The following is a 72,089-nucleotide window of genomic DNA, read 5'->3' as shown; positions in this document are numbered from 1 at the left end:
AACAGCACCACGGTAGAGAGTAAAAAGTGCAGATCAGAGCAGGGTCATATATGCAGCCCCGGCACGTGCAAGAGAGCTTCTTGCATGATCTATAAAGATGTATGCCGCGTCTTGCATCAGCACGACTTTCTACTCGTTTCTATCTCCCCTCTAGTACAGTTCTACGTTCTGCTCGTAACTTGTTACCTTCGTAATGCATTTATGCTGTCTCTGTGTGCGTATGCTACCAGCTGTCCGAAATTGTTGCTGTATACGATTTCATTACCTTGCGTAGGCGGCCTCCTTATATTGAAGAGATCCCTGTATCAGAAATAAGGGCTAATACAGAAAAACAAATTTTGAGACAGTTGGTCTGGTATTGGGACGTAATGTGACAACTGGAGACATTGTGGCACAGAATTACATCTGGAAACATCGAGTACCTCCTACAATCTCCTTCAGTACATATTCATTTTCTGTGCACATGCCCGAATACCATGTCAATACATCTGTTTTGCATTTGCCTGTCTTAGGTTTTCAGACTATCATGCTTACTGCGCAGGTAGTATCAGACATATGGTTATAGAAATGCCATAGTCACGTTCTGTTCAGATAAATTTCCCTTGATCCTCTTCGACGGCCTGAGCAAGAGTAAAAAGGTCCTGCAGAGAACGTTTTATCCTTGCACCAGAAGCCAGGATCTTCCAGCGACTATAAATTAGCCTCCCACATAGAAGCACACAAAGAAAAGAACCCTTAATTGGAACCTAAAGGCCAGTCGGGGTGTGTTCTCGTACAAAAACGTCTTCGCGATTTTGTTTCGGTTCCTATTTTTTCCTATTTTTGTCTATCCTCTCTTGTGTGGTAATACCACACTAACGAAGATCTCTAGTGCCATGTGAACCAAAATGTGACACCAATGGCAGAACCACGTAGATTCATCCTGAGGAAAGTATATTTGGCACCAAAAAAAATGTGCAATCTAAACGGGAGGATTAATTTTGCTCAGTGGCCTCGAAACGGGCGCGTGCTCACTGGAGTTCTCCAACAACGTCCACAGAGCAAAAACCACCTCGTAGAAGAAAGTCAGGCTACAGAACACCTTCGTTGAAATGCTACTACGCCCACTCTGGGGCAAAAGTGTAAAGGTCAGCTATCTCTTCAGCATAGTGTGACACGAGGCCCCCATTTCTTGTAGTGGTACTGCGGCATGCATCCGTTAGCGCTACCTTGCAACGGGAGTATATGGTGTGAAAGCAGTGGCGTAGCCAGAAATCGGGAGGGGGGGGGGGGGGGGGCTTACATTACAGCTCGGCATCCTCGTTAAGAGGAAGCTTTAGCTCGAGTGCACCAATATAAGTACCTGTAGAAGGGGAATTCGTTTTTCTCGGCAACCACTGCACCAAATTTGACGAAGTTTGTTGCATTTAACAGAAAAACTTGGGGGGGGGGGGGGGAGGTCTAGTGAGTGCTGGTTTCGAATTTTTCATTTAGGTCGTCAATTTTTTACTGAAAATTGGCCGAAATCGCAAATTTTCAGAAAACGAAACTATGAAGTTTAAAACTCTGTAACTCAACAATGATAAATCATATCACAATTCTGTGCATTTCATCTAACAGCACATCTACAGCGGACAAATTGATGTGTTATACATGAATATAAAAAATTTAGTATTATGGAAACACGGCTTTTGCAGAACCCTTGTGTACAACGAAACCAATTCACGTAAGATACAAATTGACATACCGAATTCGTCCGCTTTGACTGTTATAATAGATGCCGTTGACAGAACCGCGATATCTGTTCTTGATGCAGAGCTGTTAGTTTGTAAACGTCGTGCTCCTATTTTTTTCGAACTTTCAAATTTTTCGAAATATTTTAAACAAAATTCAGACCCTAAATCGAAATTCCGCTTCCAACAGATGCTACAATTTAACTTTCTCTCTCAAATGCAACAAATTTCATTGAAAGCGATCCAGAGAGTCTTAGAAAAGCGTTTCTGCGTTTTACATGTACTTGAATAGGCCGCGTCGGAGGGGGCCTGAGCTAAAGATTCCTCTTAAATAATTTGTCGAGGCAACAAATACATGAATAATAGTTGTATTGCCATTGCCAAAGATGCTGCAAACGAATTCTTGAACGCTACGCACCGTAAAAAAAGTAAAATATATCATTCTTCATAAAAGAAAATACTCGTATGGGCCAAAAGTTGTGTCCAAAATAACTGATATCAATGCTTCCATGTTTTTTGTCTCTTTAATAAGTAAAGAAAATATCACACGAACTTTAGAACTATATCAGTTCCAAACCAGAAAAGGAGTGCATGGCGCTGATACGAAAAATGTAAAGGCCATGAAATGAACAAGTTGAGGACAAATATGTTAATGAAACTTTGTCATTCAAGAACCATGTTTACATTCATGTACGTATGCAATGGCCAGTGCAAAATATCAGTGACGCTGGCTCCAATGTATTACGCAGGAGCAGCTGTCACCGGTCGTGTATCGTGAGTAATTGCACAGTGATTACAGTCGCAACAGAGAGCACGTATAAAAAGTAGGAGTTCTGCAAAATATACGAGGGCGAGTCAAATGAGAGTGAGCCATTGCGATTATATGACAAACGGGGTACTTTATTTAAAAGTAGTCTCCATGAGCATTTACACATTTGTCCCATTGACTAAGGAGTTGCGTGATTCCGGTCTCATAAAATTCCTTGGGTTGCTGCTTCAAAAAGTCTGCAACTGACTCACGTCATCGTCCGACACGAATGTGGTTCCCTTGAGCTGTTTTTTTTTTCGGTTTCCCCAAAATGTGGATGTCGCAAGGCGACAGGTCTGGGCTGTGTGGCGGATGTTGCAGCGTTTCCCACTTGAACGTTCCCAGTTTTGTATTAAATACATCAGCGATGTGGGGACAGACATTGTCGTGGAACAAGATGACCCCATTTGTCAATTTTTCACATCGTTTCTTCTTGATTGCAACACGCAGCCGTTCCGGCGTTTCACAGTATCGGAAACAATTGATAGTCTCTCAAGACTTAGCAAATTCTATCCGTAATGGTCCCTGACGATCGAAAAAAAAGTCAACAACACATTTCCGGCGGAAATGATGGCCTTTGCTTTCTTTGGGCGTGGTGAATTCGAATGTTTCCATTGTAAGCTTTGCCGTCGTGTTTCAGGCTCGTAGTAGTGGCACCATGGTTCGTTCCCGATCACAATTGCAGACAAGAAGTCGTCACCCTCATTGTGATACCGGATTAGATCAGTCAAGGCAGCGCCGAACATCTCCGTCTTCTGACGGTGGTTCAAAATCTTGGGCATCCATTGCGCACACAAAAGCCGATGACAGAGATGTTCATAAATTATGGCGTCAACCGAATCGTGACTGATGTTCAGATGCTGTGCCAGTTCATCGATGCTTATCCTCCGTTCTTGTCTCATCACCTCATCAACTTTTGCAATTTTGTTAAGGTTGATTTCAGGATGGCTTTAGTCCCGTCTTGGATGGTCTTTGCAACTTTCACGTCCTCCTTTGAACCGTTTGCTCCAACGCTTCACAGTGGCCAATGAAATGCGATTTTCAAATTACACGGCAGCCATACGGCGACTAATTTCTTTTTACGAAATACCTTCAGCAGTCAAAAACTTCACGGCATCACGCTGTTCAACTTTTGGAGTTTCCAGTATGTCACGCAACCATATTCAACCGAATGTATGAGAGCATTGCAGAACCTTTATCCTCACACTTGCGTGTCGCTTTTGTAGATGAGACATCCCTCTCTTCTACGCACATGACTCGTAGATAATGAACCGAACCATTATTGTACGGAGTGGGTAGATTCACTTTCATTTCACTCGCCCTCGTACATTAGAAATGCGAAGATTCAATGGGATGTACAAGTGCGAAGATAGAGCTTGATAAAGGGCAAAAAGGTGTCACTGGAAACAAAGTTCAATGCACGTATACACAAAATCTTCCAACAAGATATTTAAATATACGTATAAGTCTCCGATAAATGTGCGTATCTAAGAAAAAGTCACGGTGTATAATGCGTCAAACGAAGCAAATAAACATGTTGCGCAATCACAGATTCTCGGAATCCTAGATACCGCCCCCATTCCATCCACTCCCCCATATGTATTGCGCGCGACGGAAAATGACTAGCTTGCTCTCCGCTTTTCTCCTTTGCGCACACAAGACTAAGTCACCATCGTCTGCTCACTCACTCCAGCCCCCCCCCCCCCCTTCTCGTAGGCTTTCACTTGCACATACAGCACGCGGCGCTCGGTAACGATGTTATCGCCCTTGGAATTTATACGAAACATGAGGGCGACGGTGACGGCAGGAATGCGCGTGGAGTGTCCATATAATTGCTACCGCAATAATATAATAATATTGTTACGTAAGAAGACCCCGCACCTCCACCAGATATGTTACGTAAGAAGACGCAGATGAAAAGCTATATACAAGTATATTTACAACGTAATACGCCGCACTTGGCCAAGAGGCGACAGCCCGCGCTAGCCTCCAATCGTCGTCGTCGTCTTCTCACTGCTCGCCTCTTCGTCATCGGTAATACTATTCCGTAGCAATATAATAAGAGTATACGGCAACTGAAGCCTCCCGTGGCCCATTACTTTCCGGAAAGGAAGAAGTAACAAAATCGAACTTTCACCATGCAACAATTCGCTGCGCCGCAACAATGTAATTTTTTTTCTTTTGTGGGGCGGGGGCACAGAAATTAAAAAACCCCAAGGAAAATATGTTGGCCACGATTGAATGCCTACTTTGCGCACCTAATGTGTCTACCGAAGGAATATCGAAAAAAACGTGATATACTTGGTCCAGAGAGAACCATACGCATACTGCTCGGTATCCTACACCGGCGAGCCAAGACTTTCCGGAGAGGTTGCCCTCAAGCGAACGCGGTGCAATCCGTTGAGCCCCCACAGTGATGGCGGCGAGCGACCATTCTTTCTTTTTCTCGTCTGCTAGCCAGAAAGCGTCTAAAACTCTGCCAGGCGAAAATCCACTCGGCCAGAGCAAACCGGACACGCACCGAAGTGCGCCGTGCGTTGGTCAGGCCAACACGAGAAAAACGTATGCGCTCTGGCTGGCTCTGGCAGCCCGCGGGCAGGGTAGCAAGACCAAAAAAATTGAAAATGCTCAATGTGTCCTCGCGAATAAAAGTCAAAGTAGGAAAAATAAATAAGAACGTAGTTACCTTGGCTGGCTTTAGTGTCTTAATATGGATGCTTTGGCGTAGGTGAAAAAAAATCGATATTTTTTTATGTGACATTACGGCACAAATGAACCACCATAACGCTTCATTTCATCGGACCTCGCTACGTGTTTTGTTTGTGAACTTGTCTAATAGTGTGTTGATTTGGCTTGTCCCGTTGTATGTTCCGATGCAAGACTTTAGAAAAGTCAATGCACCTTTGGCGTCAAATGTTTATAACAGCATTCGACCCACAACGTTCCGAAATTGAAAATCTGAAGCGCTACATTGGAAATGTCAATGCACCTTTCACATCAAAAGGTTATGAGATTTATACCCATAAAGTTTCGGAATTGATATCCATGCGCTCCGTAGATTTGGCGGCCTCCGCGAGATGCCGCGGTGAGCCCGTTTGTCATCAGAACGCCATTGAAACTTTGTGCTCGGATGGGGCTGCTTGCATTATGTGACTCCCGGTGCATGGGCGTTGCCAAGAAATCCAGCCCGAGTTTGCAATTTTCGCGGTGAAATGTCCTTTCGAGCATGAAAAAGACATTCTAGACAAAATCCAGAATGATTTCCGCCACCGGGGGTTGCCTTGGTCGGCTGTGCATTGACAGCACGAAAAAAATTTCGGGGGGGGGGGGGGGGGCTGAAACCCCATAAGCCCCCCCCCCCCCCCCCCCGGCTACGCCCCTGTGTGAAAGGTATTTACGATCCGGGATGATTGACGTCTTTCGGCCACGCCCATGTCTGAAGGTCACCGCAATGCCATGTTGATGCTTCCAAGAAGTTGAGGTGATGATTTTGTTGGTCATCATCATTATCATCAACGTATTTTAAGTCCACTGCAGGATGAAGGCCTCTCCCTCCGATCTCCAATCACCCCTGTGCTGCTCCAACCGATTCCAACTTGCGCTTGCGAATTTCGTAATTTCTTCACCCCACCTAGTATTTTGCCGTCCTCAACTGCGTTTCCCTACTCTTGGCACCCATTCTGTAACCCTAATGGTCCACCGGTTATCTAACCTACACATTACATGGCCTGCCCAGCTCCATTTCTTTCTCTCAATGTCAATTAGAATATCGGCTATGCCCGTTTGCTCTCTGATCCACACCGCTCTCTTCCTGTCTCTTAACATTACGCCTATCATTCTTCGTTGCAGCGCTCTTTGAGCGGTCCTTAACTTGTTTTCGAGCTTCTTTGTCAGTCTCCTAATTTCTGTCCCATATGTCAGCACCGCTAGGTGCATTGATTGAACACCTTTCTTTGTAATCACAATGGCAAGCTTCCAGTCAAGATCTGACAATGTCTGCCGAATGCGCTACAACCCATTTTTATTCTTCCATAAATTTCCTTCTCATGATCAGGGTCCCCTGTGAGTAATTGACCTAGGTGAATGTACTCCTTCACAGACTCTAGAGGCTGACTGGCGATTCTGAACTCTTGTTGCCTTGCCCGACCATTGATCATTATCTTTGCCTTCTACATATTAATCTCAACCCCACTCTTATACTCTCTCTGGTAAGGTCCTCAACCATTTGTTGTAACTCATTTAATAGCTTGAATAGTTTAATAGCTTGAATACTTCTTCCAAGCACGCAGTGAATAGCATTGGAGAGATTGTGTCTCCTTGTCTGACCCCTTTCTTTATAGGTATCTTCCTACTTTTCTTGTGGAGAATTAAGGTAGCTGTGGAATCTCTGTAGATACTTTCCAAGATATTTACGTAGGCATCCTGTACTCCTTCATTACGTAATTCCTCTATGACTACTGGTATCTCTACTGAATCAAATGCCTTTTCGTAATATATGAAAGCCATATAGAGAGGCTGATTATATTCTGCAGATTTCTCAATTACCTGATTGATTACATGGATGGGATTCACTGTACGGTATTCCTTCCTGAAGCCAGGCTGTCCCCTTTTTTGACTGAAGTCAATTGTTGCCCTTATTCTATTGGAAATTATCTTGGTGAATATTTTATGCAATACTGGAAGTAAGCTAATGGGACTATAATTTTTCAGTTCTTTAACGTCTCATTTTTAGTTGATTAGTATAACGTTGGAATTCTTCCAGTTCTCAGGGACCATTGAAGTCGTGGGACATTTCGTATAAAAAAAATTTATTATGGGGTTTTACGTGCCAAAACGACTTTCTGATTATGAGGCACGCCGTAGTAGAGGACTTCGGAAATTTCGACCACCTGGGTTTCTTTAACGCGCACCTAAATCTAAGTACAGGGGTGTTTTCGCATTTCGCCCCCATCGAAATGCTGCCGCCGTGGCCGGGATTCAATCCCGCGACCTCGTGCTCAGTAGCCGAACACCATAGCCACTGAGCAACCACGGCGGCTGACATTTCGTATAAAGGGCCGCAAGCTTTTCAAGCATGATGTCTTCTCCATCTTTGATTAAATCGACTGTTATTCCATCTTCTCCTGCACCCTTTCCTCCTTGCATGTCTTCTAAGGCCCTTCTAACTTCATCGCAGGATATAGAAGGAGCCTCTGTAAATTTCGCCTAATGTTAATTTACGTTTAGCAGATGTTCCCGCAACAGATGTTCCAATTAGAAAACGATTAGAAAACGATCTTTCTTGTGACTCGGCGCGTACTTTTATGGCTGTCATTTGCTTCTTCATTGGCGGCGCTGTCAGGTAATGTGTCCATGACGTATTCCCCGTTGGCGTCCCCACGTGACCTGCCCTTATAATAAATGTTCGAGGCCACCTCCCCGCCCTGAAGCAGAGGCACGGCGTGGAGGTGCGGGCAGGCTTGCATACGGTGCCATGTTTTTCCTGGAAGTCGCCGCCAAGTCCTCCCTGTGGAGAGAAAAAATTGTCCTTCTCGCCAACGACTAGCATAACGTTATTTCACTGCACTTTATTTCCTTAAGGGCCCCATAGTTGGGGCATTACATAAGGGGTTGCGACTAACCCAAAATGATTATTCGTGAGGTGGACCACATCGTGCATAACATCGCGACTGTGTCAGTGAAGATTGATGTACTGATGATAGCTGCGATGCTGTGCGGAAGGCCATCCCAGTCGGTTGCATTAAGAGGGAAGAAAGATGACGAAAACGTGACACAACGGGCACGAGGGTGAACGGCCATAAGAGAATGACCTGTGCGAAGTCATATGCGTGGAGATGGCGATATCTAAGGCCCGTGGCTTGGGGAGCTGTAGAAAACCTTATAAAATAACGACAGACTTGCAATACGACGGCGACAGGATAGAGGTTGCAAGTTAGATTTTGCCTTTAAATATCCGTGGACACCTAAGCTCTTTAGGAATGCGAATGCATTGATGTCCAATTGAGCGCCGCTGAGCGGTCCCTCGAGTTTTGTGCTGCGAGTAATGTACCATAGCGTTACGTGCTGCCCGAGCCATCCAAAGCCGCATGCCACCTAGGTCCTGCGTGACGAGAGACCTGGGAAGCGGCAGGGGCCACCAAGACCGGCAGGCGCGCGCAGCAGCTAAGCCCAGTGGAGATGAGTGAGAGAGAGATTCAGACGGTGCGCCGGCTTCTGAAAGCGAGGCGGCGAAAGTGAGAGGCGCTCTTGTGAGGTGGCGTCGCGGCGATGCCCTCTACCTTCACGCAACACGTGGCCCGTTAGCGCCGAAGCAGGTGTTCGGTTTCGCCCGCTCTACTACGTCAAGGCGCGCTCGTGAGATGGCGTTGCAGCCAATGGAAATTTAGGTGCCATTTTGCTGCTACAGACGCCTGCCTTTTAGCTCAATGGGCCATTTGATGCTTTCTCATCTATGAAGTTTCACCGACTTCACAAGAATATGGCGAGCGTAAAGACCTAGTAACTTGGTTCTATATTGATTCAATGGCGTTAATGAGGTATATGTGATAAGCGTTCCAAATGGCTGCTTAGTACTCGAGCTTCGATCTGATAAAGGTGTGATAAGCTAACTTTTCTTAATAGAGGGCGTTGCGCGAACGACGCTTCAATTACCCTAAAGTACTGTTTGCGGATGAGATGATGCTAGTTACATGCGGGCACCAAACAAGATCACAAGAGATTGTTACGCCTAGGTACTTGAAAAAAATTGACCCCTTCTATGGTCATATCAATGACTATGTAGGAAAAGTTGAGTGCGTTACGACTACTGGAAATTGATATTACTTTGCATTTGTTTGGGTTCAAAATCATTAACCAACGATTACACCAGTTTGGATAGTATTTAGGTCATCCTGCAAGGACTTCTGATCATTACATTAGTAACTGATTGGAAAAGAAAACAGTAACCGGCAAACATACGAATTTGACAGGAAACGTGCAGGGGTAGGTCATTAACGCATATTAAGAAGAAGGCCAAGTACGGAACCTTGTAGTGCACCTGAAGTTAGGGGAAGTGGGTTTGACGTGGTGTTATTGACATGCACTTACTGTGAGCAATTAGTCAGGATTTTTTTTTATCCATGCTATAATGTCAGGATGCAAGTTTAAGTGAGAAAGTTATAGAAGTAAACGTTTATGGGCTACCATATTATTGGCGTTTGCAAAATCAAGAAAGATAACGTCAATGTGGATGCTAACATCAAGATTTAAATGAATGTCATGCAAGAAGATGGCTAATTGGGTTTCACAAGAAAATCCCTTTCGAAATCCGTGCTGTGATGAATGAAGTAAGTCGTTGCTATCTAAACAGTGTATAATATGCGAGACTATGACATGTTCCATGATTTTACAAGGGATACTAGTTAAGGAAATTGGGCGGTAGTTTAATGATGAGCCTTTGTTACTTGACTTGCAGAGCGGGATTATTTTCCCTACCTTCCATGGCTGTGCAGTTTGCCTGATGATAAGGACTGTGCTAGAATGACAAGGTCAAATATGCAGAAGAAATGTGCTTACTGTTTTTGGTAGCTTAGAAGCGATGTCATCAATACTGGCTGACGATGATAATTCAATGTTCTTTATGATACAATCAATTCTATTCGCTGAAAAAATTTTAGACAGTGTGGTCATGGAAGGAGCATGAAATGCAGGAACCGACCCGTTAGATCGATTCCACTCTAAATACATACGAAAAGGCAACGTTAAACAGGTTAGCGGGTTCAGTGTTTGCAGTAGTTTCACCCTGGTCATTGGTTCCGGGGTGATGGTGGGTTGGTAACCTGCGAGAATTTCTTGGCATTGTCAGTGAGCGTTCGAGGGATATCTGAGTGGAAGAAGCTGCGCTTGCGCTGGCGAATGCCTGTCAGGCGCGTTTGGCTTCGTAGTATCGTTCCCAGGAGTGGGGGCTCGGTTTGAACTTAGCAGAGCGGAAAAGGCACTTTTTTGTTTTGGGGCGTCTCTTGTACTTTTGTTAATCATGGTTTATTACGATTTGCGCGAGTGGTAACTAATCGAATGTATTTTTTTGCTAGGCAATTCATTTTATTTTCGAAATGCAACCAGGAGGAGGAAGAGGAGGAGGAGGAGGAAAAACTTTATTCTGGTCCTGTACAAGGTGTTGCCACCTGTCTGGCAACTCCCATGTTGGGACCGGAAGGTCAAGCCTCCTAGCCCTATCACGGGCGTACTGGACAACCAGGACTTGAGGGATATGATCTGAAGAACTGATCCTTCCTAAAAACCGATTCCGGGAAATGCCAGGGCCGAGCGACCCACACTCCCAGAGCAGATGGTCAAGCGTGCATATCTCCTTTTCGCATGCTTTGCATATAATATTCATGTCTGCAATGTCATACCATTCCTTTATTTGTGCAGGTGAATAATAAGACTGTGTTTGTAATTGCCTAAGTGTAACTGCTTGTGCTCTGTTTAGCCTATTGTGAGCGGGTGGAAACTCCCTCCTTTCCATGTAGTAATATTTTGTAATTTCATTGTATGTAATGAGCGTCTCTCTCTGTAGGTTCTCCAATCCAGCAGAATCAAAACCATATGTAAAAGCGGCCCGGTCTGTAAGGCCGCGGGCGACGCTGTTGGCCGATTAATTTGGATTGACAGGAATGTCATCAAGTGAACCAAGGTGTGCCGGGAACCAATAAATGTAACTTGTAACATTTGTTTGCATTTGGTTAATTATTCTCGCAGCCTGTGGAGCAATAATGTAGAGCGGATAACAAAAGCCGATTCGAATGTTTCGAATATGGGACCGGTTCGTTGTTTATAGCAGAGTAATTTCCTTTCCTTATGCTGTCTGAGGGCAGAATTTACAAAACTCATAAGGGGACACGAACGGGACAATCGCCTCTCCAGTTCGTGTCCCTTTGTGGCTTTTGTAAGTTCTGTGCCTGAACAGTATTAAGTATGGGTTACCTACTAGCCCGAACCCACGATTTGCTAATTTCTTTTGTCATAGAGCCGAGTTATCTTATAGTGAGTTTGACATAAAGGAGGCGTAAAGTTAAGTGGCGTGAATTAGTTTATGGTTACTTACTTCCGGAAGGAAGTTAATATGGGATAAACTTTCAGAATGCGCAGTATCAGATCGAAATGTTCGCCGAATAGCCCGTTGCGCGTGTTTGTTGCTCAATTATCTGAGTAAGGTTAAAATTAAGGCATAGGTTAATAAATTCGTTAGCTTCTGTATGTCTTCCGTTTCGGCCTGGTGCACTACACCAGTCGACATCGGGCTAATTGATATCCTCAAGCAGCAAGATGCACGTACTGAAGAACGTTTTTCTTAATTGATTCAGGTTGATATTTAGATTGTTGTGAGAGTCGGGTTTGTATTGGGAAGCCGATAGCATAGGTCTAAAAGGACTATTCGGGGTGCTGCGCGGCATAACAGCCATAAAATTTCAAGTTCGGGTGTGATGTTTATCTTTCACCATGACAACTCTTTGTTAATCGCAATGAGGACACCACCCCCTTTACATCCCTGCCTGTCCTTGCGGAATAAATCAAAGTTGGGCAAGTCAGCTAAACCTTCAGTATCAGAAATATCGTGCGCGAGCATTGTTTCAGTTAGTAAAAGAAGATTGCTTTGAGAAAGTAAGACGCGGTTCGAAACGTGTTCAAGTTTCGGAAAGAAGTTTCTTACGTTAGTCAAAATAACACTAGTCGAGAGGAATGGGTGAAATGCTTGTTTGCTCGAATGAGACGACTGTCTATAGTGACGTGTTTACGTGTCAGTGGTAGTTCTTGCACGCTGTGTGGAGGCTCATCGTACAAGTATCAATTCGAACCAATAAACAAAGTTTTATATCGGAGAAAAAATGAAACAGATTTGTTTTTCGAAGAGGCAACAAGGTTCTTCTGTTCATTTTGTTCTTTTCGAGTACCCTTCAATTTACGCCGTCGCAATCTCATTTGTGATCATCATCTCTCACCATCTTCGGAGTTTTCAGATGCGCGAACGGGGCATAGCGAACTAAGCCCACGGGGAAGAGTCGGGGCTCACCTCCGAAGCATCGTCCTGGCCCATAGGATATCGAGGAAGTGAAATGAAGCACCCCACTGAGACCGAGCTGTCCTCATCGACCCCACAATATCATTATTTCATCGCCCACACACAATATTCATCCGTCACATGCGCCGCTGCGTTTGGACGTAGTAAGCAGATAACATAATATACAGCATCGCTCTGTCAAGGCATTAAAAAAGCTTTACCAAGGGAGTTCCTATCTAAATGCATGAAAAAGTAAAAATTGTCTCACTCAGCACCCACTAAAGTGATTTTGGTGATGTTTGCTGCGTTTAAAAGAAACTTTATCTCTAGCGTTTGCAGTGAATTTTGTAGGCTATTCATCGTCTCCCTCTCTGTTCTGGCAAAAATTGCGACAAAAAAAAAATGAGCCATGAAGTTAACCACTCTGTAACACAGCAATAAAAACTATATCAGCAATGTGGAAAGAGTATGAGTTGTCACATCTAAAGGGGACAAACATTGGTACATTATACGCACGTCATTCTTGAATATGCCACTGATTAATGTAAGTTCAGCTAAGCTGCAAAGTAGCTCATCATATTTGTCCGCCTTAATAAGTCTAACAGTTACAACATTGTGATATGTTTCAGCGTAGAATTACCCACTGCCGAATTTCAGGGGATATGGCATTGTGCTTCTGAGCTCGAGGCGGCGGGTTCGATCCTGGCCGTGGCGGCACATTTCGATCTGGATGAAATGCAAAAACACCTTTGTGCTTAGATATCGGTGCACATTAAAGAACCACAGGGGGTTCAAATTAATCCGGAGTCCCACACTACGGCGTTCCTCAATCTGCTTGGAGTTTCGGTTCGTGAAACCTCAGGATGCTTTTATTTTAACTTTTGGTGCAGAGCTATGGGAGTTTTAAACTGAATGCTTCAGCACTTTTAAACTTTCTCGGAAATATTTTGAAGGAGTGCCTTCGTGTTGCCTGCAATGTCCTTAAGAATGTCGGGAATGGAGTTCTTCATGGAATGTTTCGTCTAGAGAAGTTCAGTGTACTGCCTGAAATATTTAGAAGTAGTTTCCTGTGAGTCATGATCTCCAATAATGTACTCTTGGGCGATACGGTGGCAGAAACGAAGGGCCTTCCTCTGTTAAAGTGTGTCCTTCTTATTTGTCTCGTATTTTGCGCTAAATGGATCACTATAGTTATCAGATTGCTAGAACTTCGATATTTTATGCAAGCGGATGTATATGACTAATCTGAGCAGCTCGTTTGTTAACGAAAACATATTCTCACTTCTCATCAGTGGTTACTTCAGCTGTGCAGAAGAAGGTGGAATGAATGTAACGAATGACGAACACATTTTCTTTGTGGATCGGCTTAGCAGCACATCTTTATAAAGCCTTTGTTCTCCAGACAACTGTCAACCCCGGCTGCACCCTAGAGCATGTTTTGAGCCAGAAACACTGGGACCGCGGCAACCCTCCCTCTTTGTCTCATGCGAGTTGTTCTTTATTTACATGTATGTAGTAAAGCCGAAGCGTTGTGCACTCTCATTACGGAGCCATACATGCATATATTTATTGCGTTACATTTTTCTAGTGCATTCTGGCAGTTTGGGAGAAGCTGCTTACCCCCGTGAACAATTGCGCTCAGTAACGCAAACAACGCTGAAGAGAAAATTAAACCGATCTGCAGCAAGCAACGACGCCGTAAGTTCATGAGCTGTGCTTGTGCTGCTGGGGTCGAAGTCATGGGTCAAAACACTCTCTTCTGCTGGACATAGGGTGCTCCTTAAAAAAACCCAAACAGTCATTATTATACGGAGCCCCTCACTTCGACGTGCCTAATAATCAGGTTGTGTTTCTGGCACATAAAACCTATCATTTAAATTTGTAGAAAGCAGCATAATACATTACTTTATCATGTGGCATGGCATTGGTCGTCGAAAGTGCGAAGTTTTTAATAAAAGAAGTCCAGCACAATGCGGTCAACGTAACCGCTAATCCCCTTGGCCTTCATTGCATGCAGAGACCTTGTCGTGCCCAGTGCATTGCTCGTCGATTCAATCGGGCTCACGCTAAGGGGTGGCCATTAAGTGTTTGTGTGTGCGTGTGTGTGTGTGTGTGTGTGCGTGTGTGTTTGTGTGCGTGCGTGCTTGCCTGTGTGTGTGTGTGCGCGCGCGCGCGCGCGTGTGTGTGGGTGTGTGTGTGTGCGTGTGTGCGTGCGTGCGTGTGTGTGTGTTTGTGTACGTGCGTGCGTGCCTGTGTGTGTGTGTGTGAGAGCGCGTGTGTGTGTGCGTGTGCGTGCGTGTGTGTGTGTTTGTGAGTGTGTGCGTGTGCGCGCGCGTGTGCGTGCGTGTGTGCGTGTGTGTGTGTGTGTGTGTGTGTGTTTGTGCACGCGCGCGTGCCTGTTCTTAAGTAGTTGATCTCTTCATCACAGTTCTGTATATTCATTAGTGAATAAATATTTTGTAGAAAAGCCCGCGTCGAAAGTTGCCAACATTTGCTATGTCGTAAGATAAATCAAATAAAGTATTTGCCGAGACTGCGAGTGCATAACCAAGCGTGCAGAAACAATCGCACTCTTCGGATTGACTAACCAGTTGACGAGCCAGACTGCAGAGAGATTCGAGATTAAAAGGTGCATAGAGTCTTGTGTCAGAATTCCGTCAACAGTACTAACTGAGAAGAAATGGCTATTCATGTAATGCTTATTCGCAAGAAGATGTCAAGGTTTCTTCTTCCTTTTTGGTGGACATTTTGATGCGAGTTTTATGCGAGTTTTATGCTTTCTTATCCAGACTTGTCCTTTTGATTCCGTTGATTCCAGACTCCGTTTGGATTTATGGAAAAAAAGGAATGTAAGTAAAGATTTTGCTAAAAAGAGTGGGCCGAGACACTTAAGGCTGCTTACGTGGGGGAATACGAAAGCATTATAGTCGTTTTGGTGAAATGTTTTATTTCTGCTCGTCCCTTGTCCGCTCAAGCTCTTGCTTGCGTTTTACAAGTAAGTGCGCCTCGGTAAGGCCAAATGAAAACGCGCCAAGCGTCTCGACGCCTCGCTTGCCCGCGAGGAGTTCGTAGCTCAAAGTACCGCTCAGCAGCCGTTAATGCGTTTTATTTTATACACATTTTATACACTCATGACGTGGTGCCACCTCCCATCCACTGGCTTCGCCGTCACGTGTCCAGCGACGCACGCACTACGCCACCCGCTTAGTCAGCGAGATGGTTACGACTTGACGTGCCCAATGACGCACCCACTAGGCACATCTTTAGTCAGCCATATCCGTGGAGCAGCCGTGGCGTCTGAGAAGCGTGCTCGTCTCGCACTTTGGAACACCGGGTTCGATTCCCACCCACGCCGAAGTTTGCCTAATATTCTTTTCAAAGGCGTTAGTTTAGTTTGTTTACAGGATCAACCCTCCCTGAGAAATTCGACGTCACAAGTTTCGTTTTTTTATGTGGTTTCAGTCTTCGCCGTCGGCCATTTTCGATAGCATCGTTCGGTCACGCCGCAAACTAAAACGCCGGATTTTCGCGTAATGGGGCAGCTGATGCTTTCGCATTAAAGACAAGCAATATAACCTGTAAATGAATGCTTGAGTGCTGGCGAACCCTAAACTCAATCGCGAGTAATAATATATTTTGTATTGGTGATAGCCACCAGTGTTTACATGACGTAGCTTGCACTATCCGCTTATGTTCATGCGAAGTCTGAATTGTAGTTTGCCGTCGGCTACGTGACGGTTGACCCCGTCGCCGCTTTGTAGTTTCACGTTTTTGACGACGTTCGTCTCCGCGGAGAGCTTACACAAATATTTGTTATGTCTTCACGAAGGCGAGGAACAACTTTCATCGCGCACTACACATCCCAACACACGAGCTGCTTTACCAGTACTTGCCTTCAGGAAATGAGCTTAGTTGTACCAGTTTGATTACAGATGGTAACTTCCTATCTGTAGTTTACACGTTACCAGCTTTTTGTGGCCCGTAATGCCGAGAAGTGAAGGTTGAGCAGACGTTCTTTTTTTCTCTTTGTCGCTCTCTCTTAAGAATGTATTCATAAAACGTTCACTGAGCTGCCTTGATCACACAAAACATCTCTTCTGTTTCTAGCCCATGTTCTAGTACTAAATCTCATGCATGGAGAGTTGTGCGACAACAAATGAGTAAGAATGAAGTTCAGTATACTTTATCGTTCATAAGAAACGCTTGTCATTGGCCGGTCTCCTTTGCTAATGTTATGACCGCGATCACGAATGGCTGGTGCCATGTTATTACAGTTCGCTCTGGCGTACGAACAGCGTTGTTATATTGGCCGTGGCATTTACTGTTCTTACCTTTTCTTTTTTCCCTGCGCATGACTCATGATAGTCGCATGTAGTTCGCTAGCGTGTTTATACATAGAGCCAGTGGTTTGAAAAGTGGCTGTAGTGGATTAAAATGAGAACGGAACATAAGCACATGACGACGTTGCTACTGGAGAATGTTCGGGCTCTGTAAAAATAGGACCATGGCGTCATCTTTATACTAGTGGTAAGTGAACATTACATCCCAGGGGAAAATGCAGTGCAAACAGACTGATGCATAAAATAAACTAAGCCTCAATGTCTAAGGGGGTCACATAGCCCAGTTGAAGTTCACGAAGTGTGCCCGCGCCTTCAACGCACGCTTTTGCAATGACGAGCGAATACGGCGTCCTAGAATCGTTTGCTTTCATAGCGGGTGGCCATCAACACGCTATTTTGATGAGCGCGCAATGCTTTATCGAGCGGTAGTACGCAGTTTCGACCGGGGTTTTCCCTCCTTCAACAGAAACTTTATAAATTTCAGGGAGTTGGTCAGTGTAAGCTATTGAAGCCCCACACAACATTTGTTCGCCAAACTACATTATAGAACAAAAACATTGCTCTGTGGCAGTAGCGCCATAAATCACCGGCCACGGTAAACGAATTTATCTGATAATGATAGCTAACCCTTAAGCCTTCGCCAAGTGAATATTGCAACACTGAGGACATAGTGCGGAGTGATTTAAGAATCATCCCAGAGATTCGCTACGCACATTCTCATCTCAGAGGCATGAGGAAGCAGTAATCTTATGGAGACACTAGACATTCTCTCCGCCGTGAAACAGGAGTTGCAATTGATGAAGGAGGAGAATAAAAAAAAACGAAAAATATGAAAGAAAGAAAGGAGCAGCATTGAACGTGGTGCCGCATGTCGTTCAAAATGACGCATAAAATAACTTTCTTCATTTGCTTTTTTTATGTTTCTACGTGGCAGACAAAAATTTATTTACACGATTCGTAAATAGGGCAGTAGAAGAAAAATTTGAACAAGTTGGTAGACTTTCATGCATAGGAAAAAATAGCGCTAAGTGAGACGTGCACCATACATACTCCGTGTCTGTTTAGTGCTGTTTTGTCTAATATTCTCTGTTCACGAGTGTTTCGCACGCCCGCTCCGCACCTCCTATGGAGCACAATGCGTGCGCATTCGGAGCCCTGATTTCACGCTCATGAACCGAAGACGACACACAATGAATTCAAACAAAGCATCCAGTGACGCTTGACGTCAAAGTTGCGCAGTGTCATGCATGATTTTTAATACCCTGTTAAGCTACTGATTCGAAAGCCAGGTAGCGAACCGGACGCACGTCTAGTTTGCTACCTTGCTTTCTTTCTGTGACACACATAACGGTGTTCATTTCTTCTCCTGGCACAGTCACTTGATTTCTACTCTAACTGCGCAAAGCTAGTCGAGCACAATTGTTTTCTGTACAGAAAAGCGGTTTCTGTGGCCCTCTATTTTGTCAACTCACAGCGAGATCTTACGAATGAGACTCTTTCTTGAGGTACAGTCGCAGACACGAGGAGCACTACGCAATGCAATGAACAACCTTCATACTGGCTCCTTAATACGTAATCGGTAATAATAATAATAATAATAATAATAATAATAATAATAATAATAATAATAATAATCCTATGTTTATGTCCACTGCAGGACGGAGGCCTCTCTCAGCAATCTCGAATTGTCCCTGTCGTGCGCTACCTTATTCGAACTTGCACCTCCAAATTTCCAGATTTCCTCACCCCACATAATTTCTGCCGTTCTCGAGTGTGGTTCCCTTCCCTTCGCAACCATTCTGTATCCCTAATGGTCCACCAGTTATGCAACCTACGCAATTAATTGCCTGCCATTTTTCTTCTAATGTTAACTAGAATATCGGTTATCTCTGTTTGCTCTTTGATGCACCCCGCTTTCTTCCTGTCTCTTAACATTACGCCTAAAATTTGTTTCGTTCAATTGCTTTTTGTGCGGTCCTTAACTTGTTTCGAGCTTCTTTGCTGACCTCCAAGTTTCTGCCCCATATGTTAGCACCAGTAGAATGCAATGATTGTACACACTTCTTTTCAATGACAGTGGCGAGCTCTCAGTCAGGATTTGGTTGTGCCGGCTGTATGCACTCCGACTCCTCTTTATTCTTCTGTAAATTTCCTTCTCATGGTCCGGGTCCCCTGTGAGTAATAAACCTAGGTAAACGCACTGCTGTACAGACTCTAGAGGCTGACTGGCGACGATGAATTCTTGTTCCCTTGCCAGGCCATTGAGCATTACCTTTGTCTTCTGCACATTAATCTTCAATCCCACTCTTGCACTTTCTCGTTTAAGGTCCGCAATATTTTGTTGCAATTGATCTCCAATGTCGCTGAACAGGACAATGACATCTGTAAACCTAAGGTTGCTGAGATCTTCTCCATTGATCCTCACTCCTAAGCCTTCCCAGTCTAATAGCTTGAATACTTCTTCTGAGTGAGAATACTTCTTCTCTCACGTAATGAGTAGATTTCCCTTAATGCCAGGCATGTTTTTAGGTGCGCAGGCGTCACTGAAAATTTACGAGTGTGTCAAACACCCTGCTTTGTATGAGTATCCGTTTGCATCTGTGTACACGTGGTATTCACGTCTTAATACTGGCGTTCCCGAGTAATTTTTATGCTCAGCGTACTGTTGATTAAACTTTACTGCCCGCTCGCAAGGTTTGGAAGGCTAATATGTCTTCCATAGCTTGAAACGGGCTGTCGTGTTCCTTTAACTAGTTTAGAGTTCCGTCGAACTGAAAGTGGGTAGGCCATCTGAAATGTGCCGTACTATCTCACAAACCGAATAGTTAGTTCATGGCTACAGCAGCCTCCCTGCTTGACGCATTTAAGGAACCAATTTACTTGGTTCGATTAATAAAATACAGAGTCTAAATGGTCTTTTTCGTTACCGATTAATGTTTTCGGCATTCCTGACACACAGGGAAAAACTCGGGGCTAAGCAATTGAATTTTTTTGTCTTTCCACACTTTTTGCTCAAGGGACTCCGAGCGAACTAATTAGGAAAGCGTTCCAAGGAACTGGCAACTCTACTAGCTCCAGGCGCGAGGGTAATTAGGCCGCCAGCAGCCGCCCAAACTGGCACGCCAAATGAATGGTCAGCAAGGAACCTAAAGCACATTGTCCCTTCATGAGGTACAGCCTTTCTAGGCAGTCTCCGGAACTATGTTTTTCTTTTCTTTTTCTGTGAGCGTTCTCGGACGGCAGACCGCGGCCGCAGTGGAAAAATGATCATAGCGATCAAGTTTGGTCTAGAATATAGGAGGCCCGAGCTTATGCTTCCGCAATTGACTTGATTAATTATCTTTCTCAGAGCACGCCTAAGAAGTTGCCCCACTCTTCGCACTTTCCAGGCGCTGGCGATGTGGAATGGGTGAAAGGAAAAGCCGCACTACGTTGCGACTGGTCATTATCTACGCGGCATGTATACCAGCGCAACGCCCGATCGATTATGTGCAGGGATCCTTCGCGCTCCTAAAATTTACTTTTCGTCAACGGTTCGCTATTTTGATGGATTATGATCACCTTTGATCACTCTCTACTCGGCCTTTAACTACTCTACCTTCATCTATATAACTTGATGGTATATCAACTTTTTCTGAAACGCGTTGACATCAGCGCTATCCACTGCACACCCACAGTTTCTTTTTTTCTGGTAGTGGTTAAGCTTCAACTATAGTGTTAATGACTACATATGCTTCACGGAGTGACTGCGAACCTAATAAATCTGCTGAAATGTAACGCTATTATGAGCACTAAACTTAAACTGAGAGCCTCAGAGTACTCGTTCCGGCAGTTACGTAAATGAAAAAGCACGCACATAATTTCGACACCTATATATATATATATATATATATATATATATATATATATATATATATATATATATATATATATATATATAGAATATTCTACCTCAGTGAAGGAAGTAATGATTACAATTGCTTCCTCAAAAAAATTTCTCAAGCCGTGATGGCGCTTGAGCATTGCGCGCAGAAGAGAAGCTGTGTCGGTGCGGAATAATTTCCACAAAATTACTGTGTTAATTCATTACTGCGAATCCTTTTTCTGTTATCTGAAGACGGCACTCTTACATGACTATTACATTTTATTACTTCTAGTTTAAATTTTGATTATTTTTAAACAAGGGAAGAAAATTGTGAGATGCAGCATTTTGAACGTCTTTTCGAAGAAAAAAAATTTTTGCAGGAGCAATGTATTCGCATATGTGCTTTATAGGTCTGTATAATATATGATAAAAATATCCTGAGACCAAATAAAAGCCGGAACGTTCTGTCAAAATTGGGACACTGCTGAGTGAAGGTAGCGTTTTGACGCATACTGACTTTATTTTCGCAATGTAGTGGTCCATGTAAATATATGGTCTATTTAGCGATGTATAGTATACTTTGTTGTTAGTTCATTTAGAAAGATTTAAAAGAGACAACGTCTTTAGGCGGGGAGAAACATTTTTTGAGCTCGAACAAGCACAAGGTGCCTGATTAATTTCCCGCCAATTACAACATATGCAGAACAGTTTTGAGCTTTCTCAAGTTAATAAATGTTTTGCAATTAAATAGCATTTTATAGGGAGTATGGTACCACTCGGACTAAAGTAGCATGCATTACTATAGTAGCATCATGAAATTGTCTATTACATCAAATTGACATTATATTATCATTCAGACTTTCTTACATTTCTTTAATTTGCATTGAGTGCTGAAGTGCGCATTGAAATTCAGCTACCCTGATAGACTCGACCAAGAGCGGCGACAGCTCCGACGATGACTACGTGACTGTCCTGAGTCAGAAAGCAAAGCGGCGGATGCTTAGGGCCTCTGTGGACACGTCTACTATGAGGACTCCGGAGAGTTCGCCGAAATGCACCATCCTTTTCTTACCTGTGCTACCCTCCGACAACATGAGGTTCCTCAACAGGCAAGTTGCATCGGTTTAACTCGAGAGACTGTTGCCAGATGGCATTGAGGACGTCCGAGTCAACCCTCGGAAGAATGTTGCCGCAGTAGACGTCGCTCAAGCGTCGGCGTTAGATTCTCTGCGAGCTGTCACTGTCCTCGGTGTCATGAACGTTCCATCATCCCGATGGGAAGAGAAACTACTACAGGCGTCATATATGACATTGATGCGGCCATCTCAGGCGAGGACTTACCACTTTTGATAAATCCTGCCAATCATGGGACCCAAATACTACAGGTGGCCCGTCTCGGAACTTCCAGATGCGTGAAAATTGTCTTTAAAGGTGACTGCCTTCCATCGCATGGGAACGTAGGTCATTTCCGACATGCTGTCCGGCCCTTTGTTCCCAAGCCGCTTCAGTGCAGAAACTGCCAGAAATTCGGTCACGTGAGCGCCGTCTGCTATATGTTCCCGCTGTGCAGCACAACACTCTGCAGGCAACTGCCAGGCAAGTGTCCGAACTGTCAAGGGCCCCACGATGCCTCATCAAAGGAATGTCCTAGACTTAAGCGAGAACTCTCCATCTTGAAGAAAATGGTGAGTGACCGGTCGACTCATCGTGAAGCACCTGCTGACGTCAGGCGACGTCGTTCTCGTCGCAGACGCTCATCAAGGAATTCTGCTCTCCGCACAAACAATACGCGTGCTGCAAAGCCTCTCACTGTTGAATCTGCTCCAACCCCAGTACAGAATGTGTCGAAACCGCGTATAGATAACGGAGCAGCTGAAAAGAATGCCGTGGATGAAGAATGGCAACCACTGCCCAGGATAAGCCCTGTGGAAAAACCCCAACAAGGAGACGCACCACAATGCCCCACCCCTCCCCCAGATGAGCTGACAGAGCATGATAGCCGAATTGTAACAATGCTCAAGTCTTTGATAAATGCGATTCGCACGCTTGTGGGCAACTCGAATACGCCAACAGCTCGAAGCGCAGTGCAAGTGTTGGATGCCCTGAGCCCAGTCCTTGCAAATCTTGCGTAAGCACAATGGCTCTTTCACTGCCTTCACTCCGTGATGAAGTGCGTAGCGCGACAATTTTCCAGTGGAATGCCAGAGGACTTAAATCTCGGATTTCATGTTTCCGCCAATACGTTTTTACGAACCGATTTCCTGTAGTGGTAAAATGTGAACCGAACGTGTCAAAAGCGCTAAGACTCTCTGGATACGAAGCCTTTATGGCGTCGACATGCGGGCAATCCAGCAAAGTAATTGTTTACACCCGTACCGAACTAACTTACATTTTCCACTCGGTGCAGCCTCATGATGGAAACCAATACGTGTGCCTCCGCATTACCAAGAAAAAGTGGCCTTCACCCTTATCGGCGCCTACATCTCCCCATATAGTCGGTTCGACGGCGACCGACTGCTAGACATCCTGACGGCGACTTCTGGACCCTGGATTATCACCGGAGACTTTATTGCTCATCACTTGGCTTGGGGAAGCTCCAGAATAGATTCCAGGGGCCGAAAACTTGTGGAATTTGCTTCCGGCCATGAACTAAGCGTTATGAACGATGGCAGTCCGACGTGCTTGCGTTGTTCGAACTATAGCAGTTGCTTAGATTTGACTTTGGTGTCACGGCAACTTAGTCAAAATTTGCTATGGTTCTCTGACATCGAGACTCATGGCAGTGACCATATTCCCACCTATTTGGGAATCACTGGATTTGGAAGCTTCTGCTTTTTTACTTCGCGAAAAGTATATAAGGTGGTCAACATACAAGACAAAGGTGGAAGAGGCACGCAAAGAAGGATTTACCGGCACCATTGAGAACCTTATAACACGTGTACTGGAATCGTCTAAGTACACATTTACATCCGCCAAAAAACGTACGGATTTTGACATGGAACTTGAGCGACTTCGAACGATTCGCAGAAGGGCCGAGAGGCGATACAGGCGCACCAAGTCAATTCATGACCTTAGAGTAGCTCGACGTATACAGAAGAAAATCCAACGTCGTATGGACAGGCTGGAGGAACAACGGTGGAAGACGTTCTGCGAATCACTTGACCCCCGCAAGCCACTGTCTATCATATGGAGGACGGTGCGCGGCCTTGGCTCGTCTCCACAGCAGCGACACCCATTCGAAGCCCTAGCCCTCCATCAAGGCTGCTCGCAGGTCGATATAGCCGAAGATTTCTGTGTGAAGATTGCGGGCAGTGTGGTCACCATCAATAGCGAAATTCTGGGTGAGGTTCCTGCGACACGCTTCCCAGAATTGAATGTGTCCTTCTCACTTGAGGAATTGGACGCTGCTCTGGCCACATGCAGGCGCTCATCGTCGCCAGGACCAGACGGCATCACCTGCTCTGATTTATGCCACCAAGGTAAAGATGGCCGAAGCAGACTTCTGGAATGTTATAACCAGCCATAGAATGATGGCGTCGTTCCTGAGCGGTGGAAGTCCAGCCGCTTGATACCACTCCTGAAGCCTGGAAAGTCACCACTTGACCTAGCGTCTTACCGACCTATTGCGCTGTCCAGCTGTGTTGGGAAGGTCATGGAAAGAATGATTCTCACCCGCCTAGAGTGGTATCTTGAGCGCCACAGCGTATACCCCGAGGCCATGGCTGGGTTTAGAAGAGGCTGTTCCTCTGTTGACAACGTCATCGACCTCGTCACGTCTGTACAACAAGAAAAACACCACAAGCGTATGTCGGTTGCTCTATTCCTCGACGTGAAAAGCGCCTATGATAATGTACCGTATCAAGCCATCCTTGATGCTCTAGAAAATAATGGAATTGTTGGACGCATGTTTCGGTGGATTCGGAACTATCTATTCAAAAGATCCTTCTTTGTGCACAGTGCAGATGGCCGAACCGCTGACCATTACACTTGCCGTGGCGTCCCTCAGGGTGGGGTTCTTTGCCCCACTTTGTTCAGCCTTGCAATCCTTGTACTTGCCGACGTTCTACTACATACACTCAACCTTTCTATATATGCTGACGGCATATGCATATGGGCCTTGGCAGTTACACGTCTCCAGGTGCGTGCACGGCTCCAAAAAGCAGTGACCCTAACATCATCGTACCTGCGTGCTCAAGGCCTCAGCATTTCGACCGATAAGTGCGCCTTAGTCGCTTTTACCCACAAGCCCATGACCTGGTACCCCATTTCTACTGACCACCAACCAATTTCCTACGCAAAAACTCACCGATTCCTAGGCGTTATTATGGACAGAGACCTTTTATGGAGCCCCCACATCTCATACTTGAAGAAGAGGCTTACTTCTATCTCCCATATACTAAGGTTTCTTGCCGGTAAAACATGGGGCACATCCGTGGCATCTATGCTTCAACTATACAGGACGCTCTTCCTAGGATACTTGCGATATAGCACACCAGTGCTGTCCAATGCTAGCAAAACTAACATCCATGTCCTACAGAGCATTCAAGGCCAAGCCCTACGAACATGTCTGGGGCTACCTCTAAATGCTTCAACCGTGGCAACAATTGCCACCGCGAGAGACCACCCAATAATGACCTATACAGCTATCGACGCACTCCGAGCGCATGTTCGCCATATATCCAGAGTCCCAGACCACCACCTCGCTCGCTTGCCTGAGAAAAGACCCAAGGCAGCGTTCTCCAGATTAATTGCGGCTAACCGGCACTCTTTGTCTTTGAGGCACTCACCTGCAACAAGAACGCCATCCCCTATGTGGTGCTTGAAAAAGCCTCCTGTGTACCTTGCTGTTCCAGGAATAGTGAAGAAAGCTAGCCTGACCACCGCGGCTCTCAAGCAGATCACATTGGAACCCTTGCATTGTTCATACGCTGACCGAATTCATGTTTACACGGATGGTTCCGTCTCGGAAAATTCTACGGGCGTTGTTGTTCTACCATCTCAATCGGTCATCATCAAGTTTAAGACTTCACACGTAACGACATCTACAGGTTCCCAACTGGCCGCTCTTCGCGCTGCTGTTGAATACATTGAAAACGAACCGCCCAACAAATGGGCAACATTTTGTGATTTGAAAGCAGCCCTTCAGAGCTTGCGAAGTTTACGACGTGGCCATTATGAACAACTGGTGTCACAAATCAACGAAACCTGCCATTGCGCTTCTGAACGAGGACATGATATCATATTTCAGTGGCTGCCGGGACATTGTGGTGTCGTTGGTGATCACCTCGCCGATGATGCTGCCCGACGCGCCCATGCTGGCTCACCGACGCTCCTTATACCTTTATCAAGAGTCGACGCTGCAAGAGGGCTTCGCAGTCTCGCTCGTACCATCACGTTAAGTTACTGGCATACACCACAGAACTCTAAATGTCGTTTATACAGCCTCGACCCACCACTGAAACTTAAATTACCAGCGAACCTTCCACGACGTGACGCAACACTGCTCTGTCGGCTGTGGGTAGGAGTAGCATTCACCAACTCCGACAGCTATCGTATTGGAATGGCGGATTCACCAATGTGCGCTAAGTGCAAGTGTGAAGAGACCATGAGTCATCTTCTGTGCCACTGTTCTCGCTTCGATAATTAACGTAAGACTCTCCAGTGTGCCTTGAATACACTGGATGACAGGCCATTTACGGAAGCGAAGATCTGGGGAACCTTGTCTCACAGTTCATTAGCCCAGAAAGCAGTTCGAGCGCTTTTTCACTACCTCAAGGCAACAGACTTGAGTGCCCGACTATAGACATCCTACACCTAAGTTCTCTCTCTCTCTTTCAATCCCCATTCCTCTCCCCACGTGTAGGGTAGCAAACTGGACTCAGTCTGGTTAACCTCCCTGCCTTTCCTTCTTTCCCTTTCTCTCTCTCTGGGCTGTATTGTTGCATGCCGAATTTGTTCTGTTTGTACACTTTTAAATTGTGCATGCCCTTATCTTTCTATGTGAAGCATTAAGACTGGTGGCTCAACGGCTATGATATGCTGCTGGGCATGAGGTCGTGCGCTCGATTCCCGGCCACGGTGTGTGCCTTTCACTAGGGGCTAAACAACAAAACGTTAGTGTAATTATATTTCGGCGCACGGCAAATGAACACATGTGGCCAAAATTAATTCCCATCTCTCCATCTACAGCGTTTCTGATAGGTCGTAACTATACTATGTGTTTTCCGAAGGTTAAATACCACAAATGGAATTAAAGGATATGTAGAGTTTACTAACACAACACGCGCTTACCATAATATAGATTCATAACACGTCCAACCCGGGCTAAAATAAAGTAGCCACAGCAGAACTTCCGAAAAAAAAAATGTGGTGTGGCTCCGCATTGTTGTGCCTGACTGTTCTTCTGGATCAGGGATGCTTAACCACCAAACCTGCATCTTTTGAACACAGTTGTGACGTCGCCCCTGCAGGCTGTCACGCTCTGACCACCGAGGCCCGTCGCCGTCCACTCCGTTCCCCCTCCCTCTCAGCGACCCAAAACGACCCGGGGGGAGAAACAATAGCACACCGCGCGCCCGATGTGTCCCCTCTTCGGCGCCAGACGCCGATCAGCTTCGGAGTAAGTGGTTTCAACGAACTGGCAAATTCCTAAAAGGGCTGCCAGAGGTGTCGTTGCTGGTTGTAAGCCCCCAACCTCGACATTCCTGAGCCGTCAGCTTAACACTGACCTATGAGAGGGAGATAGGTACCCTCTCAGTCCAAGTGCAAATGCGTGTTCGTGAATTAGGTGTGATCCAGGCCGCCGTGTGAAAAAAGGGAAAATGGGGGTAGACCTCAAGCTAGCTAGTTAATCCGGTGCACCGAGGAGCGGTGCATTTTGTTGACTGAGGTCCTTGAATATATGTATACACCTGTATAAAGTTTTTCCTTGCCTCAAGTTGTCCTGATGACTGCCCCGCCACGACACCAACTCCATATCATATCTGCCATGCAGACCCATCGCAACAGCATTCAACCACTGGGCGATCAAGAGAATACGGAAACGTCCTTCTTATCTACAGAAAGACATATACACATGCTCAAAACAATATAAATATCGGCTATCTAAGATGAAGATGGTGTGCAAGAGGCTATAGGATCACATACGCGTTCTATACTTAACGTATGTTGCGGCTGAGGCAAGAAGGCATAAAGCGCAAAGTATAGTCACGCTAAAGGAAGCCGCGGGGAGAAAGCAAGTCGGCGAACTCCTTACAGCGCGTCGCACTATAGACCTTAAGCCAGGTGCGCTTTGGAACTAGGCTTTTTTGCAGTTGTTGCCTACTTGTAATTTGTTCTACTTGCATCACAGGAGACCCGTAGTGCAGAAATATCAGAAGTATCAGTTGGTAGGGTGTCACCCTTGTCCTCAGCGCATTGTTGCTAAAGTAGCCTCAAACAGCGTAACTATAAGAACAAAGGAACAAGCGCGCGGCACAGGGTAGATGCTAAATATTGTAAGATACCTGTTTGCTTCTTGCTTAATGGCCCTTTATCGGCTAGCTTTGAGGACAAGCCACCTAACTCTAACCAAGACGATATTGGACCGTTGCACGGAGCTGGAGACAGCCCAAGGCAAAGCTAACAGGCGCGTCCTGCGACTCCCTTTCAGACAACCTAACGCACTAATCAGCGTCGCAAACGATGCCATGCCTTATCGCTCGTAAAAGACAATGGCGATAGCGAAGGCAATGGTAAAATATAAGTTTAACTTTGCAGCGTGTTCATTACAGCGCGAGATAGTTAAGTAAGGTTAATTCAGCCGGGTTCCCTGCTTTTAGTTATGTTATTATTATTTGCCATACCGAAAAGAGACATTGTTTCTTGTAAGCTGCCTCTGAGATCTCGCGCAGATCACCCACTAAGAACTTCCGTGTCGAATAGCAATTCACCATACAAGGGGCAGTGGACAAAGGCGGAGAATTCGTTACCAAGAACAAGCTGAGACGTTTGTCTTGAACAATGGTTTCTGTTCAGCGCAGCTTGGTATTTCTAAAAAGAACAAGGAAAACATAAAGAAGGCAAGAATATAAAAAAGGGAAGAAAGGAAATGCGAAGGGTTGGAAACGTGGGCGGTGTATGGAAGATTATGTGTGTACGCTGCTGAAAAGGGTGCTCTGCCAAGATGTCCATCAGTGTAGATATTTGGGCTTGTTGGTGTAATATATTGCAGTTTTTCTTGTAGCGCAAAAGCACAAGGACTTAGAAGAGAAAACAGACACACACAGGCGCTGGCTTCCAACAACAATTTATTTCCGGGACGGACGCCACTTTTATACCCTCACTTTTTTCTCTCGTTTTCCTTCCTTTTTTTTATTTTTTTAATCAGCACGTATCTACTGACAAGCTAACAGAGCAAATGATAGTATAACTCACTTGCAGACTACGCAAAAAAAAACTATTATGTTCAATGCATTCGCAGGAATTCCAACTCCTTCTTTGATAATGACATGGACGATTGGCTAACGCAAGCATTGCCAAACTTGAAAGTGCTTGCACTGAAGAGTTCAGCAATGCTCGGTCATAAAAATATTTCACGAGGAAAGGCGCCTCACCCAGTGCCTCTCCTTTATTTATTTCTGCATGTCTGTAAAGTGAACCTCCAACGGGAACTTTTGGCAAAATAATTTAATGTGTGATGCGTTCCTGTTAAAATTATACGCGGCACCCTTTTATGATTGACGTCGCTGCCCTCCCCTAGTAGCCTTCCTTGCACAAACTGTTTCCTTCGGCTGTCTCTATTCGCACTTTGCCTAGTTAGTTGAATAAGTCAGTTATATTTCATTAGCTAGTTCACTGTGCTAGTTATTAGTTGATTAGTTAGCGAGTTAGTTATATTTGCTTAGGTAGAGTTAGGTTGGTTATTAATGAAAAATGTTGTGATTTCAATTTGATAACTTAGTTAATGAGTTGTGTAGTTACCTTAATTATTTAGTTAGTTGGTGTATTACTTAGTTAGAATTATGTAATTAGTTTATTGGTTGAGTTGGTTTTGTTAGCATAGTTTGCTACATTACTTTTTACTAAGGTAAGTTAGTGAATGTAGTTGTCAGATGTCTTAGTAATTTAGGTTAGTTAGTTATTGGGTTGATAATTCGTGTAGTAAGTACCTACTTGTTTGGTTAGTTAATCAGTTGGCAAGCTTTTAGTTTAATAATTAGCAACCAGTAATTACTAATTAACTTTTAATTAACTTAATGCTAATTAGTAATGACTTAGTAATTTAATAACAATTTAGTAATAATTAGTTATATGTTTATTATTTTGGTAATTAGCTAACTAGTTTAGTAATCAGTTTTTAGCTGTTTTAGTTTGAAACGCAGATTTATTTACGCACAATTGCGTAAAAGCGCTAAGTGAACTTCCTCGGTAATCGGTTTCTGACGACGAAGTAGTCCAAGAGTGCAATTTGAATTATAAATTAGGTCGCTGTTGCGAACACATTTGAACCTGGAAATGAAACGAGGCATTGTAGTTGTTTCGATATTTCAGTTGCGTAACACTGTTCAGAAACAGGGCGGCGGCCTACACGTTCTGCCGACAGTATTCACACGCCGATGCAGGCCGTCGAGCCTTGCGCGATGCAGGCCGTCAAGCCGTCGAGCCTAGCTAGCGCACGCTCAGAGCGCCTGCGGCGTCCGTTCGCCTCCAGTCCTCCTCCGACTTGCGCCAGCGCCGCGGTGCGTCAACTGCGGGCGCTATGTGGAGCTCTCTCACAGCGTTGCAAGCAAGTGTCACGACCACATGAAACGTATGCAAGGACCCTGCTTGGTATATATTGTGGGGTAGATTGCGTACACTGAATCCAAGTGAACTACAAGTAACTGTTCTGTTTTAGCAGTGGACATCGCGGACACCCCCCTTGACGCCAAACTTCCCTGCACATAGATTAAATTTTTTTTAAAAGCCACCGCATACAGGCTGAAATGATGTCGCAGTACAAGTTGTTGGGCTTAAAATAATGCCTCCTGCTAAAATCCCCCATATTTACAGATGAAGATGTCACCACGTTTATGCTTTGTTGTTGACCAAACTTGTAGAGCGAAGTACCAAGAATACATGGAACGTTATTCAAATTGCAAGGAATTTGGCCACCGTGCCTCTCTTATCAAATGTAACAGTGTCAAAGCAGTGTGCCACTTAACGACGCCAATGTAAGAGGTGTGAATATTTTCTTTTTTTAAATGCCGTGCACTGGCCCAGCTCTACCACACACTCTTACACATCATTAAGTTAAAACCGCAGATACGCGGCCAATTTTTATCTTTCCTCCTAAGCCAAACTCATCCAAACACTTGCGTACTGGTACTCTGTCCAACGTTGCTCTGCTAATGGGCCGTTCCAGCTAAATTTTGATATACGCGTGCATAGTCGGCTGCTTAGCGCTGCGAACGCGTTGTCGTGCTCGGAGCTATGTATGTGTCTACCTGCGCCCAAATTCGCCGTGCTGCTTTCATTAGTCTTGCAATATGCGCATGTGTCGCCGGTTAGAGATACACATGTTATTCAGAGTGCACAGACATCGACAGCCCAGCTATAGGCGCAAACGGCAAAATCGCAGCATGGCCAAGACATCCGCACCCTGCCGTCTACTTGGCGAGATGCGTTCACTGCGCTGCAGTACAATCGATACTCATAATCCGTGTATGCGAAGGTAAATTGCAGTTAGTGGTAACGAAACACCTCGTCGCGTTAACCATTCCACTGTTTCAATGTCTAAACGCGAGATTTCTCTTTCCCTAGACTAGGCCTAATATCCTTAGGTATAGGGACATTTCTCTAGAGTTTGCTGGCATTGTACACAACTGTGGCGTATAAAACATAAAACCAGCTCTTTGTGGCATGAAAGAAAGCCATACTTCTATCCTATAGGCATACACCAAGACGTTGCAACACGTAACAACCACTGCGTGTTTGTTTTGGAGCAAGACGAGCTAAACAACTATCTAAACTGATTTACAAGAGCGGGAATCAGTTCACGCGTTTTTGTGCAGTTGACGCTTTATTGTGTGTTTTTACGGATGCCGCTGCTGGTTCTTTTTTATTCCATTTTTCTTGTTTTTGCATTTACGTCTTAGTTCGTTTAACAGAATTCACAAGACCGACACGAACCGCGACGATCCACTGCAGCCGCCGGGTTACTTCCCTCGGTTTTGAAGGAAAGCGGTACAATTTGATACCGATCGACATTCCCTTCGAGATGGTGACAATCCTTAACGCAGCAGTATCTGCGCTTGTTCTTTGTGTTCACACTTCTCACGAAGGAGCTGCCAAGAGGCTGCGATGAATCCATTGGAAAGTTGGAAAAGCAGGCTTTCTGGCGGGCCTGAGCGCACCACGGACAATGGTGAAATGACGAGGAGGGCCTACCCGCTGGTACTCACCGCCGCTGCTAGGTGGCGCGACATGTACAGGCAAACTTCATTGCAGGGTGCCCATACTGAGTGACACATAATCAGTGCTGAAAGTGGGTGCCAGAGAGGTTCATTGAAGAGTGGTGCATATCCTGTGCAACGCACCCAGTGCCGCATCCCCAGTAGCCCACGGCGGCGTTAAATGGGCTCGTTGAAGAGCGGCACATAGGTACATAGTGCCAGATACCTAGTGACCCAAGTTGGCCCGACATGTTCTTTACAACGCTGTTCTTTTAGCACAGCAGCCCGATGAGCTACACATTCGACCATGAACTACCCAGTGACCAAGAATGGCGGTAAAAATGATTAGAGACATAGATAGACAGACAGCCAGTCCCCGAAAAGAGCGTGAAGTACCCTGAGAATGCTAATCGTATTACAATTATGCAGAAACCACGTACTATGCAAATCCATGCTAGGCAAACTATTTTGCAGCCGGCTATCTGTAGCATCGTTTGGGTTTCCGCAAAGTGTCATCAGATGGCGCAACATGTCCGTGTAAGCGAGTGAGTGTGTGCGTGTGTGACTTGAGCTTGTGTGTATTGACAACGGTGCGACGAGGACAATGTCTTCGCCACGACAATAGCATATCACGGCGACTTGTATGTCAGGACTACTGATTTATTGTACACCGGCGAAGAACTTTACACACTGTTCCGTTGCGGCCTATAATTATAGGCCTATCCAGAATGTAGAGCTCCGGGTAAACGGGACCGATACCGAAGGCTGTACAATGTCACATAGAGTCTCAAAGCGCTCGTAGCCACCGGGGAGGATGGAGGAAACTGGCGCACTCGCTTTTATAATCAATTTTTTTGCTATGCCACGTCACGTGCCCACGAACCACCTGAAAGCGCTATAGTTTGTCACCGGGAAGGAGAGGGGTACGGTAAAGGGCACTGACACCAGGAATGCCTCTGTGCACGGTCTATCGCAGAGCATTATTGCGTTCCCATATTGCGTTCGCGAGACGCTGACTCAAATCTCACTATCGGACAAGTAATTCCCTTATTGCAGAGACCACAAAGGAGGTGAGATAGGAACCTACTTACTGATCTCACTGGTAAGGAGTAAAGAATGCCTCCGCATTAAAACGATATCACTCATGGCGGTGAAGTGCTATATGAGCAGCCATAGCAGGCCTGTGGTTTAATATAGAGGCGCCGTTCATGATGGTATCGCATGTCGATCGCGCGTAGTCATCGGTGCGCTTTCTACGGACATCACGTTTGCAAATTCATGACGCTAACAAGAAACGAGGAAAAGGAAAAGCGCCATCCGCACTGTAGCAAGTGGGATGGGATTGAAATGAAAGGAAAATAAGGAATGTGGTGCCATAGGACGCACTAATTCTCACGGTTGTTCAACGGTATTAAAGACAGTCCCCAGTGATTATCAGTATTGATAGAGGCGATGTGCCTGAGCGAATTAAAATTTGCGATCTAATGCTCCATTATTTTTCCAAAAGAGTGTGCTGAGACCATTACCTACACTCTAAAAATTTTAACACCCTTAAGGGTGTAAATGACTTGTCCCATGGGTGACACCCTTTTTGGGTGTATTGCTACACCCCAAGCAAAGGGGTGTAAATTAACACCCCACAAAGGGAAGGGTGCTAATATGACGTCACCTTGCCTATGGGTGTAGCATGGACAACACCCTTCCAAAAGGGTGTTATCCCTGCAAGTATTTTAGCATTCACTACGGCCATGTAGTTAATGGACGGACTAGCTGTTGTGAATGCTGCCTAGTCTTAGCTATGGTACTACCTTGTTCAGTATGAGCCAGAATCTGTGAGACGTCGTCATATTGCGCTTCTTGACCGTCATGTGGTAGCATATATAACGTGAGACCCTTTCAGGCAAAAAAATTTAAGTTTCATGATCGCAGCAATGCACACACCCTATGCTTTTCGTAATCTTCCTCTGCAGTGATAGTACACTGCCGGCAGGATGCAGAACGCAATAACGCGCGCTGCACTAAGGACACAGGATATCCCGCACCTTGGTGCACCAGTACTTATCATTCCATGGAAACAGCACACAGCCGAAAGCATGATGTTACATGCATTTCAGAAATAATTAAAAACCTCCACTTTTCTTGGTCAAAAATTTTCGCAGCAACACCAGCTCGACCAGGAGGGAAAGACACCACAGCTCGTTGTTGTAGCTCATATTGAATGCAATAGAGCGCAAGCAATGCATGGATTGGCGACGGTAACAAGTGCAGCACTACAGAAGCATACGTTTGCCTGTCAATCAGTTTTTTGCCGCTTTAAGCACATATTTGATACCTCTATTCATCAAAGTTGTCATTTGTCTCCACGGGATGCTTCTACTAGTACCTTCACATATATGACTTAAAGGTAGCACTTAAAGCCAAACAAAGTGGAACAAAGCGCTTCCACTTAGAATAATGTTTCAGCATTTACAAACAAAACTACATGTGTAGTTGTGCATACTGTTTAATATATAAGCACGCACTATTTCCTGAAATGTATGTATGCTTCATTTACTGCCAGTGACCTGCTTATACCCAATAATTTAGTTTATTTTTCACCATGTGCTTGCAATGAATATCTCACAGGCATTGTAAGTTAGGCTACCAGAACAACAATCAGCTAGTCTAAGGTTACTTAATTGAACAATATCATTGTAAAATTTGTGACAAAATGTCAGAAGTATTTATTATTTCATTAAGGAGAAATGGCTACATATAATGTTTGCACATTTTAAAAGTAAAAAGGAAGATAAGGAGTAAAACCATACCAATACACAGACATAAGCAACGAATAATGACACAGGCTTGTTCAATTAAATTTTAAGCAGAAAAGTTTTTTTAAATGACCTCACTACGAGCGATCACATTTTCATTCGAAAAGCACTGCATCTTATTACAAAGTACAAAAATAACCCGCCACATAAGAAAGAACAAGTCTGAGTGTGTCTATGTGAACACAAGGATAGGAAGTTGGGCGAGGTGGTACGGTAACATCATCTTGGATTGTAGCGCGAAGTGACACGGACACAGACTGGAAGCAGACAGCATGAGCGCTAACTCTCAACTAAATTTTTATCGAAACGAAGAACACATTGTTACGTTTCGCCTACAACGCGCGGTAATGCCGGCGCGGATGCAACGGACGCCGGGGCTTTGTTCAAAGCGGCGGACATTTTGGCCCGTCCGACGCCGCCGCAACGCCTACCCGCCAAGCGTGCCCAGGCGTGTTTCAGTGCCACGTGTCTTCGTGTGTGCGTGTGTGTGTGTGAGCCCTCGCTTGTCAAAGCGCGGCAGCCGGGGAGCGGAGTTCCCCGAATGAGGAGCCTGGACGTCTCTCGGCTCAACTGTTCGCGCCGTCGTGTGGGTGAGGGTTGGCGATGCGTCACTACACTCGGTTCAGCAGGTCTCTCGGCCCGACAGTTCGCGCCGTCGTGGGCTCCTGCTGCGCCGTCCCGTGACCTTCATCCCGTGACCTTCCCTCCTTCCCTTTTGGACCGCGACGCCGGGAGTATAAGAGCAGCTGCCCCCGGACGCCAAGAGAGAGGCTCCAATTTGTACTGTTGAGTTACGTGCTCTCCCGTCTCTCCACTTCGGTCGAACTGACCGGCCGCTCTTTTGCTATGTTAGAATAAACAAGTTGTTCTGTTACCAGTCTTCTCTTGCTTTGCCGGGACCTTCAGATGCTTCCAGTGCCCCAGGCCGCCAGGCCAACGCTACCCTTGGGGCTTGCGACCCATTGGCAATAACGGGCGTCAGCACCGAGACCCCAACAACTCGTGCCAGCGGTGCGATTACAACATCTGGTTGCCAGCGGTGAGATCGCGACAACGGAGGCCAGCAGCGAAGAGATGCGGTTGACTGTATGCTGAGCAGCACAACGACCATCCGGGAGCAGCGCAACGAGCCCTGTGTGATGACTGGTTGCCTGCAGCGGAACGACTGTGCTGAAGTCTTGGCTGCAAGGTTTGGTGAGTGCGGGACTTTCTTCTTCTGAGTTTTGCCAGGCTTTTGTTAGTGTTAGAAACAGAGCTGGTAATTGTGGTTGTCGTTGCTACCGGGTTAGTTTGCGGCAAGACAATAGTAGGCAGTAGAGAAAGCAGCATTCAGAGCAGCCATGGATTTGAAGTCGTTGCGCAAACCGAAATTGCTGGAGCTTGCGAGAGAGTTGGGTCTGGATGTCTCAGACAAACTCAGAAAACCAGAACTGCTAAGGGCTATTCTTGAGTTAGAAGCTGAGGATGACGAGCTGTCGGAATGCCTTGAGACCATTGAGGAGAGGGAGCGTGAACTTAAAGAGCAAAAAGAGAAACAGGAGCGCGAACTAAAAGAACAAAAAGAGAAAGAAAAAGAAGAGCGCGACCGTCAACACGCTTTGGAAATGAAGCGTCTCGAGTTAGAGATGGAACGCGCTCGTAATGGAAGTCAGGCACACGGTGCAGGAGAACGAGTATTGTTCAAAATGACTGACCTGATGCGGCCGTTTAAGCTTGGAGAGGACATTGGTTTGTTCCTGGTTAACTTTGAGCGAACGTGCGAGAAGCAGGGGTTCTCTCGGGAAACGTGGCCACAGCGCTTGCTCACTTTGTTACCCGGCGAGACGGCCGACGTAGTCGCTCGCTTGGAGAGAGAGGAGGCAGAGGATTTCGACAAAGTGAAATCGAGTCTGCTAAAAAAGTACCGGCTGTCAGCGGAGGCGTTCCGTCGGAAGTTTCGGGAAAATGAGAAAGGCAGAAGTGAGTCATATACAGAGTTTGCGTACAGGCTTATGTCAAACATGCAGGAGTGGCTCAAAGAAGAGAAAGCGTTTGGTGACCACGAGAAAGTTCTGCAGTGTTTCGGGCTAGAACAGTTTTATAGTCGGTTACCTGAGAACGTGCGGTACTGGGTCTTGGATAGGCCAGACGTTAGTACGGTGGCTAGAGCCGCTGAGTTAGCCGAGGAGTTTGTGACGCGTCGGGCTCGCGGAGCTAAGGACGGTCAAAAGGGTGAATTTGGCTCCAAGTTTGAGAGGCCGAAGTTCACGCCCATGAGAAAGCGGTTCGAGACGAGGCAAGCGCGCGTGTGTTATACGTGCCAGAAGCCGGGTCACTTTTCGGCGCAGTGTCCGACCGAACGTAAGGAGACGGCGGCAGCCGAAGCCGAACGCAGAAAGCGGTTCGAGGCGAGGCAAGCGCGCCTGTGTTATACGTGCCAGAAGCCGGGTCACTTTTCGGCGCAGTGTCCAGAAACAAAAACACAAGTCGTGTTTTTGTCTATATGCAGCACTGACGAGAACATGAAGCTTCTCGAGCCTTACATGCGAGACCTCCTCGTGAACGGGAAAGAGTGCCGAGTGCTTCGCGATACCGCAGCTACGATGGATGTCGTTCACCCCTCTTACGTAGAACCCGATATGTTCACGGGCGAGTGCGCATGGATCAAGCAAGCAGTGGAAGCTCATAGCGTGTGTCTGCCGGTAGCAAAGGTGCTTATTGAAGGACCTTTCGGAGCACTTGAGACGGAGGCCGCAGTGTCATCTATGCTGCCCCCCCAGTACCCGTACTTATTTTCGAACAGGTCTGATCACCTCCTGCGCGAGAAGGGGCTTTTGTTTGGTGAGGCTAGCGTTCAGGCCTTAACCAGATCGAAGGTTCGGGAGCTCGCTGCAAAGGCGGTAGTTGCGGGGCCGACGTTGTTGAACGATGAAAAAGGGTCAGAGGCGCAGCAAGCTAGTATTCAGAGCACGCCCGAACGGGATAAAATTGAGCCTGTAGCGTTAAAGGCACCAGATACTGGAGAGGAAATTCCCGATGCGGGAAAGTTAGAAGAGCTTCAGGTCGAGCTTCCGGGACTAGGCTCAGTGACAAACAGGAAAGACACCGATCAAGTCATTAGTCACTTAATAAGTAAAGCATCGCTGTCGCCTGAGCAGAAAACCGAACTACACCAGCTCTTACAAGAGTTTCAAGGTCTGTTCTCTGAGAGGCCTGGTAGGACTTCTGTCCTTACTCATGACATAGAACTTACCTCCCCAGAGCCAGTACGATCCAAGGCGTACCGGGTGTCACCCCGCCAGAGCGATATTATGGAGGCTGAGGTAAAGAAAATGCTACAGCTCGGTGTTATTGAAGCGGGTGAGAGTGATTATACCTCCCCTTTGATTTTAGTTGAGGTACCGGGCAAGGAACCTCGTCCTTGCGTCGACTACCGCAGGCTTAATTCCATCACTAAGGATCAAATTTATCCGATCCCTAACATCGAGGAGCGCCTTGAGAGAATGAGTAGCGCTCAGTTTATTTCCACCCTAGATCTTGTCAGGGGTTATTGGCAGGTTCCACTTACAGAAGAGGCTAGTAGGTATGCGGCGTTCATTTCACCAATGGGGACATTCCGTCCTAAAGTTTGGAGTTTTGGTTTGAAGAACGCGCCATACTGCTTTTCAAGCCTCATGGATAAAGTGTTGCGGGGACAGCAAGAATTCGCTTTACCGTATCTAGACGACGTAGCGATATTCTCCGCATCCTGGCCTGAGCATATGGCGCACTTGCGGGCAGTGCTAACCCGCCTGCGCGATGCGGGCTTGACAGTCAAGGCTCCCATGTGCCAGTTAGCACAGGCCGAGGTTGTCTACCTCGGACACGTGATTGGTCGGGGTCGTCGCCGCCCCTCTGAAATAAAGGTGGCCGCTGTGCGAGACTTCCCGCAACCGCGCACGAAGACCGATATTCGGTCGTTCTTAGGTGTCGCCGGCTACTATCAGAGGTACAGGTGCTCCCAGAATAATTCGGAACGCTGGACGCGCAGCTGCTCGTCGGCGGAGCGCGCCGGAGGATAAATACAGGCAAGATTTGCGCATGCGCGGTCTCCCTAGCGAGCAAGTTTCGCTCCCTAGTGCATCTAGATTGGCGTTGCCTTGCTCCAAGAAGGTAGCGCTAGGTGCCCTTTAGCATTGTGCAATGGGGGCTGGGCGAATGAATATCTGTAGCACAGCATGCATGCACCATTATCTACAAATAAAGGCTCCTGCATTCCTTGCAGCGCATTCTCGCCATGGTCTGCATCCCGTCTGGGAGATAGCAATGCTTTGCGTGATTACGTGCTAGTGGGGCGGCTTGGCTACAACGGGAACACTGCCTTATTTTTCCACCATGTTAGCCTGTCCTGCGAAGTATTAGCTCTCAGTAAAATATCTCCCTATCCGTGTTACTACTAGCTTCACAATACGAGGACAATTTCCACTATTACATGACCCCTCTTAACGGGTGTGTCTGCGATAGTGGCAATAAAAGAGTTCACAAAATGAAATAACGCGGCACATTCATCAAGGCCAATTTCACGCACAGGAAGTCACTTCATGCAAAGGTCACCCTAATGAACTCTTCACGACTCTACTCATTTATTGACGCACCCCGTTACGTGGTTCGTATATATTGTGCGCCAATCAATCACGGAATCTGCACTACTGGTAGCGAGTATCCTTACGTATTGATCGCGAGTCGGCGTTTGTTGGCGAAGATACTGATTTTCTTTTGCTCAGAGGAAATATACAATGATAATCCAGGGTAGGCTGTGTGAGCTGAATGCAAGAAAGTAGTAAGGAGAACATAGTAAATCTAAATAATAGGAAGAACACGGGGTTTATTTTTTCCACAGTAAAAAAAAGAGAGAATCGAAACGTAACTGTTTCGTCTAAAGCGATTGGCGTGTTCGGCTATCAAAATCTCGCGAATGCGCCGTCCACGCGAAGCGCAGCTTGTACGCGGCGTGGAATTGACTCGTAGAGTGCATCGACGAAGTCCCTCCTCTCACCAAGGCGCTTCCACTCGCACGTTATGGCGAGCCAGAGCTCGTCGGCACTGGCCCCTCCCAGATTCAGCTTGGATAAGCTTTCCTTCATCATGCCCCACACGTTCTCCATAACGTTGAAGTCTGCACGTTTCGGAGGCCAGTCAAGAACGCGAACCCCACGTTCTTGAAGAAGTTTTGCCACAGCTCTGGCGGTGTGCACCGGGCTCAGGTCTTGCTGGAAGAAGTAGCAGCCATCTTTAAATGGCCCGTCCAGCACGTATGGCAATAGGTGGTAGTCCAGAATGTCACAGTAAGCTTCAGCTGTGAACGATGGGGACAGTCGGATTAGCGGACCGAGGCCCTCTTTGCTAATTGCTCCCCAAACGTTGACAGTACAGCGGCCGCTGCTGTGGATCTCAGAAACATACCCAGGCTCATATCTGCACGAAAAGAAGGGAATAGATAATGGTCTTTTCAGATAAAATACCTTTTGCGCGTCCGAAGAATTTGTGCTTAAAAGATCAGAAAGAAAATGAAAATACCTGCAGTTATATGGTCTCCATACGCGGCGCTCTTGGTCCCATCTAGATGAAAATGTCGATTCATCTGAAAATATTACTTCCTTCCATTCTTCAGTGGCCCAGCGCTCGTATGCCCTGCAAAACTCAAGGCGCCGGCGTTTTTGGTGCTCCGTAAGGTGTGGCTTTTGTGCCGCGACAAATCCACGAAGACCAGCCTCTCGCATGCGCCTTCTAATTGTTTCCTCACTGGCTTGCAGGTTGAGGGCTGTCTTGATTTGGCGGGCGCTCTGGAAAGAATCAGCAACGGCTGCAGCAACAATAAGAAGATCGGACTCTTCCGATGTGCATCGGTGTCGTCCCGATCGTGCTGCATCTTTGAGTCGGCCATCTTCATCCCTGTATGCTTGGAATATTCGGTTGACCGCACTTATAGACTTTCCTGTGAGGCGGCATATCTCACGTTGAGGTATACCTTGGGAACTGAGCTTAACTATATTTCTCCGCACATTCCTCGGCACTCTTTTCGGCATGTTGCCTCGATTGGAATAGGGCGGAATTCGCGTAACTGTCGTTTAAATATGTTCGTATCCCTTTATCAATCGAGCCGCCGATATCATCACGGTTGCATCAGACGAAAGCGCCGCCCTTTGCCAGCGCTAGTCACGGTAACCTACCATAAATATTTTTAGCAAATGATAAATACAGCCCACACGAAAAATGAAAAAAAAAAGGGCCAAGCACGCGAACATGCAGACACGAGCGCTCATGCTCCAACTCGAGTGCATGCGCAGACACAGCTTGTCACAGACACCACCGGCCCAGCCCCCTTGACAAAACGTTAAGGGGCACCTAGGGCTACCGTTCTGGAGCAAGGCAACACAAACTAGATGCACTAGGGAGCCAACCTTGCTTGCTAGGGAGACCGCGCACGCGCAGACCATGGTACTACTTCTTCCACGGGTGCGCTCCGCCGGCGAGCGGCCGCGTGTGTGGCGTTCCGAATTATTCTGGGAGCGCCTGTACATCCCCAGGTACTCTGATATCGCGGCTCCCCTAACGGATGCTCTAAGAAAGACAGAGCCGCAAACAGTCGTCTGGGATGAGACAAAGGAAAGAGCTTTTAGCGCCCTAAAGAGTGCCCTAACAAGCCAGCCTGTGCTACGATCGCCCGACTACACAAAAGGGTTCGTTGTTCAGTGTGATGCTAGTGAGCGAGGCATGGGCGTTGTACTGTGCCAACGGGAAAATGGAGAAGTAGAACACCCCGTCCTGTATGCTAGTCGTAAGCTGACCAGTCGTGAGCAGGCGTATAGCGCCACCGAGAAAGAGTGTGCGTGTATCGTGTGGGCCGTTCAGAAATTGTCATGTTACCTAGCTGGCTCGAGGTTTATCATTGAAACGGATCACTGCCCTCTCCAATGGCTGCAGACCATCTCTCCCAAAAATGGTCGCCTCCTGCGCTGGAGCCTCGCTTTGCAACAATATTCCTTTGAGGTGCGTTACAAAAAGGGGAGTCTCAACGGTAACGCCGATGGCTTAAGTCGAAGCCCCTAACGTGGGAATCAGCCTCAAAATTGCTTGTTACTGATGTTTTTCTTCCTGAGGCAGGATTTTTAACCTATTGTTTTTGTGTAGTGTTTCAAAGTGATGATGTGCTTTCTAGTGCAATTTTCCGATTTGTGGACGCGTTCTGAGTGCTGCTAAACTACTGTAAGGAACTAGGCAGCAGTATAAAAGGGGAAAGAGCCTGGCAGGGCTTAGTGAGGTTTGTGCCGTGCTTGCTGACTGAGCGGTTGACTTTCAGGCGTGGTTCTAACGCTTGCCGGAAACGAGAACAAAAATGTCAACTCTCCCGAAGTCACTTTGCAGTGTCCTGTGTGCACCTGAACGTGAGAACGAGGCCTTCTCTGTGCGCTGCGCTCAAGAAACGCCAAAGGACGCCCGACTTCGGTTATGAGCATCATCGAGCGACATCCCTCCGGACAGCGGATGCAGTCCCCTGACCATCGGGATCTCCTTCCCCCGGCGGGGCGGTCTGTTACGTTTCGCCTACAACGCGCGGTAATGCCGGCGCGGATGCAACGGACGCCGGGGCTTTGTTCAAAGCGGCGGACATTTTGGCCCGTCCGACGCCGCCGCAACGCCTACCCGCCAAGCGTGCCCAGGCGTGTTTCAGTGCCACGTGTCTTCGTGTGTGCGTGTGTGTGTGTGAGCCCTCGCTTGTCAAAGCGCGGCAGCCGGGGAGCGGAGTTCCCCGAATGAGGAGCCTGGACGTCTCTCGGCTCAACTGTTCGCGCCGTCGTGTGGGTGAGGGTTGGCGATGCGTCACTACACTCGGTTCAGCAGGTCTCTCGGCCCGACAGTTCGCGCCGTCGTGGGCTCCTGCTGCGCCGTCCCGTGACCTTCATCCCGTGACCTTCCCTCCTTCCCTTTTGGACCGCGACGCCGGGAGTATAAGAGCAGCTGCCCCCGGACGCCAAGAGAGAGGCTCCGATTTGTACTGTTGAGTTACGTGCTCTCCCGTCTCTCCACTTCGGTCGAACTGACCGGCCGCTCTTTTGCTATGTTAGAATAAACAAGTTGTTCTGTTACCAGTCTTCTCTTGCTTTGCCGGGACCTTCAGATGCTTCCAGTGCCCCAGGCCGCCAGGCCAACGCTACCCTTGGGGCTTGCGACCCATTGGCAATAACGGGCGTCAGCACCGAGACCCCAACAACTCGTGCCAGCGGTGCGATTACAACAACATAAATATGGGTGATTGCAAAAGAACCGCAGCATAAGAACATGACAAGGTATGAAGACATCAGTTAAATATATCAGGAAGTAGGCAAGTCAAAAAAGGAAACAACAAAAACAATACTTTAGATTAACACACGTGTTGTGAAAATACTGAAATTCGCATTCTAACAGAGACGAAGATGCCTGGCTAACGCAAGTCTCTCCTAATCATTTAATGTGGAATGCCTCGATGATTTCCTGTGTGGTTTGGCATTTGTGTCTTGAAAGAATTTTCGTGTCTTCAAACAAAGGTTTACAACCGCAATTGAAACGACGTGACGCTAGATGTGAAGCAATAAGATTCTTAAGTAAATGTTTGTGTTCTGGTCGAATATTAATGCACCTGCTGCTCCGTCCAATGTAAGTCTTCCCGCACTTGAGAGGAATCTGGTAAACTATACCAGTGTTACAAGGCACAAAAAAGGACGCATGTCTAATGCCGCAACCATCTTTTTTTTGGCACCTTGTTCAAGTTTCGTATTTATCATAGGGCACATGATAGACAACTTGCGGGGCCGAGAAAACTTTATCCACGTCATATCTATTGGCCACGTTCCCTAAACCATGGGAAAATCTATGTACATAGGGCACCGCAGCAAACCTTTTTTCTTGTTTCTTAGCGGGGCTTTTTATCCATTTTAAAAGCTTTTCACAGGTTAGTGACAATAAATGCACAGGATAACTAGCCTTCTCGAGCCTATTTGTTGTGAAAAACATTGTTTCATATTGTGTGGACATGACTAGCTTACTCAGCTCTTAAGTTTGCCATTACTAAGTCATGTCCACACAATATGAAACAAAGTTTTTCACAACAAATAGATAGGCTCGAGAAGCCTAGTTATCCTGTGCATTTATGATCACTAACCTGCGAAAAGCTTTTAAAATGGGTAAAAGGCCCCGCTAAGAAACAAGAAAAACAGAAAAATAAGGTTTGCTGTGGCGCCCTATGTACATAGATTATCCCATGGTTTAGGGAATGTGGCCAATAGATATGACGTGGATAAAGTTTTCTCGGCCCCGCAAGTTGTCTATCATGTGCCCTATGATAAACACGAAACTTGAACAGGGTGGCAAAAAAAATTACCGACGATTACGTTACTTCCTAATGCGAAATTTGAGCGCAGCAAATAAGCTGTTTCACCCTGACTGTTTGCGAGCCTTTGTTTGCGTTTGGCCTCGGCCTCGGCCGCGCGAACGGTAGAGTCTTCTCTGCGACGGCGATGAGCTTCTGCTTCAGCCTCGCTTACTGCTGGTTGCTCTCGACGGCGGCGATGAGCCTCCGCTTCGGCGGTGCGAACGGCAGGGTCTTCTCGGCGGCGGCGATGAGCTTCTGCTTCAGCCTCGCTTACTGCTGGTTGCTCTCGACGGCGGCGATGAGCCTCCGCTTCGGCGGCGCGAACTGCAGGGTCTGCTCGGCGGCGGCGATGAGCTTCTGCTTCAGCCTCGCTTACTGCTGGTTGCTCTCGACGGCGGCGATGAGCCTCCGCTTCGGCGGCGCGAACGGCAGGGTCTTCTCGGCGGCGGCGCTTAGCCTCTGCTTCGGCGACGCGTACTCCTGGATCATCTCGACGGCGGCGACGGTAAGCTTCTGCTTCGGCGGCACGCACCTCCGGATTCTGACGGCGACGGCGCTGGGCCTCTGCTCTGGCAGCTCGTTTAGCAGCAGCAGCAGCAGCAGCAGACGGAGGACTTCCATCGGTCGTCTCGCTCATGGCTCAGAAAGAACTGGCAGATAATTTCGCAGTGGCGAACGGCAGCGGCAATTTCGGCTCGGGCGGTGCACATATACAGATCCGCCGCCACCGATCTGGCTCTCTGATTGCCACCGCACAGGGCGAACGGCAGCGGCAATTTCGGCTCGGGCGGTGCACATATACAGATCCGCCGCCACCGATCTGGCTCTCTGATTGCCACCGCACAGGGGTTGCATTGGAGGAGGAGCGAAGAAAGGAATTAAGTTCGAGCCGGCGCTTTGACAACCGGAGACTCGCAGGAAGAGGGGGGAGGGGGGCGGCGTGTACACCCAGCGGCAAACGATGGGGGCAGAAGCGCGCGCAGCAAGCGGACAACACGATAAAGGGAGGAGGGAAGAGATAGCAGCGACTGACTGATGCCGCTGACGCCGATAGTGAGTCAACCCCAGCTGCGGAGTTGGTTTCAGGGACAACGCCGCCGATGCCGACACAAACAATATGATACCCTCGCTTCCGCAGCGCTAAGAACCAGGTCTAGCCGTGGGAAGGTGGTCACGTATTCGTCGACGTGCCGGGGCCTACGTGAAATAACCGGCGCGTCGGCAACTGAAGAGCACCCTATCCGCCACACAAGAACAGGGGGGGGGGACCCTGTCCTCCTCTTTCTGCATGGCGGCGACGGTGTTCTATGCAGTCACGTTATCTTGACTCTCTAGCGGCGTCAGCGGCATCCAGCGGTATCAGTCGGTCGCTGCTAGCGCTGGGGGGATGAAAGGGGGGCGGAGCTGGTTACGAGGCCGACGACAACGCCGACGACGACGCGAAACCCAGGAACGGACGCCAAAGAGCTGCGCTCTAAAAAAGAAAAGATGATCGCGGTGTTAGACATGTGCCCCTTTTTGTGCCTTGTAACGCTGGTACAGTTTATCATATTCCTCTCAAATGCGGGAAGACTTACATTGAACAGAGCGGGAGGTGCATTAATATTAGACTAAAAGAACACAAACATTCACTTTACAACCCTAATGCTTCACATATAGCGCCACATTGTTTCAATTGTGGTTGTAAACCTTGGTTTGAAGACACAAAATTCTTTCGAGACACAAATGCCAAACCACACGGGAAGTAATCGAGGCATTTCACATTAAAAGATTAGGAGACTTGCGTTAGCCAGGCATCTTTGTCTCTGTTAGAATGCGAATTTCAGCATCTTCACAACACGTGTCTTAATCTGAAGTACTGTCTTTTTGTTGTGTCCTTTTTTGACTTCCCTACTTCTTGATATGTTTAACTGATGTCTTCATACCTTGTCAGGTTCTTATGCTGTGGTTTTTTGCAATCACCTATATATATATGTTCTTCGTTTCAATAAAAATTTTGTTGAGAGTTAGCGCTCATGCTGTCTGCTTCCAGTCTGTGTCCGTGTCACTTCGCGCAACAATCCAAGAGCATATGTGAACAAAACATGGCTAGTAATAACTAGTGAGAGCTACAAAAGTTGAACATGAAAACTAGTAATAGTAAAGATATATACTTCGCTCAGCTGAACTGCAAAATATTGCAAATATCACAGAGACAGCATAAAAACTGAGCAGGACAGAGCACTGACTGTTATAGTTGCAATATGCACACCAAATCTAGACATAAAAAGTCAAAACTATACTGCCAGAAATGGTGATCTCTCCAAGAGACCACTGAGGAACAAAAGGTATACTTTTTATAATTCCACCTCATAGATTACTGATCTAATTAAATTTGATACATGACCCCTTGTGTGTCACAAATGCCGTTCTCATTACCTATGCATGATTACCAGCCTTGGTGAAAGAATGACTTGCACTAATGTTTAGAACACCGGTAAAAATGCTGCATGTTCTAAACTTTCTGTTGTGACAGCACACTTGTGGGCAGTTGTGGACGCAGTTGCCTATAGGGCTCAAACACCATGTTTTGGTTGCACAGGTACTGTTTACCGAACACCTGGTTCAAGATAGCTTGCATCTCGAGTGTGCAGCCACACTGGTGACACAGCGTTCTTTTTTTCACCTTGCCAGTTGATAAAGCCTTAGCAGCTGCAATCACTTGCGACTGCTCCTAAAGGTGCCATAAGGTCAGGCAGCAAACACAGATACCACGTAGCAAAACTTTCAGAGTGCATTGTGTGAGTCGAGGTGTGTAATTTGTGCTTTAGTTGGGCAGCACTGCCACCATTCAGAACTATTCATTGCAACTCCTAAATTTCAACCACATCAACAAAATAAATTAGGACAGTTCCTTCAGTACGGTGGCAGATGCTCAGCTGCACGCTTTCTAGAACCATGCATTAACTTCAGACTGTGCCAGTACAGCCCGTAGCACATCTTTCAAGCACTCCAGACAAGTACACCGATTGCACTGTACACCGAGCATCTGGTGTCCATTTACTTATAGAGGCAAGGTAGCCCCTAGAACACATTTTGTGACAGGCATGCTGTGCACTTTGTCCCCTGAAATGCAAGTGCCATTTGATACTTCAGTGCCTGTAGTGTCATTTACATCTGAATGAATAATGAATACATAGTAACATAAAGACGACAAAAAAAAGCCATCAGCCATCAACTGTGGGGCAAATCTGGGTGCAAGGTATTCTCTTATCAAATATACCTGTAGGCATTGCGACCAATGTGCTCCCAAGATGTATGAGGCATTAGTCATTGCAGAGCTGTAAGGACATGACAATCCTAGGATGATTATGTTCTTGAGGCTTTCTTCCCCACTTTCCATCTTTTGAAACGTGTATATTGTCATGAAAACAAAAATGCTACAACTGGCTTGTGATAAGTTTTGCGTCTTATTTCCTAGCAGCTCATTGAAACGAGCCACGATGACAAATTCAAATGCTGTTACCTCATCAGAGATTCAAATTTCTTAAACACTAACAAAACCAGATAGGCATTAGAGTGAGCATCACCTAAATATATTACACTGATTCAAAGTTATTGCACCGCATTGTGCCAGGTAAAAATGTTAGAAAAATTAAAAAATGGTAAGATTCTACGGCCAACCGTCAAAACTAAATGAAAAAATCACTAAGCTTTCTTAAACAGGTTCAGAAGCTTTACAACTGGCAGTCTTGGTGATGGACACGCTGATCGATGAGCAGCCATTCCACTGAGACGAGAATGTTGAGCGTTTCGCATGGAAGTCTGCTAGACACTGAAGAGTAGTTCTTGGTCAACATGAAGGAGGTTGCTTGCATACACGTCTGAGCCACCACACTGAATGCATGGTGTTGTCGGAACTTTTTCTCCCTGCATTGTGGTAAAAAAAGCATGGTTAAGTTTAGACAATATTTAATATGTAAAAAAAAAAGAGGTGAGGCGCGCAGACAGGACACAAGAGCAGAGAAGTGAACACGAATGCAAAAAACATGAAACATTTCATGAAATTGTTTTAACACATAAAATTTTGTACTATGTGTCATTAATTATGAGGGTTCATAACCGCAACATATTTCATATATAAGCAGGTAGAATTATCAGCTTGGTCAGTTTGTACAAGCTCGTTTGAGGCAAGAAATCGAGTTTCACAAAGACAACGTCAACATTCTTGATTGAAAAAGGAACACCTCAGATGACATGCCATCCTGTGAATGGGAATTGCACAGTTCAAGAAAAACAAATTAAAGCTGGCACAACGATCCTGAAAAAAAGAATAAGCACCTGCTACTGCAATTAATTGATAGGTTTTAGTAGCACAAGGGCATCTTTGGCCAAAGAGCGTTAAGTCTATACTGCAAAAAATAAACTTAGCGCATCTTAACCAAGCAAATATATAAAGATGACTGATGCCTCTCTGTACTACAGTTGCTTTGCTCTAGCATGAAGTCATTTTGATGCATACACACGTACATACACATGCTACACCCAAGTGTAACAGCTGCAGAATTAAAATTTGGCAGCAACAAATCCGCAAATTTTAACCGTTGATCCCGAGCTGTACTAGTGGCTGGAGGCAGTACCAATATCGCCAATGACGAGTCGCATTTTCTCTGCCCAATGTTATGCAGCTCTGACTGTCAAAGATGAGTTACAGTCGGCATTGAGGGAAAGCTGCCCTCAAGAGCAGCTTTTGTTTTTGTGTTATTTCTAACCAGAGACCAATGAAGCAATATATTTTAGAATGAAAATGACACCGAAAAAATGAGTACATAAAAATTTGGAAAATTTGGTACATTTTTCCGGAATTAACTTGGGGGTTTACGGGTAAAGCGGCAATCCAGAAACTAGAACAAGTTTTGACATGTTTGCTACCAGTGAATGCTAGAAAATATGTTGGCATTCTGTAGTTTTGTCTAACAATGCAAAAGGGATTCTTAATAACTGAAGAAATAAATGGAAAGGTATCATGAAGTATATTTCGTGAATGTAATGCAGAATCACTCAACTTCGGTTACTATATAATCTCCACTCGATTAACCTGCACTTTCTCAACTAGTTCAGGAGGTGTTAGAAGTGATTCTTAAAATCCTCCTATTTATTAGACTAATCATATCTCCATACACAAAGGCTACTAATTAGGTCCCATGCTATATCATTATCCTAACAAAATCTTCACTTAGTAATACACATGCTGTGATAAGATTTGAGGCCACATTGAGATGCTGCACAAGGTGAATTCATTACTTTTAAAATGAAGCTCCTGTTCTTGCAAATGGGAAGAAAGGATACTGAGGGTCAAAATTTTTCTTAATCACAGCTGGAAGATGCCAGGGAAGGCCCGTGGAAACTTATTTGTAATTTTCTATTTAAATGTAGAAATGATAAAGGGAAATTCAATTGTCAAAAAAAGAAAAACAACCAGCCACAGGAGGAGAACGAACCTACAGCCTTTGCATTAGGCATGCGATGCACTAACCACTGTGCTACCAAGGCAGCATTTAACCATCCACAATGGCCCCTCAGATTGTCGACGCTCGAACGCGGCCGTAGTACCACAGTGGTTAGTATATCACATGCGTAATGTGAACGTTATGGGTCCGTTCCCTACCCACAGGTGGATGTCTTTTCATCCACTTTCATTTCCCTTGAATTTATCACTTCTATACTTCATATAAAAAACTTAAAACATGTTCATGTATGCTTTCCTTGGCCTCATTATCTGCTGGCTTCTTCCAGTTGTTACTTCCAACACTTATACATATTCTCATCTGGTAAGTAAACAGCTTTTGCATGATGCTGGAATGCAATATAAAACATTATTACAGGGCCGTGTTATGTAGAATGCCTTACATTGCCCAGGCAAGGTGTATTAATGTCAATCTGAAAAAAAATCCCACTTTACACAGAAATGCTGTGTACTGCTGTGTGCAACAGGGTTTAAAGAAAGCAACTTGTTCAGAAATAAAGCCGTCAAACAACGAGGAAATATGAAAACTAGATGAAAATTTGTGCAGTTGCATGTTAAAAATTTAGCACAGCAACAGATGAAGACACAATGAAGGAAGCGCGAGGATGGTTTATTTTGGACACACTAGGCAATATACTTGAAAGATGCATATGAGCTTACATGTGGAGAAATATTGTTTATGTAGCAGCCAAACTACGAACAGGCCTAGAACACACTGATACAAGGTGTCTAGCATGTAAATCTTAACAAGCCCTTAAGTCAAAGAAACATGGCTCTTTCTCATGATTCGCTACACATGGCTGGCTCACACAACTTAGCCGCTTCTATATATTATGCCTTGTATCAGGTGGTCTGTGTGACTTGTGCAAGCTTTGAATATGTACAAGTGTCACGTAGCTGGACAGAACCAAGGTAATGTCGTTTGCCATCGTTTTGAGCAAGTAAAACCAATTTTCGCGTTTTTTCTAATTAAGTAATTAGTTATTAACGATTATTTAACTGCTCAAATATTATATTCAAAGCAAAAGTGTCAGTGCGAAAATTGCAGAGCATCCCGAAAAATTCCCAATCCAGATTTCTACTGCTGAATAGGTGCAATACAAATTTTTTTTCAAGCTTGAAAGAAGCCTGTAAATGCATGCAAGAAGTGCCGTGCAACTAACCACTCGTGCACCTGAACACCATTTGGCTCCTCCTTTCATGCTTGAAAAAAACTTTTTGAAAAAAATATTTTAGAAATTGATTAAGTATTATTCACTATGTTTTAGGCAAAATGCATGAAATGTGTGACTGCCACCTCCATTTTTGGCGACAAGAATTGACTCCATTTTCATGTCCAAATTCAGCATTACATGATGCGTGTTTTGAGCTGGTTCTGTAATTTAGGCTGGTTTTGACTACTTGAAGCTTCGCACTCTAATAATGGAGTCTACAGTCTAAAAAGAAATTGGTACATAAGCGGTCGCTGTCAGTACTCCATACTCCTTTAACTTAGTGCAAAGTGCTTGTGAGCCAAGAAGTTGGTAGTTCTAAGTAGTATTTCCCATGCTGACCTGGTGTTATAGTCCAGTTACTATGATGCCATGCTGCTCAGTCATGCTGGTCACAGCTTCAATCTAGGCCATGGCAGCTACCCTCCAATGGGGGTAAAATGCAATAACGCTTATGGGCACTTAGATTCAGGTGTACATTAAAGAAGGCCAGGTTCCCAAAACTTCAGGCTGTGACTTTGGAATGTGAAAGCTCTTAATTTAACTTTAAAATGTAAAGGTGCTTTATTAGGAGCAGGACATCATCTTGAGCTTTTACTGCACTGCCATGACACCAAGAAACTCCGAGTGAATAAAAACAATTTCTTAGACAATGTCTATATCTTGCAAACAATTACAAACACTTCTCTGTATGCCAAGGCGGGTTAGGATGTTAGAACATTTTTCAAACCTGTTTTTTTTTTACCGCTTTAAAGTTGTTGGTTATTTTGCATCTCTGTGTGTCGAACGCACAATTCAGTGCATCAATTTCTTCAGAAAGTGCACTCCTCTTTATTTATTTGTGCATGCAAAAAGGGTTCAGAAGAACTGCTTTCTGAAGATCTGTATAGCAAGCAAAAAACAATTCTGTGTAGGCTGCACAAAGAGAAAGGATTGGTTTGTAAATACGTTATTTAGTTCTTAAATAAAGAGGCAGCTGTCAGTATTCTGTTCCAAAGTAAAAAATTGCCCCTACCTGGCTCTGCTTCATTTTCCGATGTTGATGGTCCATTCGGGGGCACTCAACTGATAGGCTGCACTTTGGCCATGTCGGGTGTGCTGTCACCAGGCCCAAGGTCGATCGACATCCTCACCAAAAGTCGAGTCCAAACTCTATAAAAGAAACATCTCATCATTTTGCTATCAGTTTTGCCATCTTGCGTGCTTCACACACGGCCGTCAGTGAAATATTTCGTCACTTGGATACTGAAAAAAATTCAAGCATTTTCTGGCAGTAAATAGAGAACATTAAAGAGCAAATACAGTTGTCAGATTGGATTGATCATGTACAGCAGAAACGCAAATAAATCAGTGATACTGTGTCTGTTGGCTTTGAATGCAAGAAACGTAAAAACAGGAACTTGCAGCCACGCCACTTTGAATTTCCCGCGTTTGCTACACCTCACGACAAGTTTGGCATCGTCCGGTACTCGGGATAGTAATCGCTTAAACTTCAGATGAACGAGCGTCGGCATAAATTAACAGGATACTTAACCGGGCAATATTTGCGCATAAAACAACTCACGTAGCGAAGCTACTGTCAAATATTCGATGACGCATCTGCAGGCGGTGCGGTTTGGGCGAAAAATTAAAAAAGGAATGCGAGTTTCACTTGTTTCACGCCTACTAAGCTAAGATAGAATTTGAGTTTCCTACTAACCTAAACTGGATATTTACGCTCCGAATAAAACGCTGGAAATTTTGTTACGTCACATTGCATACGTATGAAAGTGAGGAAATTGCTTTTATTGTATTCTGCCCATGCGGCATGTAGCAGCTACCACTCTCATGCAACAAAAGCATGAAAGTGGTACTCGCGGCACGGAAAACAAACACAGCGCCAACGTTTGGAGTTAACTCCTCCTCTTCTTAGAACTCCTCCAAGAGGAGTTCTAACTCCTCTTGGAGTTAGAACTAAACGATCAGGCCAGTTTTCTAGCCTTCATAACGCCATGAACACGACCAAACATCGAGCAAAACAACTGTCTGCTCTCGAAAATTATTACCGCTTCCCATTTACATACCTATCGCTGCCACAAGCAAACGTCAATGGGCTAGCTGTCCACAAGCCGCAGATTAGACTGACAGCAACATATTACGGTAACGTAAAACAATTTCCACGCTGACTTAGCAGCCGCGGTGTGCGCTAAGTGCCACAGTTCACACCATGATGAGGGGCACTGCATCTTTCACATAAAATATTGCACGTTTTGCTCCGGAGCTCAATAGGAGGGCGAAACGCATTTGCACGTACCTGAAATCCGCATGCCGGAAGCCCGTCGACGCATCCGAGAACGGGGCGCACAGCCATACACCCGTACGGCGGCTTGACTTAGACGTGAGGCACTTCTATAAAATATTTCACATCCGACATGTCGCACACCGATTGCGCGAACACGAGAAAATGCCGCAGGTCGCAATGCGACGCCGTGCACCCGTGCGTCTACCGATGAGCTGCGTGCACGGACTTGCAGAAAACAAAACTATGACAAAACGGCAGGCGCGAAGGGATGGCGGCTTTCGTTGCGGAGACGAAGCGGACGAAGCACGAAGCAATGAAGCGCGAATGAGTGTTGCCAACTGTTGGTTCCGCGTTATGCCGGCGGTGGTGGCTTTAGTGGCGTGTGTTGCGGATGTCTAATTTTTTATTTCTTTTCCCCAAACAGTATAGCTAAGATCAGTTCTTTGTTTGCATTTTTTACTGTGTCGTTTGGTATTATCTTTTTGTCTTTTTATGCTATTAAGCAGCCAATTATGCCCCCCCCCCCCTCCCCCCCAGGTTCGCGCGCGCCAGCTTCGTGCGCAAACCTCGGAGGCCATAAGACAACGCGTTAGAAAATGCCGTTCTTGTCGTTGTTAACGTTTCATCATCGTTTCTTCAACTGAGATAGCGGCGTAGTGTCCCTTTTCCCGGGGTGGGGAGGGGGCGATCAAGACGGAGTTGGTTGTTCTCGCGACATCCGCGAACCCTGCTATTTTCTATAACGTAAGCATTTCTATACTTACCCACAAATAAAAACCATCCGTCCGTCAGTCCGTACCGCACGATACCTTTCAAAATAGACCCCGCAGCAGCGAGTGAATTCACCCTCGTGCTAGCTCTCGCTTCAACGCGACCGAAGCGGCGAGAACACAGCGCTCACGCAGCTCTCAGCTCATGCCGCACTATGCTCTTTTCGCAGATCACTTTCAAGATAGGTGTACGCGCGTCTGTTTTCAAAGCGAAGTAAACGGTGAGTACACAGCGCGTGAAGTTTTCAGCAGTGGGCACACTCTGTCCACATTGCAGTTCGCTTTCGAGATACGGTTCGCGCGGCCGTGCCACAAGCAGCCGCCGCCGCCGGAGAACGGTTGATAATGGTTCGACGCGGATGAGAAGCGCTAAAGAGCGAGAACGGCTCAAAACGAACGAAACGTCACCAGCGCACCTGGCCCCGCCACCTGCAGTACTTTGCTTGCGCCATTCACTTGACGCCGCCGACCACAGCAGTTCGTGTCGCCGCAGCGCTGTCGCTTTAGTCGTCGAATCAAGTCTCATAACATTGATAACGACATGGACTGCGTGCAGATGAGGAAGAGTCACAATGCTTACGCATACTCAGACAAATCCCAGAGGAGTTCCTGTGTGATTTTTTTATCGGAATTGTGCAGTCAGCGGTGATCCAGAGTTGACAATGCATGTAAGACGGGTGCCAAGCTTTTCTTTTTATGAGAGTCTTGCCCAGCTCCCAAAGATCTGCTCAAGCTAAGACTTGCTGATGGCTGTATGTGGCTTTTTTTATTGTCGCATGGCCTCGAACCGCCATGAATCCTACTGTGTAATGACATAGAGCAGCATTCACGTCCAAAAGGAAATGCAGCCGGTATATGGCTGCCTAAGGCATGCGGCCCGGCGGCAGCTGCCCTCCCCTCCCCCGTTTCCGTTGACAAGTTAGGGGGAGGGGTCTAGAGCAATCGTACACACACCCTCCCCACAGTGGCGTAGCCAGGAAATTTTTCATGTGATGGGGGGGGGGGGGGGGTCCCAATTGACCGTGGAGGGGGAAGAAGCGGGGCCATTGCCATTGCAGCAAAAAATTTACTGTTAGTGAGCGTGACAAGTGCCCGGCGTGCCCCACTTGGCTACGCCGCTACTCGCCCCCCCCCCCCCCCGCAATCGACGCAAATCGAGCTATCAGAACGTGCATGACACGCATGCATGACATAACATGAATGACAAGCCGCGAAGCTGGCATGGATGTCGTCACATCATCATCAGCTTATTTTGATGTCCATCGCAGGACGAAAGTTTCTCCAGCGATCACCAATACCCCTGTCTTGTGCTAACTAGTTCCAGGTGTCTTCAAGTTTCCTAATTCCATCATGTCTACATTATTCTCTGCCGTCCTCGACTGTGCTTCCCTTCCCTTAGCACCCATTCTGCAACTCCAATAGACCAGCAGTTCTCTCTCTTACGCATTGCAATGTCTGTCCAGCACGACTTCTTCATCTTTATGTCAACCAGAATACTAGCTATCCCCGTTCGCTCTCTAATCCACATCGCTGTCTTACAGTCTATTATCGTCATGCCTAATATTCTTCATTCCATCACTCGTTGCGCGGTCCTCAACGAATTCCCAAGCTTCTTTGGTAACTTCCAAGTTTCGGCCCCATACGTTAGTAACGGTAGAAAGCAATGATTAGCAGTAGGCTCCCTTGTCATGATTTAGTAATGTCTGCCGTAAGCTCTTCAGCAAATTTTTATTTTTGTTAATTTCCTTGACCAGAGGCCCCTGCGAGTAATTAACCTCAATAAAAGTATTTCTGCGCCAGGTTCTAGAGGCTGACTGCCGAGCATCACATTCGTTCTCTCGCCAGGCTGCGGAACATTACTTTTCTCTTCTGCATACTAACTTTGAATCAGACTCTTACACTTTCTTCGCCAAGGTCCTCAAGCGTTTGTCGCAAATAGTCTGCAGCGTTGCTGAGTATGCCAATGTCATGTACAAACCGTAAGTTGGTGAGCTATTTACCGTTAGCCCTCACTCCTAACCATTCCCAGTCTAACTGGTTGCACACCTTTAAGTATTCAGTGATATCATTGTAAATATTTTGCCAATGATCATATGAAGCCTTTTGCAGATATCTGGCTATGCAAAGTCTGCACGTTATTGTCATCCATTCGATATCAACATTCGTGGGAAACTTCATTTTTGACCGCTGTTCGGAGTCTGTACGCTGCTGCCTAGATTCCCCGATCCAATCATTCCAGCTACCTGATTCAAGCGCAGGTAGCGCGCGTTTCATGTATAGCCAATATCAACGCGTTAACTGGCAATGTTCATTTATCATATACTGTAAGCTTGTTCCCTTACTCCCTTATAATTAGGGTGTAAATTAAAAAGACTGGGGTGTTTCACGGGTGTTTTCTTGGTGAACACCCTTTTCCGTTAAAAAAGGGTGTTTCGAGGGTGTTTACAAGGGTGAAAAGATAGATACACCCGCATTACACCCATAAGGGTGTGAAAATTTTTAGAGTGTATGAGTGCGCTGAAGAACTCGACGTGCGAAGAAAAAACAAGTCGTCATAGGTATAGGCTATCGACTGGCTCTTATTTGAGGTCATTCAGAAGACCGTCAAAGTTACTCTCTTTCCTTGAAGCGGGCCAGAATAACTTTGATATACTTTTATTCTCGTCGTTTCTTCTCTTGTGCAAGGCATCTTTCCCTTGAGTTGATGTGTTTTGAGGATACGGATTCGCTGGAGAGGAGCGAACGCGCAATTAAGTTTCCAATCCCCACTCAGCTCCAAGTCATCAGTCTAACTTGACACACACGAGCATATACGAAGATGTAACATTCCCATATCCATCCAACAGGTAAATAAAGTATATGTTGTGAAGGAGATCATATGCACACGAACGTGCAATTAATTCCACAGCGCAGTGTTGCGACCACTTTATCTGCATGCTTTCATCTAAAAATAAACTGTCACTGCATATAATATAACAATAAGCTACTACTTTTTTAGGAAGGCTTATGTTTCTGCTCCTGGGGTGCTTTTAATGCACAACCGGAGCGAAGTGATGCGCAAAAAATAGCGAATAAAGCTTGGCGATGACGACGATGCACATGGTTTGCTACCTCTACGCATAAATAAAGCCATGTGCTAACTGCTCAATAACCTTTGAAATACGAGCATCAGGAGGCTGCTATATTCACCAGATAATAACGTGCCGAGTTCAAAGCACGTAGAAGCTAAAGGGTGATTGAGTATCACGTAGAAAATGACCCGTTACCGAATGATGTGGTGGCTCCAGAAAGGGCAAAGGTACACTATATCCTACAATTTTCGTGATATCTTATCACAGTTATGTGCATCAATGAAGGTGATCATTAATTCGACATTTTTAACCTCTTTTTATTTATTTCTATCAGTGTTTACAGTAGACTTCAGTACGAATCAATCGCATGCGTTTCCAGTCCGCGATTCGAAAGCTCCTTTCAATGATGGTCTGCACTTTAAATATAGTGTCGTGAAGCTTTTGTCTTATGTTGAAGCCCAACATCTCTAAGCATCTAAACAGGTAACTCTAGCACATGAACACTGATGGGTCAAAATCTGATGGCTTTCTTCTCTGACCGACACCACTTCAGAACGCTGCTACAGTGCTATAAGTCAGTTCTGTAAGGCAGCGTTAACCCTGTATTACGACAATGCGCGTCTCTAGTAGCTATAACCTGGTTTAATTATTGGCATTGTTGACCTCTCATCTTCATAATAACGTTTGGTGCCTGTCTTTCGCTACTTTTTTATTATTATAGAATTGCTCTAAATTGACCAGTTGAAAATGCTTTAACAGCTTGCTTTTGAGCTGAATATAAAGTAACACGAAACAAACCTGTAGATTCCCCAATCTTCAAAACAAAACAGTACGAAAAAAAGCAGCCAGCTAGGTGGCGCCCATATGTTGTTTTGTATCCTTTGTTTTTTCTTTGTACCTTTGGTCTCACTTCTCATCCCGATCCTTTAATCAGTAATAGGCAAGTGTCAGAGAGAGTCGAAAATCATATTCCTATAATTGCGACAGCTGGATGGTATTGCGTTATATGTCACCTTACGTTCGGTAGGTGAGCGCAGCAAGGGTGAAATTGAACAAAGACGTTAAAAGATTAGAAAAAGAAAATAAGATGCCTAACAAAATAAGAAAGGCTACTGGCCGCGGACGCAGAGAGACGATGGATACGCGGCGCGGGTTATCGACCGGAGGGAAAGCAAAAAAATCCGATAAAAGAAAACACAAGCACACACAGGCAGATTTCGGCCTCAGCGGTGGTTGGCGGTGAGGTATATAATGTTTCCGCCGTCCTGGGGCTGGCGAGAGGCGCTTGTGACAAGCCAGATGGAGACGTCAAAAGGGGCCGGCGCGAAATGTGCGGAGTTTGTCCCAGTTTGAGCCTGCGCTAGGGAGCACGTATACATCGGTGACAGCCGGATATGAGAAGCATGTGGTAAAGGGATCGGAAGGTAAGAAAGGCAGCAAAAATGTAGCAGTGCGGATGCCAAAGCCACAGGAGCACAGTACAACGCAGTGTGGTAAATTGACACAGGGCAACGATAAGTCTCGCATGACATATTTTCAGCGCACAAAACGCGTGAGACAAATGGAGCGATTCGTGTTTGTGAGATTTTTTTTTTCACCCTTCGTATAGCAATGAGACGCCACCTGCCAGAAGTTGAGGGCAACCCACGAAAGCTGCTCGAGCGATAAGTGCTCTGAAGATTCTAACATCACAAATTGCCTACAGCGCGAGAATTTCGTACTGAAATTGATGCATTCAACCGTGGCTCGTCGAACAACTTGCTAAAGAAAAAGGTCAACGAAACTGACATTTCCAGAAACCCCTTTGTGTCAATTATAATCTGCCAACAAGAGCGGAAATTAATAAAACAACACCGACAGAACAATAAATCTAGAAATAGAAAGGAAAAAGTATCGTCAAAAGAGCAGAAATTTATTTCATAAACGAGCAGCGGCGATTCGAATTGAGAGGTGGCACACGCTTCAAGCAAATATGGCGTCGTCAGACTGTTTCTCTACCGATGTTCGCGTTTGCATCCGAAGTCTCTCAACGTGCAAAGCATTGAAACCACGAACATGACGTCGGAAGTTCCCGCGCTTTATTGTGATAAGAGCAAAAGGGAACAAAACTATGAAGAAATCGTACAGAGTACAGTTCTAAATAAGAAACAAAACAAGACCACTTATTGCCAAAAATGAACTAGCCAATCCGACTTTTGTTCTTTTCAAGTCTTGCACTTAGGTTGCAGTCGACAGCTCAACCTGCACAAGGAAATAAAACAGAAATAGCCCCTCGTCATAGCGGCTAACACAAAGCTAAGTAAAAGTGAAAGTATTTACTGGAATTGCTATACTTACGCACCTTTGTGGCACTGACTTACTTCATGTCAACGTGTATGCTGATCATTTATTGCGCAGTGACCTTGCAGCTTCAGTAGGAGAAATATTTTCTCGCTTTAAGGGCGACCGAACTCTTCCTTCTATTGTTTGCTTGCACCAAGATGTCGCGGATAACATAGAAAGTGATTCACGAGGTGCCATACCTTGCAGAGAATGTGCGGAAATTTGAAATAATCAATTACAGCACTTCTGCAAGTACCATCAGTGCTTCAAAATTTGATGAAATCTCAGTTACATGGTGCCTAATCACTTTCCCTTTATTCTCTTTGCACGACCAAACTGAGGCGCTGCGCGCGGTGCAATCATCTGAGCAAGAGCAAAATAGACTAAGAAAGTTTATATTTTCTTGGATCACAGTTGGATTCTACAAGGCAATTCGACGCCCTCCGTTGAGCTCGTCAATTTTATTACATTGCTTCAAGGAGAAAAAAAATCGCTAAGTAAATGAAATGAAGAAACGACTGAAGGTTCGCGGTGTTCACTTCAGCGAGCAAGCAGCTCGGCAGGATTTCTTGTCAAGAAGCTTACAGTACCCTTCAGCTTTCTTGTTTTTGTCCCTTCAGCTTACCGTACCCTTTAGCTTGTTTTTGTCGTTGTTTACGGGCCAGTTATTTTGCTCGCTCGGGTTCTGCCGAAAGCCTCCTTGAAAAGGGTTTTCGCTCCGTCAGTTACTGCGGTACCGGCTTTCGATGGCGAGACCCTACCAGCTTACGTGAAGTTGGGCCAAGTGGTACAGTGATCTGCTTAGTTCTGAAGCATATAATAACGTGTCCACGTTTAGTTCACGTGTCTAGATTGTGGCGCTGGCGTTAGAAACTGTTCGAATGATCTGGCGTCTCCCTCTACTTTTTTTTGTCCGAATGAAACATTTACCGTTTGCGTTGAGACAAGAAGGGATGCACGTGGGTAAAACATAGAAGGCGTTTGAAATTCAAACAAACGATGAATAAACGTAATATTACTCGACAAAGGGATGAGGTCACAAAATACGGAAGAAAAAAAAAACACGATCGCACGCGATGCAGGTGTGGTCGCTTTCTTCGCCGCAGCCAGGTTGTAAAGCTTTACTGTCATATCTGCGCGGACCTCCAGCCTCCTCTTCCGCCGCAATTTCAATTCAGCGTTCCCTCGATGCGATCGGCTGCGCGTGGCACGCTATTCTGCGCGCCGCCGCTCGCATCGACGACCACAGCCCTGCTGGCGCCGAAAGTGGAACTGCCTTCGTGCAAAATGTTTGCGAAGAATTCTCTTGCCGCGTACTCATGAGTTTGCAGGCTCTCGATAAAATAATTGCTCTGACGCAATAACTCATCCTCGCTTGGCAAGACACTCCTGAGATATGGTCGCATGTCTTCCACAGGTCGACTTCGGTAAGCAATAATTTATCGCTGTCATAGCAGCCCTTATATATAAGCTTTCTCTCTCGAAGGGTGACACCGGCGAGTGTAGCGGAACAAAAAAACAAGAAAAGAAGGCTAGAAAACACGGCTAGTCACGGAAATTTAGCGAAACGCACATCTTAACAGTGAACCGCCTCTTCCTTCGTCACCACCATGGTGCGGTGACGTGATTTTCCTAAAAGGCAACACTAAAATTATGACCATGACAGCAAGCTAAGGTTTATTAAGCGCTTTCAAGTTCGGTTATCTCAAGTGACACAACGCCCTGACAGCATGACAGCAAGAGAGAGAGAGAGGTAATACCAAAATGAAGGGCTGGGAGGTTATACCAACGGCTTTACAATCGGCTGTTCTACACAATACGGGTGAATAAGAATGCAGGGATCAGAAGATAAGCACAGCACGTATGGTCAAAGGCACAGATCCAAATATATATGACGTAATAGTTCCGCAGAAACCCGCAAGGTGGAGAGCAGAAATTAATTACTGGAAAATGAGGCATCCACCCAATCGTAGCAATTGCTACAAAGGAAACCCATACGGGTTCCTCGAAAGAAAAGCCTCGCAGTTGAAGAAAAATTCTTCCCGGTCCGGGACTCGAACCCGGGACCACCGCCTTTCCAGGGCCGCCGCTCTACCATCCAATCCAACCAGGCGGCTAGCAGGGGCTAACAACTCGAAGCAAAGGCAAGAGTTTGTCGTAATAGTGCTGCGGAAACCCGCAAAGTGGAGAGAAGTAATTAATTAAGGGAAAATGAGACATCCGTCCCATCGTACCAATTACGCTACGACATATGCGCCTGACTCGGGGATCATATCTGTAGATAACTTCATGTCCATAATAACGCGACGCCATGACTTCGCCCACACGTCGAACCACGTGCTCACCCTCGTCGAAATTGGGCGACACTCTTTTCCAAAATATAAACCATAAGCAAGAAACGCGAAAAAAATTTTTCATCTTGAAGCCAGGCGCATGTTACAGCATATCGGTCTTCGATAAAATTTATATTACCTTCTGTGAGGTCGTTATACTACTACTGATGACCAACAACGCCCGTGAAGAACATTTCATATTCCCCGAGGTAACACTGCCAATGAAAAATAAATATTGAGACAAAATTCTGGCTGGAGTTGTTGTTTCTTTCTTTTTTTCGCTTTCTTATGTTTATGTTAACAAAAACATATTTTTACCTGAACAAACTAATAAATGGTCATTTTGTACACGCACATGGAGTAGCTGTCATGGGTGCGTAGCCTCGCTCTTTGACTATTGCTTTTCCGCTTCTTATATGGTCGGTTGGCATAAAAAACGAACTGCAAATGTATTGTTTCAATGTTTTTATTGTCTCTTAGGAAGTTATGATAAAAAGTAAAAAAAAAAAAGAGGGAAGAATAGCCTGTCCGGTTACTGAGATCGAGCCACTCACGACCGGCTCCTTAGATGAAGAATGTACCGATTGTTGACATTAATGCGTTGGCGTTCTTTGCGTACTTGACGCAGTTTGCGGGGCCTTTCTATCTGTGCAGCTATGTATTTATGGTTGTATCTAACCATTTCTCCGCCTAACTGCGTCACTGGGTAGACCATGGGCGAATGGGTAGCGTATCGGCCTGCTGTGCTGTGGGAACAGGGGTCGAAACCAACCATCCGACCAACTTGGGTCACCGAGTACGTGGCAATGTGTACGTCATACGTGCCGCTCTTGTACGGACCTCATTCACGCCGACATAAGTCACTGTACATGCGGTGCCTGCTAGGTACCGCTGCTCGAAGAAACCTGCTTGCTTGCTTGGTCCTCACCTGTGGCGCTTACCCACTACGGGGAGCGGCCAAGCAGCCGGCGGTTAAACATTATAGGGGAGGGGAGAGAGAAAAACCTAAACGGAAAAGTAAATCAGGGTTAAGTATAACGTTCATGTTAATTAAGAAATAGATTTACGTGGCAGATATAGAAATAACGATATCTGAAATTATTCGTAAACATCATTTTTGTATTTTATTGGGTGGTATTAGAATAATTTCGAAGACACAATCAGCAATTTAATGATCTATCCAATTATTGATTTCGTTAATTAACATAGTAGCCTTCTTGTGTCCCAGATATAGTTGCAAATGGCCACGCCGATATTCCTGTGGCTAATGCCGAATGAAGATGCCCCGAAGGAGAGGATATCTTGAGTACTTTAAAAAATACCCAATTTTCGGAATGAAAATGGTAATTTCTTCGTCTGAATTCTAACTCGACGGCATGCTAGTAGAAAGTGATCAATATTTTCGCGTTCCTGACAGATAGGGCACAAAGGGGACAGTGCCGGACCAGACCTCTATAGGCAAAAATTTAATGGTGGGATGCGGCATCGCAATTTTGTTATGGAAATTTCTAATTTAGGTGTGGCACACCAATTATTGTCCCGTGAAAAGGACAAATGATTAAATAACGACGTTTGGCTTTTCAGTTTCGTAGAATTTTGGAAAAGAGAAAATTTTCTAAACCTAGCTGCAGTGACATAAGCCGAATAAGGCACAGTGGGCATAGCTGGTTCATCAAGAGATATCCGCGCAGGTGTGTCTGCCATTTCATCTAAGAATATACCACAATGGGCCTGGAACCCATAACAACCGCACCAGGTTTAAGTTGGGGGGCATTAATGATTTAAATGTATTTGGTAAAGTAGTGTGTGAAGATGAAGTGAGTGATGTGCACACTGACAGTGAATCAGTCACTGTAACCACTGTTGAATAATTGGAGGAAAGTTTCCGAAGAACTAAGATAACGGCTGATAGTTCAGCCAAAAATATGCATGTGAAATCCAAAGGGCGTAATTCATATGACCAGGATAGTGACTCGGAGAAAATAATCCAACCCGATTTTTCCTCACTCATTGACGCATCAGTCGCGAACACGTGATATATTCCCAATTGCATTAAACGAACTTGTAGCGTGCCATTTAAATATGTAAGTGGGCAGGAGTTTGGCATTTGATGGAAATATATCATCAAAATCAATCTTTATATTAGGCAAAGGCTTGTGTGGACAAATGTTGTCGCGTACATTATCGTTTAGTGGGTCTAGCTCAGCTTCTACAAACAAAACCTGAGGTCTATGTAAGCGGGACCAATGCTGCTCGAGAAATACCCTGATTTCACTAATAAATGCTAATTGTGATCGTCTCAAAGATGATTCATAAATGTTCAAATACGTTTTTACTGTAAGAATGCGGAACCGGCAGGGAAGAGCAGGCAGTCGTGCTTCTTGATATAGAACATTGCTAGCTACCAATTTTGGTCAACCAAGACAATTCCAGAGAGCCTCCCGCTCTAGAAGAACCAGGGGGATAATTTTGTATGCTGGCCCACCAGAGAATGGCACGCACCCAAATTCCAGTATAGGTCTAACCTACAGGCGATAAATAATTATTACAGTATCCCTTCGTAGCCCATCGCGATGTCGGCCAAGTCTGCTTATCATGCTAACAGCGCGTGTTGCCCTAGATTTAGCATGATCAATGTGATTTCGCCAGGTCAGTTTAGCATCGTATATTACACCTATTTATGTTTGATCAAGTGAACTTGCGGAATTATTCACTGACGGTATTGGAGAAAGATATTAATCGGTACATTCAATGGAAACACAATCAAGGAACTTTTCTAGACATTAGGCGACATTCGAATATCTGCAAACCAAGCTTCAAGCGTTCCTAAGTATGACTGCAGTGTTCTCTGTAGTGAGTGAATATCACTCGCAGACGCAAAGGATGCTATGTCGTCTGCATAGACATGTACGGTATCGCACAATGGAATTCAGCTTAATAAAACGTTAAACAAAATAGGACAAAGATCAGATCGCTGGGGAACTTCTGTTGATTGATTATGTTTTCCCGTCAATAAACCACGTTTTGGACAATAAAATTTCCTATCATATAAAAATTCATATATCCAATTTAATATGTACCGAGGAAAACTCATGCTATTTACACCTTAAGGAGTATGACATGCCCTACATTGTGGTATGCTTTAGCTAAATCAAGGATCAATAAAGACGCATACTGACGCCTGTGTCGAGCAAGCTTAATGCGTCCCTCTTAATCCACATGTAGTACATGCGCACCATATCGAGCATCCAGGTCTAAATCCAATCTTACATGAGCTTAATAATGCATTGCCGTTTAAAAATTTCATGATACGAATGTTCGATACCCTTTCTATTAATTTCATAACATTTAAAGTTAGTGTGATTGGCCTTATATTATGTATATTCATTCCTATACTCCTTGTTTCTTGAGCAGGGGGATTATTCGTGCGAGTTTCCAGTCAGCAGGTATCCCTGCGTTCATGACGGAGTAATTAAGTATATTGGAGAGGTCTTGCGGGGAGAGGTCAAACAATATTTCTAACATGCCGGATGTAATGCCATCTGGACCCGGAGCTGTGCTAGGGAGCAGTTGAACAACGTGCTGAAGCTCTTCCATTGTCGCCTCTAAGAAATCATCGCCTGACAGAGCCCCTACCAAGTTTACCTGCAGCTGAGTTGTAAAGCGTTTTTCTAAACCTTTAGCAATTTTATGTAATCATTCTAATAATTATTTTGGTGACAGAACAACTAAGTCAATATTTATGGTCACTGGAACGGCCTTGCAAAAACTGAAAAACCTAAACGATGCATTTCATTATCATCTTTCGATAAAAATTTTATCGTTTTTCATCATCATTATCCTTCGCTAACGAAACTGTTCTTCTAACCATAGCAGCAGCATACTTATAATTACTCCTGTTAGTAGAGCACTGATTGAAAATAAGTTTCTTCCATGCTGCTTTTCGGCGTCTATAATCTCGTGAGCAATCACTATTTCACCATGGACAATAAGTGCTCCCTTTTGTTGATGAGACTACAAACTCAGATTTTTTAATTGTACCTTTCAATTTCTCACAAAGGCACATCGCTTTAATATTTCTTTCCATACCTGTCATAGAAGGCAAAGTTGACTGTAAATTACTTTTGAAATTTTGAATAGATTACGAAAGTCTGCGCATGTCTATTTAAAGAAATCAGGGGGTTGTTAATATCAATGACAATCGGGCGGTGGTCGCTACTAGCGGTGGCATTAACCACAGCCCAAGAAGAGATGGAAACGCCTGAGGTAGCAAATGTCAAAACTAGGACAGATCGCTACTGCGAAAGCACGAAAGTGGCAACTTTAGTATTTAAGCATGTGAAATTGTTAACATTAGTCCAATCCCATAAACTTTTTCCAGATGAGTCAGTGCGGAATCCCCATAACACATGATGTGAGTTGAAGTCTCCCGCAAACTATATGTTCTTTTTGTAATAGGCCACTGCGACATCAAGTGAGCACACGTGCTGCACCCCAGCGGGAAAGTAGGAGTTAATTATAAAGAGCGGGGTGCAATCCGGAACAGTTATGTCTAAGATTAAGACTCCACATTCCAATGATGGAGTATGATGTGAATTTTTTTCTTTATGACGGAATTTAGACGAAATGAAAAAAGCTAGTCCACCACCTCCGGAAGGTCGATCCAATCGAAAACACTTGTAGTTGTTTAAATGAAAGCTTTGGTAAGCGGACAAAGAAATTTCTTGTAATAGTATAACGTCTGGAGATAGTTGGCAGATTAAATATAATAAATATGTAGCTGCAGAAAGTATTGATCAGCAGTTCAACTGGAGTATTCTTAGCTACCCTATGTTGACGGTTGACAAGCACCCGCAACTGCTTGGTCCAGAATACTGTCTTTCAGAAAGTCAGCCCTCGTAAGTGATCCTTTCGCAAACTTTTTTTGTTTTAGAGTTAAAAGAATTAGGCAGATCTTGTGCGTTTAAGAACTCGAGTGTCCACATCTACATCTCGATTGCCTATAGAGTCTGAATCAGATTGGCATTCATGATCAACCTGATGTGAAGTCAAAGGCCTTGCTAAATCCACACTATTAGAGGGACGATCTCTCTGACACTCAGGTGACTTTGTAAATATGGCGGCCGAATTTTGTACTGATGACCACCGAAGGTCGTCATCCTTACAGACTCTCGTGCTGCACTTTTTACGCAGTATAATAGAGTCTGCTGTCAAAATTAGTTCTCGTGGGGTGTCCTTCATTGCCCAGTGGATACCTTCGCAAGTAGGTATTGCTGGAAATGAGGAGGCTGATCGCCTCGCTTCAACTTGCGCTCACAACGGGAGTGACTGTCCAGAAATTTCTTGTATGATTGACAAAGCCCATGTGTTAATTCGGTGATACCACCTAAAGCAGCACTCAGACCATCATGTTGCAAACGGCTCGCTCCCTCCCCGTGTTCGTGGTCGCGGCTTGCCTCGTAGTGCTGGATCAGTGTTAGTGGAACTAGGAGTTGCCTCTGTGTTGTGGAGTTCTTTCCCTTGCTCTTGGGACAAAGGAACAACACAGTATACTGCGAGCAATCACAAGGGCATTTATTGCACCTTTCATCGACTAATACCTGCTAGCCGAGCTGCTATCCACAAAACATGCCAATGGGCACGCGACAAATTGCGGAAGTCCGACTTACCGCGACGGGATAGCGAGCGAATATGTTTGCCCCATGCTGGGCACTAACGCCTGGTCATTCGCGCGTATGGTTTCGCGAACGGTGGCGCGTTCGAACGATCGTGTTCGTCCATTCAAATGTAGGCCTCGCGAGACGGTCTCGCAGAAGCATAGATCGGCGCACTTGCGGAACCACCGCGCCGCTGCCCGAGCCCGAGCCAAAGAGGAAGAGCCTACACCCCTTCGCGCACGCCCAACCCCACCGTTAGGCGGCGCTAGCAGCGCCACACTCACGCCATATCTCGTAATGCGCTGCAACCCGACCGACCGCTGCCAGCACTAAGCTACGCGGAGAAAGCAGACTACAAGAGACGCGAGGCATGCGGGGAAAACAACATATCAGGGGACGCGTGAGAGTCGCGCATCCCCACATCCCCCCCAACCTTAAATCACTTCATATTCCGGCGAAACATCTCACACGGTCTAACATGAACGCGTGCTCCGCGAACAAGAGGTAGTACATGCAGCAGTGGCTGCGCCGAGGAAATGTCCACGCGCTGTGCGAGCACAACGTGGTAGCCGACATTGTCCTTAGAGTACACCGCTGGCGTCCGCTGGTCACAGCAACAGCTCTGCAGGCTCGACGGCACGATTCCAGGCCAGGACTCCGGAAACGGCGGCTCCGTAGCCGGCAAGAGCAGGCGTCGCTCACGCCGACGCGCCCTGCTGGCGGGAGCCGCAGTAGCTGTTGGTGACTGCCGGCTCTTTTCTCCGCCGCCGAGGGTTGCGAGCCGGACACAGGCGGCCGCCGAATCACTGCGCCGAACTGGCCACAGCATCTCCCATGACCAGTGTGGATCGATCGTAGTCCACGGAAGCAACGCAGGCGATGTGCAGGTGACAGCAAACCAGGGGTGACTCCTCTGACGCTGCGTACACTCAACGCACTCGGCACACACTAAAGTAGTGCAAGGGCGAGGAATTCTGCATGCGCATCCCCCACGTGGTACGATGTTCCATTCGGGTAGCAAAAAATCAGGCGGCTACTCAGATGCTAAGTTCACGTGAACAAAGCTCACTTTCTCAAGTCGAACTAGTAATTTCAATTCGTGCGAGGCTAAATAGAATGAGGGAAGCAAAGCACCTCAAAGCCACGGTCTACCACGATGTGTCCCTCTACGTGCGACAGGCAGCTTCGTAAAGCCTTAGGCCTAAAGCGTCGCTACCCTGACAACAACCAGCATCCAAAAAAAAAAAAAAAACATAACAAACAGGAAGCCGCGAGGTGACGTCAGCTCTGTGAGGTGGTCCTACCCCGCTCGGTGCACACAGCATCCGAATTGACGGCGTCCACCGTCCCAAACAGTGTCGGAGCGCCCGGTGCTAGGCCGCAATACCAGTCAGCCCGTGCAGTGTGGCAAACGGGGCCCTCGTGTGGTGGAGTTCCCCTGCATTTCGTCTCCTTGCTTTCTCATTCTCCAACCCTATGCTTTCAGAGTGCGGGTGCAGATGTGGAAGTCGCCTAAGCAAGTATACACATTTTGTTACAATTTCTGTGTGGACGCATGGCACTGGTGCTGCTGAAATTTAACCATAATCTAGTTTGTCTGTGCCAGCAATCACTAAATATAGCATTGTTATGGCTTGTTCGAACATTGCTTCTGGATCATGGTGAACGTTTAACGGGGTCCAGTTGGCATGTCCCCTTCTCGTCTTGAAGTCCTTACTATTTTCGCACTGTTAGATGTTCGCGAAGAGCAGAGCGGCCATCAAACTGGTGGAATAGGATATTTCCAATACGATCAAAGCTTTGCAAGGCCCCAAAAGCCACTGTCTTATAACTTTCAAGAAATAGTGTCAAGCTTGCAGTTTAAACTCCGGCTCAGGTCACCTTGCCATCACGACGTCGTTCGTTCTCGAACACTTGTGAGATCCCGCATGACGACTTCGGAAGATCGGCCTTCTCAAGACGTCTTTGCCTCCCATACATGACCAAGGGGTAAAATCATAGCAATGCTGTTTATGCAAGCAAAACAGTGTAAACAGCACATAAAAAAAAGAAGAGAAAGATCAATTAGCTACTTATTTGTGCCAAATTCAAATTTATTATACGAGAGAAATCTTCACTGGAGCTCGTGCCCTCACATATGCGACTGGTGACATAGAAAAGCTATTTGAAAGTGAACTTTTCAAGTGCGCCACATGTCCCTCACGGCGACAATTCCTCCTCACTACTGCACTGCTGATATACATCCCGCTTGAATCAAAGTGGACCAACATACATGAGGTTGTGCTTCAAGTCGTATGACATGACAGGTTTAGGCCGCCCCCGTATTGGGACATCCATACAGTGCTAAATGCGATGCCGCGTTTTATGTGTCCAAGCCGGTGTAGCTGGAAGCACTGCGCCTACGCACCGGCATTCCGGAAGCTAGTGTAGATGAGACATCCAATAAACCGATGCCTAGTTTGAGCACAAAGTGTCAACACATCCGTACTTCGTAAACTCGATGTCTGCGCTTCCTCGGTTATTTCTCTGGCTTCAAGGGGAGCGTAGTCGGCGCGAAAACCAAGGCCTTATGTTTGAGTAATGCTTGTTTTTCTTCCCGCTGTTACCAATACTAAACAAACATGAGAAATATGTGCGCTGGTATCATTTCATACAGCTAGGAATAGTCGAGCCTGCAACGACTGCGATGAAAAGCCGCAGCAATGCACGCGATGATCACTTCGGCGCCTCGGATTTGCAGCCGTACGCCTCAAGCGGGGGCAAGGGGAGCGGCGAGCAGAGGCCAGCCGTCGCAGAGCGTCCGTCGCTGCAGAGCGGTCACAGCGGCAACTGGATTTCCTCACTCAGATCACGAAAATTGGCCTGTCGGGATGGTTGGGGAAACGGGAAGGAGCATCCGAGAAGGAAGGGATCTCGACTTGACAGCCCTCGGGCCATGCACGAGAAGGCGGCCGTAGTTGTGCTCTGGTTCGCTGTTTATACTGACCGGTGACGTCCAAAGCTCCTCCTCTTTCAGTCTCTTTTTCTTTACCCGGCATACCGCAACTTCCCTTCTCGCTCCCGTAGGCCTTCGACACCTTCCTTTCTTTGTCGCTCTCCCCTGTCTTCGGTTGCTTCTCGTAATCTTCGCAGCTTCCTTCCTTTGTTGGCCCATCTTCCTTTGCACCGACATGTAATAATAGAACTGCCAGCAGTACATGTTGGCTTTTCCTCCTCACATGTTGTCGCTATATGTATGGCCGAGCTGATGGATTGTTTTCGCTCGCTGCAGAAGATGGCCGCTGCCCATCGGCGCTGTTTCGATTCGCCTGACGGCTTCCGATTGACCATTGTAATGCTTTGCTGGCCGGCCGACCCGCAACGTTGGTCAGGTGCATTTTCTCCCTTGCCTTTTTCTCTGTCCCGCTTTATGCGTGCCTGTCTCTTTATTATAATTATTATTATATTATTATTATTATTATTATTATTATTATTATTATTATTATTATTATTATTATTATTATTATTATTAAATGACTGTGCAGGAGGTACTTTGCGTGTATTCGCGGGCTTCTTTCTAGCTCCGAGAAACATTTTTATGCAGGATGCATTGAGCTACAGAGAGCTCTGTCGGGACTTTTTCATGTTGCTCTACAATTTTTTCATTTACACTTTTCATCTAATGATAATATTAGAGAAGTTGAATAATTAATTAGGACTAATTATTTAATTAGGCGGAAAGCAAAAAAAAATCTGAGTATCTCAAAGCGACGGCAAACAACATTGTCTTGGTTCTGTCGAGCTACGTTGCATTTGCATATTTTAAAATCTTGGTGCATGATAGTTGGAACACCCTCTATATATCTTGAATTTCATATACATGATCTTTTTCTCCTTTTGTTCACTTTTGTTTTTGTTTTGTTCATTTTCGTAATCATTTTTGTTCATGTTTGTGGAATTAACGCTTAATAAAAATACTTGAGAGCGCCTCAGGATGAGCTATTTGAGTGGTTGTGGTTGCAAGCATATGAAGGTCAAGGCAAACATTATGGCGTAAAGTTATGCTGTAGTAGAGGCAGTGACGCTTGATAATTTGAACTTTCTTTGTTCGCTCAGAGGTTATGCAGAATGCAGAACGTTGAACTTTCAATTTGACAGGAGCCATCGGCGTAACCTGAATGTAATCCCTCTAGGTATGGTGTGAAGTCGAGAGTATGACGGAAGCCCGTCTGGTCGGGATGATGCATACTTAAAAGGAAGAGGTCTGGACACCAACCAAAATGGTTATTTACGTTTCGGCTCCCCCACGGGAGCCTTGTTCACAATCTTCACAATATAAGCAGATTGTGAACAAGGCTCCCGTGGGGGAGCCGAAACGTAAATAACTATTTTAAACCATTTTAGTCGGTGTCCAGACCTCTTCCTTTAAAGTAGGTATGGTATATATGCCACAGTGTTAACTATTTACCAGCTATTTCCGGTGAGTCGCAGTTACGTAAGATGCCCGGTACTTTGGTCGAAACCTCTGGAATCGATAGCAGCCATGGGCGATACTCAAGTTATGCTGACCAAAACATATTGTCTGAGACAATGCTGCCGCA

This window comes from Dermacentor andersoni, chromosome 1 (genome assembly GCF_023375885.2).
Source record: "Dermacentor andersoni chromosome 1, qqDerAnde1_hic_scaffold, whole genome shotgun sequence".
NCBI lineage: Eukaryota > Metazoa > Arthropoda > Arachnida > Ixodida > Ixodidae > Dermacentor > Dermacentor andersoni.
This window is presented reverse-complemented; position numbering follows the sequence as displayed.